The sequence below is a fragment of the Patella vulgata genome, chromosome 7, assembly GCF_932274485.2.
Source record: "Patella vulgata chromosome 7, xgPatVulg1.2, whole genome shotgun sequence".
Lineage (NCBI taxonomy): Eukaryota > Metazoa > Mollusca > Gastropoda > Patellidae > Patella > Patella vulgata.
Window position 1 is genome coordinate 10,793,567 of NC_065885.2, and position 72,089 is coordinate 10,865,655.

The 72,089-nt window shown below is 37.1% G+C and overlaps 4 protein-coding genes across 7 annotated transcripts; 2 read left to right on the forward strand and 2 right to left on the reverse strand.

Annotated features, from left to right (window-relative positions):
* Nucleotides 1-724: 724 nt before the first annotated feature.
* Nucleotides 725-8,416, forward strand: LOC130013537 (1-deoxyxylulose-5-phosphate synthase YajO-like). Its single transcript, XM_056102140.1, has 8 exons — nucleotides 725-971; nucleotides 1,882-2,024; nucleotides 4,564-4,717; nucleotides 5,700-5,873; nucleotides 6,435-6,532; nucleotides 6,652-6,833; nucleotides 7,361-7,500; nucleotides 7,899-8,416. Exons 1-8 carry the CDS (start codon nucleotides 876-878, stop codon nucleotides 8,022-8,024), a joined length of 1,113 nt encoding a protein of 370 aa, XP_055958115.1. The 5' UTR covers nucleotides 725-875; the 3' UTR covers nucleotides 8,025-8,416.
* Nucleotides 8,417-9,927: 1,511 nt separating this feature from the next.
* On the forward strand, nucleotides 9,928-18,653 carry LOC126827892 (1-deoxyxylulose-5-phosphate synthase YajO). The gene is made up of 8 exons (XM_056102139.1): nucleotides 9,928-10,258; nucleotides 11,075-11,217; nucleotides 12,204-12,357; nucleotides 14,172-14,345; nucleotides 16,027-16,124; nucleotides 16,244-16,425; nucleotides 16,805-16,944; nucleotides 18,483-18,653. Exons 1-8 carry the CDS (start codon nucleotides 10,163-10,165, stop codon nucleotides 18,606-18,608), a joined length of 1,113 nt encoding a protein of 370 aa, XP_055958114.1. The 5' UTR covers nucleotides 9,928-10,162; the 3' UTR covers nucleotides 18,609-18,653.
* Nucleotides 18,654-20,257: 1,604 nt separating this feature from the next.
* LOC126828084 (GTPase IMAP family member 9) lies at nucleotides 20,258-60,187 on the reverse strand. 4 transcript variants are annotated; one of them, XM_056102137.1, is made up of 6 exons: nucleotides 36,880-36,977; nucleotides 34,615-34,755; nucleotides 28,845-29,132; nucleotides 27,893-27,943; nucleotides 25,564-27,495; nucleotides 20,258-24,881 (listed from the first exon to the last, which is right to left on the reverse strand). In XM_056102137.1, exons 5-6 carry the CDS (start codon nucleotides 26,501-26,503, stop codon nucleotides 24,166-24,168), a joined length of 1,656 nt encoding a protein of 551 aa, XP_055958112.1. In that variant the 5' UTR covers nucleotides 26,504-27,495; nucleotides 27,893-27,943; nucleotides 28,845-29,132; nucleotides 34,615-34,755; nucleotides 36,880-36,977; the 3' UTR covers nucleotides 20,258-24,165. The 4 variants fall into 4 exon arrangements, with proteins under 4 accessions (XP_055958112.1, XP_055958113.1, XP_050413620.1 ...); XM_056102138.1 differs by lacking the exons at nucleotides 20,258-24,881; nucleotides 27,893-27,943; nucleotides 28,845-29,132; nucleotides 34,615-34,755; nucleotides 36,880-36,977 and adding exons at nucleotides 53,023-53,073; nucleotides 55,756-56,043; nucleotides 56,941-57,068; nucleotides 60,102-60,187 and having other exon boundaries at nucleotides 26,096-27,495; XM_050557663.2 differs by lacking the exon at nucleotides 20,258-24,881 and having other exon boundaries at nucleotides 26,096-27,495.
* Nucleotides 60,188-61,546: 1,359 nt separating this feature from the next.
* On the reverse strand, nucleotides 61,547-71,610 carry LOC126827881 (ER membrane protein complex subunit 1; the record flags this gene model as incomplete). The annotated part of the gene is made up of 8 exons (XM_056102233.1): nucleotides 61,547-63,729; nucleotides 64,851-64,999; nucleotides 65,658-65,742; nucleotides 66,878-67,088; nucleotides 67,933-68,054; nucleotides 68,491-68,613; nucleotides 70,777-70,861; nucleotides 71,587-71,610. Coding segments are annotated over 8 exons (960 nt in total), but the record flags the coding sequence as incomplete, so codon positions are not given.
* Between the last annotated feature and the right edge of the window lie 479 nt (nucleotides 71,611-72,089).

Below are 72,089 nucleotides of genomic sequence, written 5' to 3' on the forward strand. Positions count from 1 at the left end.
ATAACTGTCTAGACTAGCGTATAGCCCTTCTCTGTTGGGGCGTTCACTTATATCGCTTTTACATGCTATCCTTTCTAACCGATTCAGAACATTTTTGTTGGACTAGACTAGGCTATGTGATTGCTAGACTTTTAGTAAGTATATGTTAAAAGGGGGAAACGAATCCGTCCTTGGATGCGCGGATCCAATGTATTTATTTCTATTTATAGTCTTTCGCACCCCCCCCCCCCCCTGTCCGCGGTTATTGGTGAATATTCGTGATTTGGATGCCTAGCCTGGTCCTCGGTGCTTTACTGAGAAACAAATATTGTTTATAAAAAAATAATGGAGGCGGGAGGACAACATAGCTCCATGTTGCTCTAAATGTCGTAAAATCGTTAGAGACGGGCAAAAAACGACGATAAAGATTAAACTATTCAAGTCAGCAAGGCAAATCTTTAGATATCGATGGCTATATAGCTAGGGGATATAAAGTTTGATTACTCTTTAAGGGAGATTACTCCAATGAAAGAATTCAGGTTTGCTCATACAATGTCACGGCCATATACGCACATTACTCATCATCTTGGTAACATTCCCCGTAACAAATATGCAAAGAAAAATATATGAAAGTATGCACATATTACATATCTAGTACATAACCCAATTATCAGTACAGGACAAGGCCAACACTATCCCACTCCATGCTGGTATATTAGCCTTCATATTATATTTGTAAGTTTCAGATAAGCTATCTATCTATACAAATAGTGACTTTGCTTTCTCTGACATACCTTAGTCGCTGACATATTTAAGTTACGCTACTAGCCATTTGGACTTATATCATTTACCTGGCGGTTGTGTTGGACAGTTGAGTAATATACACCAGCATCAAAATGGCCGAGTTAAAAGTGGATTATAATTATTTAGGTAGAACGGGTCTTCAGGTTTCGAACCTGTGCCTGGGTACCATGACATTTGGACAAGCCACTGTGAGTAGTTTTACTATTTATGATTGACATTGTTGGGATACCCTGTTAAAGAGGGTAAGTCGCTAATTCAATATTGCAAACACGACTTACTGGTCAACATTGATGTTGTTATCTTACAGTGAATAGATGGGCTTCTAATATCAAATAATACAAAATGAAAATTTAAAATTGGCACACGAATCGCGCGCCAGAATGCTTTCGAGCGCGTTTTGTAATGAAGCGACTCGGTGAACGAGGCTAAACAGACCCCATAGGAGAATACTCCCGGTGTAGACTGGAATAACCAGACGCCAACGACGGCCATTCAGTTTCGACGAACAAAACTGATTAGAAATTAAGGTAAAAACAGAAACGATTGAATGTAAATCAGTGTATATACAATCATATTACATTATTACATGCGTGGTGGGAGCTTTCGACAATATTCTAACTCCAATGCAAAGGCGCTGCTCCTGGAAACAAATCCTAAGAAAAATAACTTGATAGGAGCCGTTGGGATAATGGCGATCATGTACAGCCAACCTCGACCCGGTTTATAATATGGGCGTATCCATGCTATAACGTTAGGTGACGGGTAACCGAATATAAAAGTCCTCGTGACTCGATCTGAATAATTTTAGATTCAAAACACAAGGTCGAATATAATACAAAGTCCAGAAAGGTTTTGCATCGGTATGCGATAAAACAAGGGATTCAACTTTACAAGTGAAATAAAGTTTTAAAAAGGTTGAAAAGGAGACACTTGGTACGACAAATGGAGGTTCCGTGTACAAGGTCGCGAGCACGTAAAAGAACACTTCACAGTTGCAATTCGATGTGAGTAGGCTGCGGCGCCGCTCTCAAGGCAAAATTTCCCGCCAGTCTTCAATAGCCCACATTTCGATTCAATTCATTTCAATATTTTTTTCAGGTTGGACTACCTGGTCAGTGTGATGAAGAATTATCACATAAGATATTAAATCGATATGTGGAATGGGGAGGTAATTTTATAGATACTGCTGATGCCTACTCTGGAGGATTATCAGAATCCATTATTGGTACTTGGCTTAAACAGTAAGTTTTGGATGATGAAATGTTTCCCTATGTGGACACATTATGAATCGTCGTTTTTCAAATAATGTGTAGCTTTAAGTAACAATATTCTTCATAACACAACTTTATGGATTTATTACTTCTTAGTTTATTACATGCAACGTTTCAATATTCTTACGGGTGTCTTTATCAAGTAGTTAATCCATAAAGTTGTGTTATTATGAATAGTATACCTTTACTTCTAAGTGGCATTCAAGGACCACGTCTTCATTATCCCAGTCGGAGTAGAACAGCTGGGCGTTAAACCCCATTTCATTTCATTTCATTGCATTCAAGGATATTAACAATATTACAATATTGTTATTTATTTATGAAATAACCTTATGAAATGTTACAAACCTCCATATTTCTCAAATACGACGTTTAAAAACACCAATTCTTAAATTTGTTGGCCACAAAAAAGCGTTTAGCAAGTGGCGTTTTAGAGATATAAACGATTGGAACTTAATTAAACTGTTTGAATTTATAAATTGAGTTAAAGGACAGAAATTCGATCTTTTTGGGACAACATATTGTGGTAATTGTTATTTCTATGGATATGTGTGCCATGCGAGAATAACATCTTTTCATGAACAGTGTTGTTTTCCCTCTATTCTCCTTCGAATTTCAATTGCCAATTGCCAATGGATCTCTTGCATGAACTATCAGTCCCGTTCGAGCCACACCTGAGCCACACAGATTCTGGTTGAGAATCTAATGTCCTAACCAGATCAATGTCAATCACCCCCACCCCTTCTTGTACCGCTTTTAGGGCGGGGTTGGGTTACCGAATGGTTTAACGCGTTTGATCATAAGGTCTATCATTGAGACAAGTAGTATGGTTTCCCCGTTTGTACGTGATAAGGAGTAGGGTCCACCCACGTGGGATTTCTCTGGGTTCCCCGGTTTCCGATCACGATGAAAGACTCCTACGCGCAAGCGAATTAGTGAAGTACGTTGGACCATATGTAAATCCTGCCGAGTGGACGTCCCCCACCCCATCTCCTCTCTCTCTCTCTCTCTCTCTCTGTGCCTTGATACAGTTGTCCAAATACAGGTGGTTTTTTGTCGGATAAAGGCTTGATTAGGACAAGTAGATTTTTATCATTTCAAATGTTTGTAGTATATTACATGGTTGATATCATAGTCCAAATTCAGGTGGCTTTAGACCGATTTTATCAGTTCAAGTGTTTAGTGCATGGTCTTGCATCGTATCTGCACATTTTGTAACCTTGGCGTACAACGTGTCTACATACTTTATAATATTGACGTACATCGTGTCTACTAACTTTATAACCTTGACTTACAACGTGTCTACCTACTTTATAACCTTGGCGTACATCGTGTCTACAAACTTTATAACTTTGACTTACATCGTGTCTACCAACTTTATAACCTTGACTTATATCGTGTCTACAAACTGTATAACATTGACTTACATCGTGTCTACCAACTTTATAACCTTGACGTACATCATGTCTACCAACTTTATAACCTTGACTTATATTGTGTCTACCAACTTTATAACCTTGACTTATATCGTGTCTACAAACTTTATAACCTTGACGTACGTCGTGTCTACAAACTTTACAACATTGACGTACAGCATGTCTCTACCAACACACTGGTATGTTAGACAGAGTACTTTATAGTCTATCCAATCTCTGGCTCATGGTAACCAATGTAAGAGTGGGGAACTGAGTTTATGTGGCCACGATATGATGATCTCGGGACAATTTTTGCTGTGAGATGTTGGATTTGCTGAAGGTGATTTAGTTGAAATTGAGAAAGATCGATGAGAAGACCACTACGATAATGATCGGGCGGGAGCTGCAGCTGTATCCTGTGTTAAGACACGGCGGGTGGAACTGATGGGGTTTTTTTTCAGATGACAGCAACATCTTCTACACAGATCATCAACTGTTTGTTGTTTGTGTAAACTGATGTTGGCGGAAATCCCCCTTGTTCAACTTTTTCCTTTGTTGGTTCATAAGGTGGGTAATTGAGTTTCGGGGCAAAACAGGATAACTTCAGCTTTATCCGAATTTACTTTCAAACGTTTTAGACCCATCAACGTTTTAGCGTGTAGACATTCTTATAAGCACCCCCTGTTGATCTGATCCAGGAACAAAATACCCATAAAACTGAGTATCGCCAGCATAGATATGGTGACATATCGAATTTTGATCCAGAACACCTCCAATTTCCTTTGTATACACTGCAAATAGGACAGGCCCTAAAACAAACGTATCTATATGACAAATAAGTCGTTAATAAAAATAATGTGTTATCAGTTTGCACATATCCAGTTTGCTTTGTATACATGGTAAATAAGACATGTCCTAAAACAAATCCGTGAGGAACACCACTACTTGACGAACACATTCTGATCTCATACGTACTTTATAACCTTGACCTTGTAGATAAAGAAAATACATCTTCAGGACAAATAAGACATTAATCAAAAAACATGTGTTATCAATCCTATCTTTTAACAACACAATAAAATATTTATTTGTAGACAACAAAGGGATAGATATATTCTGGCCACAAAGGTATTTTTCTGGAAACAAAGAGATAATGTCAATCGTCAAGGGTTAACAAGACGACATATTGTACAAAGTATTGAGGAAAGTCTAGAAAGATTACAAACAGATTATGTTGATCTCTATCAAGTAAGTTCCAAAATAACTGTGTATTCATTTAAGATATATAAATTGTCCTCAATTATAGTTTGAAGTCGCTCTGTTCATTTGAGGGAGTTGGAAATATTGTGAAAGTTTAGTTCCTAAAATGTATATTAGCCCAATTCCGTTCAGTATTTACAAAAAATATGATGAATTGACAAATTAAACAAACCAGCGCTACGTAGAAGAGAAAATGGGTAAAATATCCAATCCTGAAGATTATCTACTGTTAATATTTTGCTTTTGTTTTCTTAATTACCTAAATGTTAATTAATCCATTTGATCCTTTCGGATTGAACCGTGAAACTTTTGATATTATGAGCAATATGATGCCCAGGAACGTTAAGATAAATATGCTAATCAGTCACGAAATCCACAAATTAAATATTGTAGAAAAATGCGCGATCAAGATCGGCGACTTTAAATGTCATAATTTAAAAATATGATCACAATACACCATTAATTTCCCCATAAACTTCAATGTTATTTCACGCTGGTGTCGCAAACTGAAATTCTTTCCACAATATTCGTTAGGCTAATTCCTGCGCAAGACATAAACTATAACACCCATCAATCATCTCTGCTGAAGCATGTTTGGTGTTCACCATGAAAATCTCTAACCAGGAAAAGATAAAGTAGACTGGAGGCAATTCCTGGGGAATTACCCATGTAATTCTTCCAGACAAATATTTTTTTTCTACTAAAACTAGCTATATATTCAAAATTCAAAACCTGAAAAGAGAGAACAAAATTACAGGTGAATTGTACTATCTTTTTAAACTTTGCACTTCATTCTAAATGTAGGAATTTATGTTTGTTCTGTGTCGTATATATGACCGTTATCTATTTTCCTTTGTTATTAATTTCTAGATGCATTGTTGGGATAATGCCACGCCCCTCCGGGAAACACTGTTGACGTTTAACGACCTGATACGTTGTGGTAAAATTTTCCTTTGTTATTAATTTCTAGATGCATTGTTGGGATAATGCCACGCCCCTCCGGGAAACACTGTTGACGTTTAACGACCTGATACGTTGTGGTAAAATACGTCATGCTGGTTGTAGTAACGTTACGGGATGGCAGTTACAACAAATAGTTGATTTAAACAGAGAACTTGACCTTAATCCATTTGTTAGTCTTCAGGTAGGTTTCATTTATTATATTTATTAGTCTTGACGTAGGGTTGGTTGAATTGTAACAATTAACTTATTTTTAAAACGTGAAAGTCCAGAAAGGATGTGCTGTAACATAACTACTTCCACATCCCATTTCTTGGAATCCTCGATTTAATAAGTATTTTGTAATTCATTGTTATTATATACTGAGAATCATGTCTGGTTGACCATCGACTGTAATGTCCTTGTTTTTCATCTCACTGGTATTGCATAAACTAAATGGATGTCTTCCGTATATTATGCTAAGAGGGAAATGTTGCCTACGGTTATAACTGACAAAGTTTCTTTAACATTTGTCGTCCCATCCGATCGACTAGACGATTGTTCCAGTGTCTTACACTTCTGATAACAGGAAACATGTTGGCAATTCCCCAGGAAATTGTTCGGCCAGCACCGGTATCGAACAACGGGGACCACCTGATTAGTGTGCCGACACCTTCTACCCTGAGCCACCGTGTCAGTTTCAGTGAATAAATGAACTCGTATGCAACGGAGTTGACTTGAAAATGATTTAATTCTATGATTGCAGCAACAATACAGTCTGGCTACCAGATATGATGAGTTCGAATCTTTTAGTGTCTGTAAATTAAATGGTATTGCCGTCCTACCATGGAGTCCTTTAAAAGGGTAAGTTAAAAGAATCTTTTAGAATATTGCTACAGCTGTCAGTGGATAGAGTTACATCCACACGAATTATATATATATTTTCAAGTGGGCATAATAATATATATTTCTGTATATTAAAGCGGAGTACTATCTGGTAAATACAAGCGTGGACAAAGACCTGAGTCGGGATCTGGAAGAATTGGTTGGGCAGCACAAGATGCCAAAAGAGGAAACCAAGCTTGTCCAGGCTGGGATAAACTAGAAGGAAGTGAAAGAATATGGAACACAATTGGCAAGCTGGAGGATATCAGTAAAGCTAAAGGTGGGATAGTCTTGGTTAATAACATTTACGGCGTTCCAAAAACTGGAGCCATGGTGGCTTGGTGAGTAAGATGCTGGCTCACTAGACAGGAGTTTCCGGATTCTATTTCCACGAGATTTTCCAGGCCCACTTTTCTCGTTAAGTGGCAAATGGCGGAGGAACAAGTAAGAAAGTGCAAAATTTAGGGATATTCCATACTTGTTGCTCTTGTTAATGGTGCGAGGCTAACGGCCTAGCAAGGAAGAGCGTCTAGTTCTGCGGATGGTACGAAAACTGAGGTCCCGGGTATACCCTTGGTGGCGTGTTAAAGATCCCCTGACTGCTACAAACCTATAACACACTTTCCATCATAATACACTTCATTAACCCTGTTTTCCAAACATTGTAACGTATCTTTTCTAAAGCATACCTATTGGTGCAGAAGGGTTTAAGGCGTTAGGTTTTTTATTTTGTTTAGCAAACACTGTAAAGTATCTTGTCTAAAGTGGAGATTTCCACAATGACATGTTGTTCCTTTCTGTCTCCAGGTAAATCAGTTGCCCAGGTGGCAATACGATGGTTATTACAAAGGGATGTTGTATCATCTGTTTTAATTGGTGCTAGAAATCTTGATCAGTTAAACAGCAATATGGGTGCCAGTTCCGGTTGGAAGTTAACCAAGGAGGAGGTATATATATTCTAGATTACATGGATTAAGATGACTAATAGTTTCCAATAAAACCAATAAGGGAACCGCGGTGGCTTCTCTACTGGCAAGGCGCTGACTCGCTAACCAGGGGGGTCCGGGTATCGATCCGGACGGTGATCGAAAAAGTTCTCTGGAATTTTCTCCATTCGGATGGGACAAATATGTACTAAATCGAAAGAAGAGTAGACTTTGACGCCAGTACTCAGCCAAATTCCCCTCATAGCCCACTGTACAGCGTATGATTGTCTTCATTGGCCCAGTCGGTGATTTCATGATAGAGGTACTAATGTCTTACTGAACATTTATAAAGAACAATTAAACATCCTAACGCATAAAAAATCTCAAACATATTTTGTATTATAATTTTATTTTTTTAGATGCAACAATTGAACGAAGTTTCTATGCCGGAAATACCATATCCTTATGAACAAATATGGCGACTGAATGAAGTCAAAAAGAACCGATTTGTACCGAGTTATTTGGTGGGCGATATCGTGGATTAGAATACGATATTTTTAAACAACTCTGTTTTGTATTGTAATAATTCACAGAATCAAAATTCATATCGAATGGTTTTAAATGTTTTGAAAATATTTTCTAGTAAATTAGAATGATAAACCTGTCCTGTCAAGACGCGGGTGCCTAAAATGGTTGCTACTTCTTTGAAGTACGTTTTGGTCCGTATGGTAGCTACGGTATCCTCTTACGTCATAAATATTATAGCATTTAGAGGGCCATAGCATAGAACAGATTATGGTCCTCCAATATATATACAATTCAAAATAAAAACGACACTAATAAACTGTTATAGTTGTTCTAGATTTTTCGGATGCAAGATACTGGATAAGTTCATTCAACTGCCGATTACGTTCCATAGAGTTTGTCCTGTAAATTGCAAATAACTCTTGAGATTTATTTTATGGTATTTCCAATTTGAAAATGAATTTAACCATTTCATTACTACAATAATCATATAATAAATGTTTACTGATATTATGACTTTGTTTGTCTCCTTTTGTGGGTATCTTTCCGTTGAGCAGCATCATTTGCATCACGGTAAATCCCGCAATAAAATCACTAGAGTTCTTCCATGTCTAACCGATTAGAAAAGGGATATTTTTTGGATAGACAATGCAGGAAGAGCATTGCCATGTTTGGTAAATAACGTGTTATTTTCTTTGATCAAAATACTTCTATTTTTAACACAGGTGGATAAAAGGGGAAACCTTAAAATTGTCTTTGGGGGGTTGGTCCACACTCGTAGCCAGCGGGGGGAAGGGGGCAGTGCCTCTCCTACTCCCCCGAAACCGAAAATAAATTGCCGACCATAGTTCTAAAATACCTACTGTTTGTAATAGACAGCAGTCAGGGATCATCATGTGGAGTACTAGAGACGGGTGTCAGTCGGCGCCCCTTCTAAAAGAATTTTGAAATTCACCATTCTAAATGATGTAAAAAAAAAACAATGCTCGTATAGATTGTCGGACCAGACGATCAATGACGCATCGTAGTTCTTTTAGCGTTCGGGAATCGCTGTGCAAAATGTCTGGACTGTGAAACTTTCTGGTCCTTGTTGGTGGGCAGCACACCCGGTTAAGCCTATGGTGATACTGTTTGAGTTACATACAACTTTGTAGGGGCGTTGTGATGTATAAATATGATGTATACATATCATTGGTTGTGTTCTGATATCTATCTCCCCTATATTGTGTACTGACTTGCCTAATGGCCCACTGTCGTTCATTGTTCAGAGTTCGCTAGAGAACGATTTTCTGGACCGGGGGAAGACCCCCGGACTCTCCTCCATCCGGGAAGGGGGGAACCTGACCTGGATTGTTCCTTGTTTATACGGAATCAGATTAGAAAGAATCATCGTTCTCTTTCTTTGCTGTTTGTGAATCCCCATTGGAACCGTAAACATACTATAGAACAAGACGTTGCCCCATGTTGTTTTTCAGGAGTAGAAAGATTTCAGCCCACGAAGATTTCAGGAAGAGTTGAAGCCAATCAAGTGACGGCAATTAACACCAAACTATTCAGCTCAATCGATAATGCTGGGTTCCCACTATCACGATTCAGGCTACGCATGAAATCGTGGTTTTAATCGTAGAGTAATCGTGGGGATCCTGTCAGGGTTTATCATATATTGAGTTCGGTCGTAGCAATGGTGTTAATCGTATCGAAACGTATCAGGACGTTTCTGCAGATGCCAGATCGTGGACCCAATAGGGACACACCCGAACGTCAAGCATCGCACGACAGAGGAACCTAGCATTAAGTCCTAGGTGATTTGCGCCATGGCCATCCATATGGTTAGTGGGTGTAACGGTTGGTTACTGTTAAAGGGAGATTACTCCAATGAAAGACGTTGAAGAGTTGTTTCGCAATGTCACGGTCACGCCCACACTTTGTATTGTTTGTTCGTCTGGTACAAGAAGTATGCGAGAAGGAGTATATGCGACTGTGTAGGTAGATTCCATGCATAACCCAGGATCAGTATACTTGGACAACACAAGATCAGCTGTCTATGCAAGCTTATAAAGTAAAGTCATATCACTTACATATTCAAGTTACGCTACTAACCATTTGAATCAATTAAACTCCTGTCATTTAAGTGGGCCAAGTTTCACATACCATCAAAATGGCGGAGTTAAAAGTGGATTACAATCATCTAGGAAGAACGGGTCTTCAAGTTTCGAATCTGTGTCTGGGTACCATGACATTTGGACAAACCGCAGTGAGTAGGTCTTTACTACTTAAAATTAACATTGCACGAATACTGCATGACGTTTTGGTCACTGATTGGGTGTCGTCATGGGTTTTATTACAGTTGCAACGCTTTTGTGGGTGATTCTAATCTGACCCCCCCCCACCCTTCCGTTGCCGAACTAAACCCGACTGTTCTGGAGAATCATAAGGTCTACCACTGAATCAAGTGGTGTGGTTTCGATCCCACACTTGTACGTGACACGTAGTGAGGTCACCTGTCCAACCTAATAGGGTTTCTCCGCCACCTCCGGGTTACTTCCTCTTCCACTATAGACCCCACAAGAGAATTGTTCAAAACAAAATGTACCAAATGCGAATTCCAAAACGACCTGGTTGTTTCCAGTGGACGTTAAACCCCATTTTCTTCCACTTTGTGACCGAAACGCGTGTGATATAAACGTTGCCAACTTACACCAACCAAAAGAAACGGTAGACCGAGTTTACGGCCACGGACGCGAAGGTCAAATAAAAGAGGTTGATCGAATAAAGTATAAAATCCTGAAAGCTTTCTCAGGGGCATGCGATAAATAAAAAAAAACATTGATAAGGAAAATAAAGGACTTTAATCGCACAATAAAACTAAAGAGTTAAACACGCGAATTCACGACACGGTACCATAAATAAAAAAAATCCCATGAAATATGAATCTGATTCGCAAAGTTTTCGTGCGATATTTACAATAACTGACAATGAAAATATTGAAGTGGAAGCCCTGTCGTGTAATATATAATATTTGTTTGTGCAATATCATTATATTTTCTCATGACCAATATTTATTCTTTAGACTGGATTACCAGGACAGTGTGATGAAGAATTATCACATAAGATATTAAATCGATATGTGGAATGGGGAGGTAATTTTATAGATACTGCTGATGTCTACTCTGGAGGATTATCAGAATCCATTATTGGTACTTGGCTTAAACAGTAAGTATTGGATGATAAAAGCTTTCAATATGTGGGCGTATTATGAGACATCGATATGTGAATAATCTATGTCTTGAGAATAATCTGTAACTTTATTGGGTTGCGTCATACAGTGTGTGTGTGCTATGGGGGCAATAATTGTTCTCTTATGTCGAATTCCAACTGTCAGCGGTTCGCTACACGGGACCCTGGTTTTTCGTCCGATCCAAATGACTAAATGAAGTTCCTTTCCTTGCCAGTCCCTTCGTTTTGTCTTTCGCCACAGTGACAAGGGGAGAAACCACAATGTTTTATTTACTGAGCAACGACGGCTTCCAACTTTTTCTGAGATTCATAACATATGTATAATGTCTGGTTGATTTTGTCCAGATACAGGTGGCTTTAGGAGGATGGAAGTCAAGCCTAGTTTCAATCTGATTAAAACACAGTCCCTATTTCGCTTCGTTTTTTATAGTTCAAAATTTCGTTTTACACTTGGATCTGGAAGAGTTTTTTTTATATAACCCCAGTTCTGATTGAATGTGAGGGATTAGCCAATAAAACGGTCTGTTACGGCGTGTGGTGGACGTATCCTAGTAGAAAAATCAATGCTGATTAGTAAATCAGAAGTCTGACGTCATAGGGTCAAAGGCCGCGCGTATGACCCCTCACGCGATCTCCCACTACAACTGGTCAGATCTTCATGTAATGGAGGTCAGCGAAAGTATAAAAAACGAAACGAAATATAAATCTGTATTTTAATCAGATCGGCCTTGTTTAAGACAAGCTGATTTTTATCATTTCAAGTATTCACTGCATGGCCGTACATATTATGTCTAAATGTGACATTTTAGATAACAAAATGCACAAACTAATCTTCATGTGTTATCAGTTTTGCACCCGATGTCTGCATTTTGATATCCAATAAATCTAAAATTTAAGATTTTTAAAATATATTTTATCGATACCCAATAATCATTTTAACTCAATAAGATATTTATTTGTAGACAACAGAGGGATAGATTTATTCTGGCGACAAAGGTATTTGCTTGGATACAAAAAGATAATATAAATCGTCAAGGATTAACAAGGCGACATATTGTACAAAGTATTGAGGAAAGTCTAGAAAGATTACAAACAGATTATGTTGATCTCTATCAAGTAAGTTCCAAAAAATCCTTTAAAGGCATTTATTAACAGGATAGAATTATAGACTATAACACATACGTATGGAAAACCAATTACTTAATTTATACGTGCGACGTTTTGAAGAGAATGAACTCGACGTTATCATAAAGATACTCATCGAAACGTCGTACAAATTAGTTAAAGGAGGAAAGTTACCCACTCAGTATCATCCATAGTCCTCGACATTGTAAACATGTATTGGTCAATATAAATCAACATTGATGTTGTTATCTCACCTTGGGCTTCTAATATTCAATATTACAGACAAAATAAAACTTTTACGATTGGCGTGCCAGAATCCTGACGGGCGCCATTTGTAATGAAGCGACTCGATGGACAATGCTGAACATATCCCACGGGAGAATACTTCCGGTGTAGACTGGAATAACCAGACGCTAGAGATTGCCATTCCATTGAGACTTCTGACGTATTTCGCCGAACATACCTGATTTGAAATTAGAGTAAAAAATGGAAACAATTGAATGTAAATCAGTTTATTTTATGATCAGTAGTGGAATACCGCGTTTTATCAGTGAAATAAAAGTGTTATTCCACTGGCTAGTTGTTTTTACCTAAAATGATTGTAAAATCATAAAATAAATAGAACATTTGTCGTTTTGTCGTGAATAACATATTTTATTTCATCTCTAAGCAAGAAAACGTTTATATTTTCACTCATGCTACGCTTCTCGATGGAATAAAATATGTTATTCACTCTAAAACGACAAATATTCTCTATTTGCATACATTCATAATACATTATTTTATGCGTTGCGATCCATTACTGTTCGGGGGGGGGGGGGGGGTGGATGGCTGAATGGTTAGAGTGCGCACGCTCTATCATAAAGTCTGTCATTGAGTCGACTGGCGTGATTTCGAATCCCCGGTTGTACGTGACAAGGAGTAGGGTCGCCTGTCCAACCTCGTGGATTTTCTCCGGGTCCTCCGGTTCCTCCCACTGCTAAAGACCCCTATGCGCAAGCGAATTATTGAAATAAAATTAAACCATATGTTAGTCCCGAAATGACCTAGTTTGTGTCGAGTGGACGTTAAACCCAATTTCTCTCTCTCTCTCTCTCTCTCTCTCTCTCCATTTGTTTTCCGACGTGGTTTCCCCTTGTCAGTGATGCAGGACGGAGGGGATGAAAAGGACAGCTGTCTAGTCCTTCGGATAAGACGAAAAACCGAGGTCCCGTGTAAACATTGGAATGCACGTAAAAGATCCCTTGGCAGTTGGAATTCGATATAAGAGTAGGCGATAGTGCCGCTGCCCGGGCAAAATTTCCCTCATAGCACACTGTATGGCGTATGCCCGTCTTCATTAGCCCAGTATAGGAGCAGAACAGTAGGACGTTAAACCACATTTCATTTAATTTCTCTCCATTTGTGTTCATTTCTAGGCGTCAAAAATAGCGATTTAGCTCATTTACGTAATGGTTCTTCCAAGAGCAGGTGTTATAGTTTAAGTACAAAAACAAATCCGTATTTTAAAGCCACTGATTGTCATTTCGTGAATTTTTAATCCATTACAAACTAAACTATAATTGCGAAAATTAGGTCTCCAAAAATGTTTCAGTTCGGTTCAGTATTTTCAAAGGTATAATGAACTGAAATGTTGATGGGCCTCTTTTTAATCCGATTGTAAATAGCGTGTTTTCTTAATTATCTCATAATCATTTTGAGTCTATTTTAGCGTGGATTAAACCGTGAAAATTAGATATTTCACAAAACATACTTTAATATATGTGGTAGTTATCTTTCTATTTTCATGATTTTTAATCTTTCAGACGCATTGTTGGGATAATGCCACGCCCCTCCGGGAAACCCTATTGACGTTTAACGACTTGATACGTTGTGGTAAAATACGTCATGCTGGTTGTAGTAACGTTACAGGATGGCAGTTACAACAAATAGTTGATTTAAACAGAGAACTTGATCTTAATCCATTTATTAGCCTTCAGGTAGGTTTCATACTTGTACTTAATCCATTTTTTGTGCTTGTACTTTTGCCATCTATTATATATGTACTTTATCCATTCATTATACTTGTACTTAATCCATTTGTTATACTTGTACTTAATCCATTTGTTGTACTTGTACTTAATCCATGTGTTGTACTTAATTCATTTGTAGTACTTTTACTTAATCTATTTGTTGTATATGTACTTAATTCATTTGTTATACTTTTACTTAATCCATTTATTATATATGTATTTAATCCATTTATTATACGTGTACTTAATCCATGTACTTAATCCATTTATTATATATGTACTTAATCCACCTGTTATACTTAATCCATCTATTATATTATATGTACTTAATCCATTTGTTGTACTTGTACTTAATCCATTTATTATATTTGTCTTAATCCATTTATTATATATGTACTTAATGCGAATAATGGCAGGTTGACGTTACAGGGTGTCATGAATGACGTGTGTCCCGGTCATTGGCGTTTTCGTCTACTTATTTTCGAATTCAAAACCTCAAAGTTTCGTTTATTTGCAGCCAATGTGTACACGAGACCTCAGTGCGTCACAGTTTCGTTTTTTTGCAGCCAATCTGTACACGAGACCTCAGTGTATCACTCCCCCCCCCTTTCGCGGGCAACACAGGAACGAACCGAAAGCTTCTGGTTAGTGGACCAGGGCAGTACTGGCTGGGTCACGTAACGTCCTTGAATTTATTAATAAAGCAACGAAACGGTCTGTCAACTGTAAAGAATGCCGGATAAGCCCAAGAAACTTACCCGGCCTATACCCGGACCGAACCCGAGATCTAATGGTTAGGGAGTCAGTGGTTTACTCCATTGTCCACCCGAGTATTGCAGATCTAATGGTTAGGGAGTCAGTGGTTTACTCCCTGATCAACCCGAGTATTGCAGATCTAATGGTTAGGGAGTCGGTGCTTTACTCCATGGTCCACCCGAGTATTGCAGATCTAATGGTTAGGGAGTCAGTGCTTTACTCCCTGATCTACCCGAGTATTGCAGATCTAATGGTTAGGGAGGCAGTGCTTTACTCCCTGATCTACCCGAGTATTTTTGTGTCAGTAAACACCTGGAACTCCCAATGCATCACAGTGAAGTAAACCGATATTAATTCTATGCTTGCAGCAACAATACAATCTTGCTTCAAGATATGACGAATTCGAATCTTTTAATGTGTGTAAATTAAATGGCATCGCTGTTTTACCATGGAGTAACATAACTACTTCCACATCCCATTTCTTTGAATCCTCGATTTAATAAGTATTTTGTAATTCATGGTTATTATATACTGAGAATCATGTCTGGTTGACCATCGACTGTAATGTCCTTGTTTTTCATCTCACTGGTATTGCATGGACGTCTTCCGTATATTATGCTAAGAGGGAAATGTTGCCTACGGTTATAACTGACAAAGTTTCTTTAACATTTGTCGTCCCATCCGATCGACTAGACGACTGTTCCAGTGTCTTACACTTCTGATAACAGGAAACATGTTGGCAATTCCCCAGGAAATTGTTCGGCCAGCACGGGGACCACCTGATTAGTGTGCCGACACCTTATACCCTGAGCCACCGTGTCAGTTTCAGTGAATAAATGAACTCGTATGCAACGGAGTTGACTTGAAAATGATGTAAATTCTATGATTGCAGCAACAATACAGTCTGGCTACCAGATATGATGAGTTCGAATCTTTTAGTGTCTGTAAATTAAATGGTATTGCCGTCCTACCATGGAGTCCTTTAAAAGGGTAAGTTAAAAGAATCTTTTAGAATATTGCTACAGCTGTCAGTGGATAGAGTTACATCCACACGAATTATATATATATTTTCCAGTGGGCATTATAATATATATTTCTGTATATTAAAGCGGAGTACTATCTGGTAAATACAAGCGTGGACAAAGACCTGAGTCGGGATCTGGAAGAATTGGTTGGGCAGCACAAGATGCCAAAAGAGGAAACCAAACTTGTCCAGGCTGGGATAAACTAGAAGGAAGTGAGAAAATATGGAACACCATTGGAAAGCTGGAGGAGATCAGTAAATCTAAAGGTGGGATAGTCTTGGTTAATCAGATTTACCATTATTGCCTCTTGTGTCTTCCATACATGGTAGCCACGATGGTTCGACGTGTATGGACCGGCCAGAAGGTCGTGTGGGTATTCCAGACTTGTTGCCTAGCAAGGAATAGAGTCGAGTTCTGCCAATGGAACGAAAACAGGTCCTGGATATACCATTTGCTCCAATTTAAAAAATCTTCAGACAGCTTCAAAACTATCAGTGCACAATTTACATCATAGCGTAATTCATTAACTCTGTGGGTGTAAAAAAATAAGACGTTAAACTTTTTATTTTGTTTTCCGAGCACTGTAAGGTATATTTTCTAAAGTGGAGATTTCCATCATGACATGTTGTTGCTCTCTTTCTCCAGGTAAATCAGTTGCCCAGGTGGCAATACGGTGGTTATTACAGAAGGATGTTGTATCATCTGTTTTAATTGGTGCTACAACTCTTGATCAGTTAAACAGCAATATGGATGCTAGTTCCGGTTGGAAGTTAACCAAGGAGGAGGTACTAAATTATATTTATAACGATTGATGTGTCAAGTTTACAATGAAATGTGTAACACTGTACTGGTTTTGTGACATAAAAAAATTTGTGAAGGAATAGAACCGCCCCTACTTGTAGGAACCATGGTTTGGACTATACGAGATAGAACTGTAAAACATGTTAACCATGTCAAATGATAAGTGGTATCAGGTGTTAAACCATAGCGATATCCTGCCTCGTGCACGTCACTACATATAGAGAATCTCCTACGAGTCGATACAGTAAAACAAAAACGAGGCTCTGTCGAGGTTTTTTTTTACTTTATCGACGAGTGTTGATATTTTTTGATATCAAAATAGACAAGTACTGAAGTAGGAGATTTTATTTATCACCCAATCCTTTCTTACGTGCAGAAATAAATAAATATAATTCTTTGCTGTAGACTTCACTTTTACTGAACCTGATTACATTACGGCGTAGTGATACATCATTTTTTGGCAGCTATTTAACCATTGCAAAGTCCTTTATATTGACCCAGTGTTTCCATCAAAGTAAATTAAATAAAAATAATTCATTTTTAATAAAAAAAAAAAAAAAAAAAAAAAGAAGTTACTTTTAATAAAAAAGGAACTGTTCTTTGAAAATACAAAAAAGTAGTTCCTTTTTAACTGACCAATCAAATTCATGTAAAGCGATATCTCCCAAGGGATTTAACGCTGTAGATTATGAAATTTATCACACAAGCGATATCTACTGTAGAATGTATTATTGCGTGATAAATAGCTATAACACATCAGTGTCTGTTTGCGTATATGAGAATTTCATTGAAGAGAATTCGTCTACACATGTCGACAGTTAACGTCGTCCCACAAATCTCTTTCACCCTAATTTCCATCTACTTGTAGTTCTCCGATTACCAGCTTGTACGTGACAAGGAGTAGGATCGCCTGTCCAATCTCTTGGGTTTTCTCCAGATCAACCTCTCTACATCCTCTATACAAGAAACAACAAACTAACACCGGGTCTGAGTAGTACAACCACACAGGACCGTATCTAGCGGGGGTGCAGGGGGTACATTGCACCCCCAGAAAAAAAAGGCGCCCCGATAAATTGCGCCCCCACCCAATCCAAAAAAACAAAAATTATTTGACAATCTTTCAATTATAAAATAATACACTTGATTATGATCAGACAGTAATGCTCTTAAGGCACTGATAAGTCGATCGATTTTAAGGGCGCCCACACGCCAATGGGTTCGTTTGCAATAATCCAAACTTTCTTATATCACATACGTGGAGGCTATGGCGCCCCACCACTCTGCTGCACCCCCACTTTTAAAATCCTACATACGGCCCTGCAACCACATGATTATTTTAAATTATTTCAAAATGGCAGCGTACAGCCAATTTAAGACATATCACGTGATACTAGCGCTTTACAATACGACGAATGAACATGTTTATTGTTTAGCCAAACGGTTGTTTACTGGTATTGTATCTTCGCACATTGAAACATTGTGTGCGCCTAGCTTAAATTATAAATCATAAATTGTATTTCAGATGCAGCAATTGAACAAAGTTTCTCAGCAGGAAATACCGTACCCTTATGAACAAATATGGCGAGTGAACAAAGACAAAAACAACAAATTTCTGCCGAGTTATTTCGTGGAAGACATTGTAGATTGAAATGAAACATAATTTGTTGAATTAAAAAACACTGTTTTCTGGTGACATTGAATTGTTTTAAATATTTTGAAAACCTCTATGATCTTTAGAATGATGAACTTCTCAAAATGTATTTCAATGCTGAAATGAAAATAGTTTTTGTTTCTAGATTTTCGGATCGTAAAATCCGGGATAATTTCTTTTAAATGCAGATTACTGAACAAACTGAAATATTAGATTATTTGACCATTATGCATGCCAATATACGTCGTCATTCTCCAAAGAATAAATATTTTTTCTGTGTTGTTTGTTCACGCTTCAGTGGTTGAAATTCGACCAATTCACAGCTTTGGTATTAGAGAATACGATTATGATAACGTTTTATCCAAAATCACATCAACAAATAATAGGAGTATCGTTGAAAGTCATGAGTCAGACCACACGCCCAGCTTGTCAGACTACACGCCCAACTAGCCAGACCACACGCCCAACTAGCCAGACCTCACGCTCAACTTACCAGACCACACGCCCAACTTGCCAGACCACACGACCAACTTGCCAGACCAACTAGCCAGACCACACGCCCAACTAGCCAGACCTCACGCTCAACTTACCAGACCACACGCCCAACTTGCCAGACCACATGCCCAACTTACCAGTGTTTATTTGTCTTTTCATTGTAATAATTATTTTTGAAGGCTATATCTGTATTTATCAGGTCAATATTTTACCCCGAGTTGCGAAATGCAAGTTTCTCATCGCCAACATAATCAAAAGGGACATAACTCCGTTTAGGTTTATTTATAAAAGCAGACAACACAATTTTGTACATGCATTTTATAAGGGTTTGGCATTAGCTTGTACCTATCAAACTACCTATCAAAATATGTTGAGTATCTTACCGAAGAAGATCAAGACACCCAAATCCAGATCAAAGCTTTATTGAGAAAACAGGCTTCGTTTTTGCTAAAGGGGTTCACTAGTTCTCCTCTATGTATACGCAGACTTTAGTGAGCATTCGTCGTTTCATTAATAGGTATAGAGAGAGAGAGAGAAATGGGGTTTAACGTCCACTCGACACAAACTAGGTCATTTCGGGACTAACATATGGTTTAATTTTATTTACATAATTCGCTTGCGCGTAGGGGTCTTTAGCAGTGGGAGGAAACCGGAGGACCCGGAGAAAACCCACGAGGTTGGACAGGCGACCCTACTCCTTGCCACGTACAACCGGGGATTCGAAACCACGCCAGTCGACTCAATGACAGACTTTATGATACAGCGCGCGCACGCTAACCATTCAGCCATCCAACCCCCCACATTAATAGGTATAAGTTGATTCCATAAAGAAGAGGGGGGGGGGGGGTGCATGGCCGAATGGTTAGCGGATGCGCGCTGTATCATAAGGTCTGTCATTGAGTCAATTGGCGTGGTTTCGATTCCCGGTTGTACGCGATAAGGAGTAGGGTCGCCTGTCCAACCTCCCACTGCTAAAGACCCCTACGCGCAAGCGAATTATTGAAATAAAGTTGAACCATATATTAGTCCCGAAATGACCTAGTTTGTGTCGAGTGGACGTTAAACCTCCCTCTCTCTCTCTCTCTCTCTCTCTCTCTCTCTCTCTCTTGATTCCATAAAAATTACGTCCTTCTCAATGAGCCACTGTGGTTTTTAACGGATTTATTTCTAAAATTTGATTTTAAAGTGAACCCTATCAATATCCAGCGTTCCACGACTACCCTTTCCGCAGTTATCTCCCCTTCGCCGAAAAGTTTTGTGAACAGGCTATAGTTTTGTTATATTTAAACAGTATTTATTTCGAAAATATTGTACAAATGAAAGGCACAAAGAACAGGCTACAAAAAGAAAAACAAAACAAATTTGCGTCTTTGTGGCTAAAGTGTAAATAGTATAATATGTACAGTTTTAAGTAATATATATAGACACAGCATAATTTACATTATTAAGTTATGGTACAAATAATGAAATAATATATACCTCAACACAAGCTTGTAATTTACGGAGTAAAATGCTTTGTTAAGTTAAACATACATTATGCACAAGCTAAATCTGCCTATTGCAGGACTTTCGTTGGGTCTGAAATGTTATATAAACTATAAATTCAACATTTATGAACATGAAAAGAGCTTAATCAACTCTAGTGCCATTTTATGTGTCGGATTTTCACTGGATTTGAATCAGATTTGCTGCTCAACGCTCATTGATGATTCAATCCAAAAATGGATAATCGAGACTATGTTTTTTATCGTACCGATTTTAGTAATGATGATCGAGGCTAGGCCTAAAATTCAAACGATAATATCACGGTTCAGAGTGGATCAATTTGACTGAAATTTTCAGCATATTCCCTTTACATTATCTAGAATTTAACTATTATAATGAGAACTGCCAGCTCTTTATCCAATCTTCCATAATGTATCTTTAATATAGTTGTAATCAGTTTGAAGAAAATCGACGTGCGGTACTAAACTACTACTGTGTAAAAGGTGTTCATTCCAAATCTTATTTTTACGCAACTTGCAATGGATAAATTGAAATTGTCGTTCACCATAGAAAAACTCTGTTAATTTGAGGGAATAAAGTTAGATACAGTTTAGTTTTAAAATCAGACAGAAATGAAATGGGGTTTAACGTCCTACTGTTCTGCTCCGACTGGGCTAATGAAGACGGAATAGAAGAGATAATTGGCGGAATAAGAAATGAAATGAAATGAAATGGGGTTTAACGTCCTACTGTTCTGCTCCTAACCTGGGCTAATGAAGACGGGCATACACCATACAGTGTGCTATGAGGAAAATTTTGCCCGGGCAGCGGCGCTACGGCCTACTCTTATATCGAATTCCAACTGCCAAGGGATCTTTTACATGCACGCCAATATGTACACGGGACATCGGTTTTCCGTCCCATTCGAACGGCTAGACAGCTGTCCTTGTCAGGCCCTCCATCCTGCATCACTGACAAGGGGAAACCACGCCGGAAAATCTGGATGAACTTTCTCGGGGAATGCAGGGATCGAACACCCGACCTCCAGGCTAACGAGCCAGAGTCTTACCCACTTAACCGCGTGACCCCCCTGGCGGAATAAGACTTTCACAAGAGCATCGCTAACCCTGCAATATATGTCCACATTACTGCTTTGATTGATGTGGTATTTTTTAAAATGAAGAGAATGAAATATGAAATGGCTGCAACGACTGTAATATAACAAGAGACAAAGACGGCTAGATGTTGGGTTTGTTTTTCCAAAATTTAGACTATACCAAAAAAAATGGGTTTGACACCACCCCAAGGGGTCGGAGCATGCACCAAAATAAATAGTTGCCATCCTTACGGTATAAGGAATAGATGGGCCAAGTTCCAAGATAATCCATTCAGAATTCCAGCCTGTAGACAAAAAGCACAAAACTTGGGGGTAGCTCTGCCCCTGGGGGTTGGACATAGACCAATATAAATAGGTACAACCCTATGATGAATCATGCCGATCCAAATCTGTTAAAAATTTCAACTTGTAGATTATTTACAGACAAAATATTAACAAACAGTGGGCGGGGAATCGGCCAAAGGGCGCGGGGGGGGGGGGGGGTCATGCACCTTAATCAATAGTTGCCGTCCAAGCATACCAAGTTCCAATATAATCCAATCAGAAATGCGGCCTGTATACGTTAAACACACAAACATTGGGTGTGGCTCTGTCCCTTGGGATCGGAACATGCATCAAGATCAATAGTTGCCGTCCTTAGGCTATAAGTAATACATATGCCAATTTCAAAGACGATGAATTAAGAATTGTGGCCTATAGGTAAAACACAGACACACAAAGAAAAATGGGTGTGGTTCTGCCCATGGGGATCGGGCATTCGCCAAAAACAACGGGGGGCATCCTTGGCGTATAAGGAATAGGTATGCAAAGTTTCAAAGGGATCTGGTAAGAATTGCAGCCTGTAGGCGACACCAACACAAACAAAAATTGGGCGTGGGTCTGTCCCTGGGGGTCAGGCATGCACCGAAAATAAAAGAGCCCTTGTCTAGGCTATAAGGAATAAGTATGAAAAGTTTTCAAGATGATCCATTAAAAATTGCGGCCTGTAGGCGAAACACAGACGCTAAAGAGAACATGGGCGTTGCTCTGTCCCTGGGGGTCGGGGCATGCACCAAATTCAATATAAGGCATACATATGCCAAGTTCCATGATGATCCATCCAGAATTGCAGCCTGTATACGATAAACATACAAATTGGGCGTGGCTCTGCCCCTGGGGGTCGGCACATTGCGGTCTGTGGGCGACATACAGATATACACAAAAATTGGGCGTGGTTCTGTCCCAGGGGGTCGGGCAAGCACCAAAAAATATTTGAGGTAATTCTTAAGGTATAATAAGGAGTGAGTATGAAAAGTTTTTAAGACGGTCGATTAAGAATTGCGGCCTATAGGCGACACACTGACACACAAAAGGAAAATAGGCGTGACCCGCCCCTGGGGGCTGGGCATGCACCAAAAACAATGTGATGATCCTTGGGGTAAAAGGAATAAGTATGCAAAGTTTGAAGTGGATCTGTTAAGAAATGCGGCCTGTGGATGACAAACAAATGCAAAAAATGGGCGTGGCTCTGCCCCAGTGAAACCACAAACAGTTATGTAATCCTATAAAAGATTTGTTATCCAAATTTGGTAACGTAATCCCCAGTAAGACTTTCACGCCTTTTTAACCCGAATCAAATTACGATTATTTCACTGTTTGTCATTGGATATTTTACTCTGTTGATCATTATCAACTGAGGGGGTCAACAAGATTATTACTATTTACTTGATTTGTAGTAAGTAAGTAAGTAAGTAATTTGTTTATTATAGTGTCAAACACTGCATTCAAGAATATATATACATTACATAAAATATACATAAAATAATAGCAGTGCCCAGTCCATATCGACTTACGAGACATTTTGTTCTAAAATCAAATCATTAAAAGTACTAAATAATTAAATAATATTAAAGATACATTATGGGAGATAAGATAAAGAGATGGCAGTTCTCGCTATAATAGTTAAAAACTAGAAAGTGTAAAGGTAATTTGCTGAAAATTTCAGTCAAATTGATCCACTATGAGCCGAGAAAGAAGCGGATGAAATTTTTGCATAGTACCGGTCATCATTACTAAAATCATTAATATAAACAGCATAGTCTCGATTATCCACTTTTTTTATTTAATTATCAATGGCCGTTAGCGGCATATAGGAATCTAATCCAGCCAACATCGAAGGCTAGCCTTGACATCGAAAGTTTATTATGGTCTGGATAAGTTAATTAATGTCTAATTGATAATTTAGATAACATTTCAGGCCTAAAGAAAGACTTGTAATAAGCAAGTTTTGCTCTTGCATAATGTATGTTTAATAAAGTAATAAAATACAGTCAGATTAACCTTCTCCTTCGTTTTAACATGTCACTGGTTGAACAGTGTTCTGTGATTATGTCGACACATTGTTGCTGTGTGGGCGTATGTCCACGTTTTGCGAACTATCTTTTTCGTGACTCGTGATCGACTGTATGATGAATGATTCTACTTAGCATGGAATATTTTCCTTAAATATTTAACCAGTTTAGATTCTTTTCCGAGTCGACTAATGGCTAATTCCAAAATGCGTATCATATCGATGTCAGAATACCGAGCATTTCTCGATATTAACAGTTTAAATTTTTGAACGGAATCACTTTGGAAACAACAACAGTAGTATAACGGCGTGTTGCCCAATTCATCTCTTCTGTTAACATCGAATCCCTCATCAATCAAATACTTCATACTTTCTAAAGAAGTGTATGCACAGGCCACGTGTAGTAAAGATCTGTTTTTTGGGTATGTCCTAGTTGTACTGTTAATAGCATGCCCCTGCAGCAACAGTTGTCTTAATTCCTTAACAGTACCGAAACAAAATTGAGTCATCAAGTTGTCTTCAGATGACACAAATGCATGTGTTGGTGATAACGGGTTAAATATATAGTTCGAGAGATCATGTGGTGCTGTTTGAATAAGTTTTAGCAGGGGTTTCGGGTCACCATAAAGTTCATTAATAAGTAATATAGCTTTATCTTTATTTATCTTTACCTGCAACTCTCTGACTTTTTCTACAGGTGTCTCACCAAATCTATCCACTGAGTTTGTTAGATCACCGTATGCTGCTAATACTCCTTTAAACATGTCCAGATCTTGACAATATAAAACTTCGTTGTGGAGGGGGTAATATGTTTTATACTCTCCCCTGGTTATGAAATCTGAGCCTGAAATACATATCCATATTTAAGTTGGGCAGCATTTACATAAAGTATCAATTACTGAATTTAAAACGACGAGGAAGGGTTGGTGTTGATAATCATACCTATGGCGACCGAAAAAAACAATTACGACTCTAAACATGAAGGCAATCCGTAAATATTATAACCCATGAACGACCGAAACGGTGCCTGCATGAAGGACATCCACTGTCATCAGAAGAAATGGAGTGAGCCCGGAGTTTGGTATGGATGGGCGTCACCAATACACCCATTGGCGGAACCTTCAGGTGTGCCTGTATTACTTTAACGAAAGTTATGCAACATTACAGTCGGACAGGGCAGGCGTCAGACAGGCCATAAACGTATTGCGCCTCCGAAATTGCCTCCAAGCAGTGGCATCATTAACTGTGATTGTCTCATGTCCCAGGTTAGTTGACAGCGTCCAGTCGACTCCTGGCAGGGCGTTGGCCTGGGCTGAAGTTGAAAGCTACACAAAGCCCTCTCGTTCTGAGCAAATCTGTCGTCCCTGTCGGGTGTGGCATGATTGTCATTTCTAAGGATGAATAGGTTGAAATACATTTTAAGCAATGTTCCTAATTTTGTGGCTTTTTAACTTGGGTCACTTGAAATCAAGGTAAAGTTTATAGCCGTCAGTTAATGTTCGTATACTAGTAGCAGTAACACTTACCCGGATAGGGGTCTTTAGTATAGAATTTGGTATTCCAAAACTGGGTGTTTGTGTTATAAAGGTTGCCGATAGTATCATTAGTGTCGTCTGTGTCCTGAGTGCTATTGGTATCATGATTGTCGATGGTAACATTAGTGTCGTTATTGTCTTGGGTGTTTGTGTTATAAAGGTTGTCGATAGTATCATTAGTGTCGTCTGTGTCCTGAGTGCTATTGGTATCATGATTGTCGATGGTAACATTAGTGTCGTTACTGTCTTGGGTGTTTGTGTTATCAGGGTTGTCGATGGTATCATGACTGTCGTTGGTGTCCTGGCTGCATGTGATATCAAGGTTGTCGAATTTATCATTTGTGTCGTTGGTGCTTGTGGTATCGATAGTATCATCAGTGTCCTGAGTGTTTGTGATACCAGTATTGTTCTTGAATCTGATAGTGTCACGGTTGTCGATGGTATCATAATGGTAGCTTGTATTATCACTGTTGCTGTAATCCTCTTGGTTAGGAACAGATTCATCACTGTTGTTGCTGGCATCATGATCTCGAATTTCATTTTTTAAATATTTGACAATGATTATATAGGCCTCACCGTTCTGATTTCGGTCTTTAGTTTTCAGAATTTTCATTAACCTGTCAATAGTGTCAACTGATGTTTTAGACTCGATCACTTCACTTTTATCAATTGCATCTAGATATCCATCAGTGAAAAGATGGTCACATAGTTTCGCGAGATCAACATTTTTTAAATGTCCAATGCTTTTCAATTCTTCAACGCAAGATTCCATTGTTTCCACATGTGTGGCATTATTTTCAGAATCATTTGGTGAGTTAGTTTTTTCCAGAGCCCGTTTAAAAGCCACATTTTCATCAGGTAGATTTTGGTTTTGTTCGTGCTCTTTGATAATTTGTTGGTAGTTGTTATATTCTTCCTTTAACTTGTCCATATCCTTTAATCTGTTCTGTAAACTTTCTTTCTCTTTGGTCTCTTGGTCAAGCCGTTCTTCAAAGTCATACTTTAATCATTCTTTTTCTCTTTTCTCGCAATTGAGTTTATCTTTCCACTCCTTCTCAACTTTAACTTTCTCTTTTATCTCTTGGTCAAGCTTTTCTTTGAAGTCATTTCTTAATTGTTCTTTTTCTCTTTTCTCGCGATTCAGTTGATCTTCAATTCTAATCTTTTCTTTGGTCTCTTGATCAAGGACAATAATTAATTCTTCTTTTTCTTTCTTCTCCCGAATGAATTTATCTTGTAACTCCTTTTCAACTTTAACTTTTTCTTCTTCTATCACACGTAACTTCTCTTCGTACATAGTTTTAGCTTCTTCATACATTTCGTTTCGATAAAAATCGCACCCATTGTCCTCGATGGTCTTGATAATTAGTTTTTTTATTTCCTCTACATCGTTCTTATCGCGGTGTTTATTGTTGATGACAGCAAATCTGTCTTTGCAATAATCAGACAAAAAAACTTTAAATTCGGGCTTAGCAGTTTTTAAATACTCCTCAAATGGCTTCTCCTCGAGGTGATCCTTACCTGTAAATACGATAACGCCGTACTTCTCTAAACAAACACCAAATATATCCTTCAAATATTCTATATTGGTCATAACACTGTCATCTATTCTGTCTATCTTGAAGACGAACACAAACACATGGGGACCTGGACCCAGGTCATTAATGCATCGTACCAGATCACTGGCTATTTCTGTATTTGATTTTCGAGTATCTGATAAGCCAGGAGTATCCAATACTTTAAGAAGTATGTTTTCCTTGTCTACGCGTGTTACCCTTTCTTTTAGTAGATTACTGTCAGTTATGGAACCGGCACTCACGGCAGATACAAATTTGTCCTCGCCAATAAGATGTAATAGTGTGTTGCCCAAAGAACTCTTGCCCACGCCAGTTTTACCAATTAAAACAATTCTTATTTCTCGTTCTGAAATAAAGAGTTAATTAAAGACATCATCTAATACCCTCACCGTTAGAAGGGCTATTGCAGCCAGTAGAGTGGCAGGTCTAGTTCGGCTGGGACAGTAGCGTCTCGGCTTACTATACATGATAAAGACGAGATAACTATGGTCGAACAGGGCCCCAACAAACACCCGAGTAACTTGTAATCAATGACATGGCTTCTCAGTACTGTGAAATCACTGGGGATGTGCCCACTGTTACTTCAGTATCTCTGTCGCTTGATTACCGCGGCAACCGTGAAATCACCAGTGACAGGCTTGTCCTTACATCACCTTGTCTCCACTGCTTGGCTCCCCTGACCATCGTGAAATCACTGTCGTTTGACTCACTGCCGGAGAGAGAGAGAGAGTACATACACTTACCGTTCCCTGTCTTTTCTATATGCTCTGCCACACAATCAACACTGCAACATTCTACAAAACATGAATAAGTCATTATACCATAGAAATCTCACGATGATAATCGTTTTGTTCAATTTCGGAATAAATCGAGAACCGTTTATAGATTTCGCGGTGAAGACGCTAAAACATTAATTCTTTCAAAGTAAACAAATGAATCCAGTATCTTATGATTAAAATGGCAGACGATTGGAGAAAGGAAAAAACCTATAAAGCAACATACGGGAACACATGCTCTGGCCATAAATTGTGACTAACCTTCCGGAAACGTCTCTTAATTTCCGAGTGTTTCTGATTTATCCCGAACATTAATTGATTCTCTAATTATTCCAGATATTATCTTTCATTTTCAGTCACCTTGGTTTTTTTAACATTTTAAACTGTTCGACCGCCATGTTGGATTTTACCAAAAAACTTCAAATCGATACACATCCGCCATTTTTAATCCGATTTTCACAAACATTTTTTAAGCAACGCAAAATGGCAAGAATTCTGCTAAATTCAAAAAACTTAATTTTAATTTCATTATTTGATTGGATGCCCCCTGAAATATACCCCTTCTTCCCCAAATCACTCCACGCAAGTGAATGAATTAATTTTAGATTCCACTTCCGCCGGGGGGTTGGATGGCCGAATGGTTAGCACGCGCGCGCTATATCATACGGTCTGTCAATGAGTCAACTGGCGGGGTTTTGATTTTTCGATTCCCCGGTTGTACGTGGCAAGGAGTAGGGTCGCATGTCCAACCTCGTGGGTTTTCTCTGGGTCCTCCGGTTTCCTCCCACTGCTAAAGATCCCTACGTGCAAGCGGATTATTGAAATAAAATTGAACCATGTGTTCGTTCCGAAATGACCTAGTTTGTGTCGAGTTGACGTTTTGTCACTATAGTGTTTTGTGCATGTTGCATGTACTGACCTAATTTTAATTGTTTGACTACACCATTAAATCCAGCCTCTTTTAAACATTCCAAAAATCTATTATATCCATCAGGTCCACTGTTCATTACAACATTTAATAATTCCTCTGATTTCTTTGTTTCATCACAGTTATGAAGGCGTGTTTTCACCTTCATGTCGATCAATGAATTCTTGTAGAAATAGTCAATTAATGTGTATATGCCAGTTTCAATGTTTTCTTTCAGATAACACCAATTGTCTTGTATCTTCTTTTCATCTTCAGCTAACAGTTTGCCTCTACACTTACCTGGAAAAATAAGTATTATCCCTTATACATCCTATACGTCCTGCCCACCCGATACACCCTCCCTGTACATACTATACACCCCTTACACCCTGTACATGCTATACACCCAGTACACCCTCTACACCCTGTACATCCTATATACCCCACACACCCTGTACATGCTATACACCATGTACATACTATACACACTAGACACCCTGTACATACTATACACCCTACACACCCTGTACATACTATACACACTACACATCCAGTATAGGGAGGTTGGATGGCTGAATGGTTAGCGTGCGCGCGCTGTATCATAAAGTCTGTCATTGAGTCGACTGGCGTGGCTTCGAATCCCCGGTTGTACGTGACAAGGAGTAGGGTCGCCTGTCCAACCTCGCGGGTTTTCTCCGGGTCCTCCGGTTTCCTCCCACTGCTAAAGACCCCTATGCGCAAGCGGATTATTGAAATAAAATTAAAGCATGTGTTGGTCCCGAGATGACCTAGTTGTGTCGAGTGGACGTTAAGCCCCATTTCTCTCTCTCTCTTTTACATCCAGTATATGCTAAACATCCTATACATCCTATACACCATGTAAATCTATTAATTGTGGCGATCTTTTAATATGTAGCACTTACAGAGAAATAAAATATTTATTAATAGTCCAGGCAAGATAGCATAAGTGCGGGCAGTTGCTGCAGTAGAAATGCCGACCACATTTTATGGTCGGTCTAGACGTATTTTATCATTAAAAAAAGTACATGTCCGACATCCGTGCCCAAATGGGTCAAATTGGCCAAAATTCAAAATGGAGTCTGGCAAAAGAAGAAGAATTAGTGAATCTTTGGTCAGAAAGGTCGTTCCTGTTTGACGTAACGATTCCAGAGTTTTAGAAGCAAGTGCATAGCAGTTACCACAGCAAGCTTACGTTTTAGGCGATTCGTCATTTTGTACACGTCACATGATCGACATAATTTACTCGCAGAGTGGCGTACGCTTATAGACGATCGCTCGTGATCGGCCGTAAAAAATCGCTGGAGAATTTCAGTCGGCGCGATCAAGCGAGAAAATACGCTCGTCTGCCCGTAGCTTTCGTATCTCAGAATTATGGTGGTCACCCTCATACAAATTTTGATGCAAAGAGGTGATCATTTCAGCCCAACGAAAATTTGGGGAAAAGTTGGAGCCGAGCAAAGAGACCAGAATAACATTGAAAGTTAACGAGGAAATTAATGGTGGTCTGCCTCCACTTGAATGTAAATGGACTCAGACTAGCAATTATTTGCCCATTGACTTCAATGTTAAATGACTAACATCACAGGCTGTAGCTTTTTGCTCAACATTCCGTTGGTTCCAATCTTTATAGGCACAATGGGGACAACATTTGGCAATCTCCTCATCATAATTTTGTAGGGGGTTGACCATTTAGATTTTTTGCTACACGGATTTGAAGTTGACAGGAGTGAAAATCTCACTTCTGACACAATGATTGCTCTGCAGAAAGACACTTTACACCCCCTATCCCTCCGCTGTAATATCATCAGTATTACCCAAAACTGCTATGAAATTGCAAATTTGATCCCTTTTCTCCAATTCTAGACCAAAAAGTCAACCCAAAAATGCAGGAAGAGGGGAGAAAAAAATTAAGGGAAAAATTGTCTATTTATAACTCGCACTACTCGCATCATGAAATAAGGGGAAATAATTACTAGTCTTAGTCCAAATAAGCTGCAGTTATCTCCCTTCCCGGCTTAACACTTTATTTGAGGTTAAAAGTTAGGAAGTATGGAGCCGAATCGTTGCCATATTAAGAGATAATGTCATAGTCAAAATGGTAAAAATGGCCATTTTCGTGATTTTTCAATTGTAGATATTACATAACACAAAATCACCATATTAGTATCAAAACAAAAGTTGCTCGCCAAAAATTAACAACGTAGAAATCTACTTACGTTTTTTCACTTTCTTCTTTTCGCATTTGCAAATTCACTGTGACATTTTCATCTTTGCATTTTCAACTATAAGAATTTCACCATTGTATTTTCAACCACTAAAATTTCTCCAATCTAACTGATCATATAAGGAAAGGGGCGTGTTTACAAGTTCGGCCGAAGTTGCCGTCATAACTCATCTGTTTTATCGTTTAGATTAAAATTAACGCTCCCTGAAAGGGGCGATTACTCTAAATTGTAAGGGAGCATTTCAAACACAAAACTATGGTTTTACAAATGTATTCAATTCTGTGAGATATTCAAACGTTATTATTGTAGAAGATATTCGATTAAGTTATATTTTTAATATCAAACTTATTCGTTCTAACCTATTCTCCTAATACATTTAAATACTAACCATTTGCACATAATCCACGTTTAGGTGTAATGAAACTAAGTTTCATCACTCAATAAGAATCAGAGTAGAAAATGATCAATTTCGAACTCCATCAAGGCATTCACTAAACCTTCAGCAAGTTTGAAGATTCTAGCTCAATTAGAAATCAGAGTTATTGTGTCCCAATAAGTTTGACAGACTGACAGACCCATTTTAACAATCTGCTATATTCTTTTAAAGGCAGTGGACAAAAAACGTGCAATTCATTTTAGCAGTAATGGGAATATGAACATTTCTAAATATTGTCGAAAATATTTTCAATAATCAATTTAACAATATTGAAAAAAGATAAGATTCCCGGGCAACCAAACATACGCCCACAGCAGCTACGTTGGCCAGACATAGTCTCGTGACCTTAAACAATGTGCATAAATCTAAAGTTAATTGGATATTAACCCCGAAAATGTGGGGGTAGACACTGAAATTACATTTCTATCTGCCTTAGTTTCAAAGTTATAGGCAAGAGTATGTCAAATATGGCGGCCATCTTGGAATCCAATATGGCCGACATCGAAAGTTCAAACTAATGAATTTACTGGATTCCTTGACCCCCGAAAATGTGGGGGTAGATACTGAAATTACATTTCTATCTGCCTTAGTTTCAAAGTTATAGTCAAAAGTATGTCAAATATGGCGGCCATCTTGGAATCCAATATGGCCGACATCGAAAGTTCAAACTAATGAATTTACTGGATTCCTTGACCCCGAAAATGTCAGGGGTAGACACTGAAATCACATTTCTATGTGCCTTAGTTTTGAAGTTATAGGCAAAGGTATGTCAAATGTGGCGGCCATCTTGAAATTCAAGATGGCGGTCACCAGGGGGCGTTTCAGAGTTGGGTCCTAATCGAAAAATGATCCTACAGGGATCCCCTATAAGTGTGCCAGGTTTCAAAATTTCTCCACAAACTGAAATATTTTTCGACTTAGCCGCTGGACTATTAACTTCAGTCTCTAGAGCATCCACAAGATTCTTCAAAGTGATCAAGGGCAATAACTCTGGCATTAATTATCGGAAATCCTTGAAAATCAACATGATTCTTCATCTCATGACCTTAAGTGTATAAATTTAAAATCAATCAGATATTAAATTTAGCATAAAGACCATCCACAAGATTTTTCAAGGTGATCAAGGTCCTTAACTCTGGTAGTAATTATGGTAGGCGTCTTCTGCTCATGACCTTAAACCCTGTCTATAAATTTACAGTCAATTGGATATTTACTTTAGCCTCTAGAGTGTCCACAAGATTTTTCAAAGTGATCAAGGGCCATAGTAATTATGGTAGGCGTCTTCTGCTCATGACCTTAAACCCTGTCTATAAATTTACAGTCAATTGGATATTTACTTTAGCCTCTAGAGTGTCCACAAGATTTTTCAAAGTGATCAAGGGCCATAAGTCATGACAGTTATTATTGAAAATCATTGAAAATTAATATGCTTTTTCGCCTCATGTCCTTAAATACTGCATATAACTTTAAAGTTAATCGGACATTAACTTTAGCCTCTAGTGCATCCAATCCATAAGCAATTGTGGACCACGGACAGGGATGACGACACTATATGACCACATTTCAATGTGGGTGTATAAAAAAATGTGGTTCTCAGACAACTGTGTCAAAATATTACTTAAATGATTTTTAATGATATAATAATGTAGTATGGAGCTGAACCATTGACATTTAACAGTAAATAACGTGTATAATGGTACCCACCAATATGCCATACTGAATTAGGAGCTCTAACAACACTGTATCTTCGATAAAGTAAGCCTTCTAGATCTACCCTTCTTATGGCATCTCAGACCCTTTCCTTTTGCAAGGTAAACCCCTGAGCTGATAAATGACCCTTTACACTTCTATATCCCTGATCAGGAAATCTTGATATAATAGCAGTAACTAAATTATCCAGCTCATCATCACTTAAAGTACTGTACTTTTGTGAAATGGATATATCTTATTCTTTGAGACGTCTACAAATGGTGCGTTTGGAAACGCTGTATAAATTAGCAATTTCGGCTAATTTAAAATTTTTATCAACTGAATATTGTAATTGTTCCTGTGGAATAAATAACTTTGGCGGACCAACTGTTCCTGACGAAACATGATACTCTCTGTCGTGTCCTAGTTGTCTTGTTTGCAAATTTATTGCATCATCTAATAACTGTAAAGCTTTTCTTAAATGATTAAGGCAGCCAGACACCTCTTCATAAGTTACACTTACTTCAGATATAATGCCAGCAATCCGCTCACATTCATGCCGATGTTCAGTCAAAGATTCGTCGGGTCTATTAAGACAATGGGCCAACCTCAAGGTTCGATGATATAACTCATTAAACAAAAAGTTGTCTGACATGACAAGCAATTTATTTTATTTTTTCAATAAAAAAAATAATAAAATAATCATTAAAATCGGACAATCTTAGAGTCATGAATAACCCAATGGAGCATTAATTTTAGCCCAGACGTTAAATATTGACGTCAACTTCGGCTGAACCCGGAACCACGCTCTCTGTCCGTTCGATTGGAGAAATGTTGGTGGTTGAAAATAAAATGGTGAAATTCTTATAGTTGAAAATGCAAAGATGAAAAAGTCACAGCGAATTTGCAAATGAGAAAAGTAGAAAGCGAAAAAACATAAGTAGATTTTTACGTTGTTAATTTTTGGCGAGCAACTTGCAAATGAGAAAAGTAGAAAGTGAAAAAACATGAGTAGATTTTTACGTTGTTAATTTTTGGCGAGCAACTTTTGTTTTGATACTAATATGGTGATTTTGTGTTATGTAATATCTACAATTGAAAAATCACGAAAATGGCCATTTTTACCATTTTGACTATGTCAATTTTGCCATTTTAACTGTGATATTTTCTCTTAATATGGCAACGATTCGGCTCCATAAGGAAGAGGGTTATACTAGGATTACATTACGTCATAACTATTTACTCCAACGCTACTTTCGACCTCACCCACTGTGTACCCTTACACACCATGTACATCCTATACTCCCTTTACATCAACACCCCCGTCCACCCCATACACAGCCTTCCCATCCTTTAATGTTAATAATTCTGACCAAATTTGTTACCATCAAAAAAAGATAAAACAAAATACCCGGAAAGGATGAAGCCATAATGGTATCTTATTTAGTCTACGATATAAAAAGTCAATTTTGTTCCGTGATATTTTACTGCGTCTGGTAATTACAGTATGCCGTTTGGTCAGATATATAGCTCATAGACATCTCTACAATACCTGGAAAAAAATCAGAATTAAATTATATGAAACATATTGATAAATACCCACACTCAGACTCGCATCCACACCCCTCGCAGTGTTTCGTTTGATTAGAGGTAATCCCTCTAAGCACTGCTTTAATGGAAGCAAATTTCTGTTCCCAATTATGACTGATCTAGAGTCCGATTAACAACCAATAGCTAACTGCGTAACAATATCGTTACATATTAAACAAACCTCCAAATTCCAGCAAATATGTTTACATAATGTTACGTCATGACTCACGATATTATTATGCCCAGTTAACCAGTGCATAGCAGAATATTGCAGGAAAACTAACTGCCTGACAAACAATGTAAACAATACTGTATGGAGACGAACAATACTTTCACCATTTTTAATACCTTAAATCACTGTCCAAGGTTTTAGGGAAGACCCCAGATTAAACGAGGGCTGTCATGTTGCTGTACTTGGAATAGATTTGATTGAACGGGAAGAATACACACACTCCCTTAAAAGCTCAAGTATCAGAAGTTAATCCAGCAATATGCAGAGAGTTATTTCTCGGACCATTGCTTCAGGAATATGGCTCGCATCAAGCATGACAACTACTGAGTGGGTCATACAAACAAAACAATTTGTGAAATATCTATGGCGCCGAAAACACACACGGATTGTAATTGTGATTGTATCCACATTAAAAATAGTTACACAGAGCGTGAAAATACGTTAACACAGCAGCCTTGTCACGAAAAATATACAGCCATAAACAGCAGATTATGCAAAGGAAAAGTTGCGGGTTGATAAAATGTGATAAAGACCCTTTACGGTTTCAAGAAGTCTAATCTTGGTCGTGTTCACAATCTTTTCCGGAGAAATAATAGATCACTGGAATGCACATAATCAACATAGTTTATCCTTTTGGATCATAATGATTTACACAAAATTTGAAATTAAGGTTTTCGGCAAACGGGATGTTACTCCGGAACAGAACTTCGCGTAGCACTAAAGAGTTGGTCCCTCCATGATCCCGATACATCAAACCAATTTGAAGAAAATCTTTTAAAACATTTACCTATATTGACTAGTATTTATTACAATGATTAAATGTTTTATATTTTAATCCATTAGTCATTTAAAGAAATTACGATTCCCAAAATATACTCTTCAAAAAAAGTAGGGGATATTGAAATGTAAATACCTATGCAGGTTGTGACATAATAAATAGTCATGGACACTTGACATGCTTTGAGAGTATGTTTACAGATGAAGAACTTATCGCCCCAACAGAACCTCTGAGCTGCACATGCGTCACATGCGTCACACTTCAAGGAATGGTTGATGAAAACTGCCGCGTACTGGTTTATCTATCCATGTTTGCTTTCCTATCGGTTCTTGCATAAGATTTACTGTTTAGCGTATCTCTGCTTTAATGTGTTACGTTTAATTTGATCGGGAGACGTGTTCGTCGACGTCAACGTCAACGGACAACACTGAAAGAATTGTCCGTGGCACTGCGAGAGGAGTGGGTCAGATTGCCCCAAATCGTGATTGGACGGTTAACTAGGATCATGCCACAGCGAATTGCTGAATGTTTGAGGATTGGTGGAGCAATTACTCATTATGAGGCCAAAAATCAAAAACGTCCATTCCCACTTTTGACAATGTATCTCAATGTGAGTCAGATAAGCCGCCCATATAAACTGTTTATGTTCATGTGTAGGCAATTGGCCTGTTATTAACATACACTGGTTACCCCTAATAAAAACAGCAGTGCATTTCCGCACTTTTGTATTGTTACTGAATATCCCCTACTTTTTTAAAGAGTATAATATATATATATATATAAATAATAAAATGGATGAAAATGTATGGTATATATTACAGGTTATAGTCATACCTACGCTTTATAATATAATACTATAATATGTTAAGACATGTTTAGTAGCGACTAAGGCAGGTATGCTTCATAATTTCCTTCAAAGAAGTGACATTGTTTGGATAAGTGGGACGATTTTCATATTTACTTCTCTATGACTTTTCGGACACTAAGCATTATTACCACCCAAATAATTTTAGATAATATTTTACCGAAAATATTACAATCATAAAATTGACCAGCAAACAAATGTAATGGCTTACCTGTCGGTGGGTCTTTTCTAAGAAATGAAACGTTTTGGGACGAAGTCACGATTCATTTCTTATTGGTTAAATATAACGTAATAACTGGGCGTCACAAAATATTTTCTTTGTTATTGGATTATAAGATCGGCTAACTGGTTTTTACAGTTGTATATTTGGCGTGAATACCTTTTGTTATTTTTTTAATGTGTTTACACTTGTCAGTGTTAAACGACATTCGTTTCATTTCATTTCTTTTGTTTGATTTGCTGTCAGCCAGCTGATATCCTATTGGTAGGTTAAAGGCATAGCTTTAATTATATGTGCATTTCGTTTGAGATCTTGTGAGTAAAATATGGCATAAAGACAGGCACAAGCGACTTACGCGTTTATTTAGGGCGGGGCGTTCAGGTGGAAGGGCCATTGGGCCATTCTAGTTTACTTACGAGCACTACTTATAACTGGGGGAGCGAAGGTGGCTAAGTGAGTAAGACGCTGGCTCGCTAGCCTGGAGATCACGTGTTCGATCCCTGCAATGGCCGAGGAAGTTCATCGGGATTTTCCGACGTGGTTTCCCCTTGTCAGCGGTGCAGGACGGAGGGTCTGACAAGGACAGCTGTCTAATCGTTTGAATGGGACGAAAAATCGAGGTCCCTTGTATACAATGGCGTGAACGTAAAGGATCCCGTGGCAGTTGGAATTCGATATAAGAGTAGGCCATAGTTTGTTTTTTTTTTAAACAATATTTTTATTCATTAAATCTGAATTTGGATTGGGGAACAGGCTATGCCTATGTGTAACCCCTCTCTCTGATTTAGGTACATGTACACATTATAAATATTTACATACATACATACATACATACATACATAATTATAGAGCATATATGATACATCATGGATAATATAGAGACTTAGATGATTATACAGAGTGCAGGGCTTGGAATGACTTAAGAGTTGTTTATGGAGATTTAAATCTTTTTGATAAGGAAATAAATTGTTGGACTTCTTGGAAAATAAGTGTGTTTATCTCTGGACTAAGTTTTGTTGACCCATACAACAGACAACTGATTGTTTTATGATTATGTTGAAGGTTATGGATTGTCCGTTTTCTTGCATCTGAATATAAGTGGCATACGAGTAAATAGTGTTCGGTATCTTCGAATTTGTGACCACAGAGGCAAGCAGGGCTATCATCGACGTGTCTGAGGAATTTATGGCCTTGTAGATTCGAGCAGCATAATCTTAGTTTACAGTGGATTATTTGTAATTTTCGTATCCCAGTATAGTAATATTATGGCACGATGGTGTCTAATTTATTTAGTGAATTTCCAAAGATAGCAAGGGATCGAGAGTTTCTAATTTCAGCGTTAAGTTTGTTCCATTCTCGTATACTGGAAGGTATGAAGGACTCTGAGAAAATTTCGGTTCTGCATCTGGTTTCCTTTAGTTTATCTTTGTTTCTAAGGGTATAATTGATAGGGGTAGAGGACAGTTCTAATAGGTCAGAGAGATGTGATGGAACGAGGTTGTTAGTAATTTTGTATATTAATTTTAATTTATGACGTCGACGTCTTTCCGAGAGTGGAACAAACCCAGTCTCTTTATAGAGTAAGGCATGGCTAGTACCTCTTACCGCCCCACAGATAGTGCGCAGTGCATCTAATTGTAGGGATTCTAGTTTGTTAGCTAAATAATCACTGCACCCATCCCAGATAATGTCGGCATAATCAAAGTGTGGAAGGATAAAAGAAGAGTATATTATGTTTAAAGATTTTCTATTTAATCGATATTTTAGAGAACGAAGGCAATTTACTAGTTTGGATACTTTGCTTACAATGCTATCTATATGATTATTCCATTTACAGTTAGTTTGAAAGATTAGACCGAGATGTTTATGTTCACTTACTTCTTTGATTTGTACCTGGTTCATAAATAATGGTGGGTTAACTATGTGGGGTTTAGTAGTAATAGTCAGTGTCTCTGTTTTTAGGGGGTTAAAAGTTACCAGCCATGTCTCAGCCCAATTTCTGATTCGATTTAAGTCATCGTTAATGGTAGCAGCACTTGCCTCTGGGTCTTCAATTTTTAAGTATAAAGAGGTATCGTCAGCAAATAATCTAATGTTTGAATTTATATTGTTCACAATATCATTTATGTATATTAAGAATAAAAGAGGGCCTAGTACAGATCCCTGTGGAACACCAGCAGGGATGCTTCTGGGGTCCGAGGAGGTGCCACTGATGGTTACACATTGTTGTCTATTTTTTAAATAATCTACGAACCAGAGCAGTAGATCTCCTCGAACCCCCGCAGCATCCAGCTTGTGACAGAGTCCGGCATGCCAAACCCTGTCAAAGGCCTTGCTGATGTCACAGAAGACTATTCTAGTATATTGATGTTGGTCAATGGCTCGACAGAAGAAGTGTGTTAGGTCGATTAGTTGAAATATGGTAGAATCACCTGGAAGAAAGCCACTCTGGACAGGTGTTAGTATTGAGTTATCTCTAAGGAAGTTAAAGACATGTTTGTGGATGATTTTTTCAAAAATTTTGACTATTATACTTAAGAGGGAGATTGGTCTATAATTACTACAATCGTTTGGAGAGCCTTTTTTGAATATAGCGACCACGTTTGCAAATTTCCAAATGTTTGGTACAATGTGTAGATCTAATGATAGTTTAAAAAGTTGGCAAAGTGGATGACTGATTTCTTTTGAGATGTATTTTAGAATTCTCGCGTTTATTTCGGTGGGTCCTGAGGCTTTTGTAATATCTAGGCTGTCTATTATGTCTTTAACTTCCTCTGGATTTGGTACAATCTTATCGATGCTGTTAGGGTTCATAACTAGCAGTGGTAGAGATTTATTAGTGCTATCTAGTTGTGATTGTTTGATAAAGAATGAGTTTAAAGCATTTGCTTTTTCGGATTGAGTAAACACAGTGTTACCGTTAACTGTTAAGGGCGGAGGTTCGTTTGTAGAAGCAGCGTGTGTTTTAGTATATGAATTAATAAGTTTCCACCAGGTTTTTGTTCCAAAGTTTTCCGTGTCACTAATTTGTTTGTCTATTTTGTCAAAGTAATCATTTTTGCTTTTTCTAATTAAGTCTATGTAGTCATTTCTAATTTTCCTGAAATTTTGCCAATCAGAGTCTGAATTCCTATTTACCGCTTTTTTGTGTAATCTATTTTTTTTCTTTTTCATACGTCTTATTGCGCCATTCATCCAGGGTTTGTCATGTTGCCTAATAGTCACTATTTTGCATGGTATATTTGCTTTTGCTATATTGATCAATGAGCTTGTAAATTGAACACACGATGCTTCTACATTTGAGCTATTGATAAGATTGTACCATTTAGTAGCTATAACGTCCCTTTTTATGCCCCCAAGTGCCGGTGCCCGGGCAAAATTTCCCTCACAGCACACAGTATGACATTAGCCCAGTCGGAGACAGTGAGACGTTAAACCCCATTTCATTTCACGCCTATAACTGACTTAGAAATACATTATTTAAGAGCTAAATCTACTTATTTAGATATTTATAAACCTCGCAAGCATATAATAAACTCTCTAGAATAGAAGATGGCCGAGATTCAAATGGATTTAAATGATAAAATGGACAATCGAGACTCAAGTACCGTTACTACAATAATTAAACATCTACGCTATGTCTTCATATGTCTACGCTACAGTCATAACTTGGCTCAGAATATAGTAATTTGAATGACATTTTCAACATTCACTTTTTATTGTCTATTTTAAAACCATTATTGTGAGAACTGTCACCTTATTATCTAAATCTCACATTACTGCATCTTTAATTTTATAGTAATAACCTGTAAATTGCATCAGTAAGGAAATTATCAAATTAATAGCAGATCTGTCCTCAATGCTTATGTTTTATGTTTCCCACATAATTCCTAGATCCCAACATGATCTACGTCTTGTCGTGCCCAGCTATAGTAATGGAATGAAATGGGGGTTAACGTCTACGTCGGACAGGCGCCGGGCCTCCGGGTACCAACCTATGTACCAACCTAAACTCGTCAGGATCATAGCATTGGTGGCAACTTTGCCAGACTGCGCACGCTCGCCATATATACGGTTTCTTATACAAACCATATTATTAATAACCCGAACAACTCCTTTGGATGAAATTTACGTTGGACTCTACCCTTCAAAAGGCAATATCTCTTATATCTAAGGAAACGAGATCGAATAGGCCTACTAATCCAACTAACATCTCCTACCCATGCTGGACTATGCCTACTATTTGGCTTCTCTGGCAAGTTTCTTAGGAAACACTTGTCTGCGATATAACCCCAGGTGGAAGAGGACGTAAAGCCTTAAGCCCCTCCCCCCTCCCCGGACACTGGTTTAATAACACCTGGGAGGTCATTAAAAAACATTAACATAGTAACGATGTGGTTTTGATTGTCTTTAGTTATCACGTGGCTAAGTGGGAAAGACGCTAGCTCGCTAGCCTGGAGGTCGGGTGTTCGATCCCTGCATTGGCCGAGAAAGGTCATCCAGATTTTCGGGCGTGGTTCTCCCTTGTCAGTGATGCAGGACGGAGGGGCTGACAAGGAAAGCTGTCTAGTCGTTCGGATGGGACGAAAACCGAGGTTCCGTGTACACATTGGCGTGCACGTAAAAGATCCCTTGGCAGTTGGAATTCGATATAAGAGTAGGCCGTAGTGCCGCTGTCCGGGCAAAATTTCTCTCATAGCACACTGTGTGGCGTATGCCGTCTTCATTAGCCCAGGTTAGGAGCAGAACAGTAGGACGTTAAACTCCATTTCATTTCATTTCATTTATCTTTAGTTACAGTTGTCTAACAGAGAACATGTACACACGTGGGTTAATCTGTTTTAATGGGTAGAATTTGTTAAAAATGTGTGGGAGATAATCTCGGGATAAATTAAGGTAATAAATGGACCATTGTTACTAATTGACTATTAAGTCCAGGAAGGTATTTGCACAGGCCCTTGAAGGGATTAAAATAAAATTTCTTATTACTGCTTGACTATATATTATAGTATATAAAAGGTATTTCAGACGCCATCTTTGTTTGCACGTCTTCAAGACATTTCTTCTGCTATCACCTCACAATACTCACTAGTTCTAACAATTCCCGTCGTTTTTATTGCCAACGAGACATCATTTGATCATTATTCAGCTTCCTATGTAATTAAATTGGTCATTTCACAGCGTTATTAATTACAAATCAAACTTGAAGCGCTATCACTTACCGAAAACCAACTTGAACAGCCCGGAAATAACACGAAATCAGGTCAAAAGAATTCCATTGTAAGTCTAGATCATCCAGTCACTTCCTTTATTAACATATTAGAGAGAGAGAGAGAGAGAAATGGGGTTTAACGTCCACTAAACACAAACTAGGTCATTTCGGGACTAACATATGGTTTAATTTTATTTCAATAATTCGCTTGCGCGTGGGGTCTTTAGCAGTGGGAGGAAACCGGAGGACCCAGAGAAAACCCACGAGGTTGGACAGGCGACCCTACTCCTTGTCACGTACAACCGAGGATTTGAAACCACGCCAGTCGACTCAATGACAGACTTTATGATACAGCGCGCGCACGCTAACCATTCAGCCATCCAACCCCCCTATTAACATATTAGAGATTTGCTTTTGGACTGGGTGATCTAGACTGCATCAAAACAAACCCACGTGTGTTTATCGGGTGAAAATGAAAAAATGTCCCTGCCAGGCTTTTTAAATCATTAAATCGGGCCACAATATTGTTGTAACGGGTATATATAATATATACATATGTAGATGTAGTTAGAAGATTCTATTTGAAGTAGTTAATATACGTAAAATAAATTATCCTAAGCATTTTACATACCAATGACAATATTCAGCTGGCATTCATAATTCGCGGTCAGCTGTGACAGTCAATTTTATTTTTAGTAGCACGCCTTGACCAATCAAAAATAAGGGCTTCCACAACGCAACGTCATTGACCTGATTTCGTGTTATTTCCGGGCTGTTCAAGTTGGTTTTCGGTAAGTGATAGCGCTTCAAGTTTGATTTGTAATTAATAACGCTGTGAAATGACCAATTTAATTACATCGGAAGCTGAATAATGATCAAATAATGTCTCGTTGGCAATAAAAACGACGGGAAGTGTTAGAACTAGTGAGTATTGTGAGGTGATAGCAGAAGAAATGTCTTGAAGACGTGTAAACAAAGATGGCGTCTGAAATACCTTTTATATACTATAATATATAGTCAAGCAGTAATAAGAAATTTTATTTTAATCCCTTCAAGTGCCTGTGGGTATTTGTTAAGGAAATGGTTTTCCATTATTTTTCATTTTGTTATATTATCGACTTTCATTTTATAAAATAGGGAAATTTGAAATTGTATTTAAAGGTGTGTCTATTTAGAAATAAGGGTCCGTTTTCAATGGCACAACCCCGTCGAAGGTTGCCTGCTTTATCCCGTAGGTGTGTACCCGTTTCTCCGATATAAAAATGGTGAGAACCACTACAAGTCAAGATAAATTTGAGGGTTTTTTGTGTCACAATTCATATTGTCGTTGACGCTAAAAGTAAAGTTTGCCGTTATATGGTCGCAATATTTACATCGAAGATCCGGGCATTTAGATACACAACAACCGGTCCTTGTAGTATCTGAAAATGTTAGCCCAGTCGTAAAGCTGCACTATTTAGTTTCTGCAATGGTTCAGATGTGAGAACACCAATGCAAAAATGTCTGTCAAATTAGATATTTATGTTCTTAATATTAAACATTGATATTAAAATAATGATAATAATAATGATAATTGATTTATATAGCGCCAACAATTCAATCCAGTGAGCTGCTCTCGGGCGTTTCACATAAGTACAACTAATATAAAATGACAACAATCACAACACAAGGGTTCTGCAAGGTTTATTGGTGTTGGGAAGGTCTCTAAGGTATGAAGTTGAAGAATCGCCATTTAGAGCAGAATACGCAGTAGACAGTATTTTAAAATTGATGCTTTGACTGGAACCCAATGGAGATCTTTCAGAATTGGTGTCATATATTCATTTGGTTTAGTCTTGGTTATGATCCGAGCTGCTTTATTTTGAAGTTTCCGAAGTCATTTGATTTTATCTTCAGGTATATTGTACAAAAGTGAAATACAGTAGTCGAGTCGTGATGTAACCATAGTGTTTACCAGCACTTAAGTCGTGTCGCTATCAATGAAAGATCTAGTTTTCCCAATATTTTAAACCTGAAAATTAATACCTTTACACATGGCCAAAATTTGTCTATTCATGGCCAGATGAGGGTCAAAATAAACACCAATATTTTGTACAAAATCTGTTAGTGTAATAGAGATATTGCCAATTTGATAGTTTTCTTTTTTTTAGATTTTAGTAGTTGATGCCTGCTGTCCACTTTCATTATTTCTGTTTTGTCATCGTTGAGTTTTAATAAATTTGAGTCCACCCATTTACTAATATCTGATAAACAGGTCTCAAGTTTGCATATCTCAGATGGTTCAGAAGAAGGCTCAAAAGCTATATAAATTTGAGTTTCGTGTGCCTATAGATAGTAGTTGTGATCGTTTTTACGAATTACATTTCCTAAAGATGTTGTGTATGTAGAACATAATAAAGGACCGAGAACGGAACCCTGTGGCACGCCATACTTTACAACCGTTGAGTTGCATGGGAAACCTTTGATAACAACTGTCTGTGTACGGCTTTCAAGGTATGATCTACGGAAGACCATTTGGGTCATTCAAGAGAAAAAATACAGCTGTACTATATACTGAACAAATACCAAAAATATTTAAACGATCGTTTTGATTTCTTTATGGCCATTATGACAAATATATGGTCGTTTTGACTAAAAGCTGTAAATGTAGACGAATTTTCGTTTTTGGGACGTTTTGGCGTACACCTGTTTTTATCAAGCCGTCGCCATCTTTGAGTTTTGTTACACAACCGCGTGTTACACTGTCTGCTAAACGGCATCGAAAAGAATAGGTAGCAATGTCCTTTGTCACGGCCGATAATTCTTTGCTTCACGTTGTGTTTCGAAATGGACTTCAAATTAGATTTCTCCACGAACTCAATATGACTTCAATATACATGTAACTCAATTATGATGAAATTCAGAAACACATTGTTCTTGTAAATATGTTTGATATCAAGCAGGATACATAAGTACACATCTTATGCCGGGGCCATAATATTGCTACAGTTTCACTCAATTCAATCGGATTGAATACAAGCCTGGTGATTATCTACCGAGGAAAATTGGATATTTTCCGAAAATGCAAAAGACGATTAACCGCTTTATTGAAAGTATGATATTAATGAATAAGAATATAAATAAGTTTATTGCAGAAATATAGGTCACAGACCAAAAGTTACAAGTTACAAATGAGTAATCCCATGTGCAATCATATTTTAAGAGGTTCAATTCATTACAAATTTATTAATGTTTGACAATTGAAGGTTTATATACAATTCTGATTTCAACATATAATACTATTAGAAAGTCTGATGATAAATTTGATAAAACTTGTGGTTATGTTATACAAATTCAAAATATCTGTATTAATAAGTACACTTGTCTAGTAGCAAATGAGCAACGGCAATTACAACAATAATTATTAGAAAGTCTGATGATAAATTTTATAAAACTTGTGGTTATGTCATACAAATTCAAAATATCTGTATAAATAAGTACACTTGTCTAGTAGCAAATGAGCAACGGCAATTACAACAATAATTATATCATACTTGCCGAACCTTTCTACATTATTGGAATTGGAGATCGGCAATAGCATACCTGGATCGCCAGAATCTGACAAGATTATGAAGGTCAAAGGTTTAATATTTAAGAGATGTACACCTTCAAAACAATCATGTCTTCGTTTATATGCATTCAAACATGAAATGAAGTAAATCTCCATTGATGGCATAATGGACATAATGGAAAAGCAGTTTGATTTCTACTGTACAACTTCAAAAAGATTGGTAATACAGTATATTTAGCCTAAATGTTGTAATGTTTTAATTTCAGGTTTGACAATACCTAAGATTCTTGAACTAAATTTATTTTAATTTTACAATAATCTTCTAAATTTTTGCTTTCTGATAATTCATCTGATCATTCTTGTATATATATATATATATATATATATATATATATATATATATATATATATATATATATATATATATATATAGAAAAAGAGATTTACTGGTCTGTGAACGGAGCAAGATATCCGTTTTGGAAACAGGAGCTTTTTCAATAAAATAGAAATTTAGATAAAGTGGAGTATTAAATGTAATAATTTTGATTGATAAGACAATTTTATTGTAAAGAATCCTCTGTGTAAGGGTAAGCCTACCGAGTTTAGTAAATAAAGAGGTGGACGGAGTTTCAATCGGTGCATTAAGAATAGTTCTTGCTGCCCTCTTTTGTAATTTTAAAAGAATGTCTAATCTACTTTTGGTAGCATTTCCCCAAAAAATAGAGCAATAATCAAATATTGGTAGTATGTAACTGTTATAAAACAAAATTCTTGTCTCGTAAGGTAAATGATCTTTTATCTTATTTAGGAGAAATATTTTTGATGCAAGTTTTTTAGACATATCTGCTATCTGTGCTTCCCAATTAAGGTCTTGGTCAATTTGAATTCCAAGTAATTTTGCGGTAGTAACCGTCTCAATTTTCTCACCATGGAGTGATAAAGTTAGGTTTTTCTGATTTCTTTTGTGTTTTGATGAAATCAGCATTGAATTTGTTTTCGAAGGATTGATTACCATCTCATTGTTTTCACACCATTTAGCAACCAAATAGAGATCATTTTGGAGATTATTGGCGATGGTTAAAATATCTTTGTGTGAACAATGCAGGGTACTGTCATCAGCAAACAAATCTATCTGACTTGATTCAATATTGAGTGGGAGATCATTTATAAAAATAAGGAATAGGAGAGGACCCAGGATCGAACCTTGTGGAACCCCGCATTTGACTGTAGTAATTGAGGAGGTAATTGATATGAGAGCATGAAAAATGCGCTGATTGAAATCTATTATATGTCATTTATCACATGTGATTTTTAAAAAATGTCGAAAAAATATATAGATTGGACAGGAAATGGTCACCATAGACATTGAATATATTTCAAGATGATAAAGAACATGGTGATACATTCGAGCTGGGATATCTCTGTGCCATTATTAGAGTTACAGTTGGTTATGTTTCTTGAATAGAGACCGACTACAGGTACTATTTAATGCTATGGTTCTACTTGATACCTAAAATTCTTCTTAAGTGTATACCGACTACAGGTACTATTTAATGTTATAATAATAATAATAATAATGAAGTTTTATATAGCGTCTTCTCCATGTTGACACATGCTCAAAACGCTTTTTGTAATGGCTCTACTGGTAAAACTGTTGAAACAGGAAAGTCTTTAGTGCGAGTTTAAATTGATTAAAAGTTTGTTGATTCTTGATCTGTTGTGGAAGTTCGTTCCATAATCTAGGACCAGCTGAACTGAAAGACCTATACCCATATGACTTTAAATTATATCTTGGAACAACTAGTGACTGTTTATTTTGAGAGCGAAGTGATCTAATAGGGTTGTAGTCATATAAGAGTTCAGATAAGTATTGAGGAGCTGCATTATTGCGACATTTATACACTAATGTTAGTATTTTGTATTTGACTCGCGCCTCAGCAGGTAACCAATGTAAAGAAGCCAGCACATTCTGGATGTGATCAAACTTATGTGTCCTTGTGGATCTTGGCTAGACGTGCTTGAGACTGAAAATTCTTCTTAAGTGTAAAACAGTATTGGATCCTTCTCCAATTTTCATTGTGGCATTGTTACACAAGCTAACCGCATCTAGCTTATTATACCGAGCACCGTGGGATAATAACAGTTTCACTTTTGGAATTGGATCAATGTCAAACCAACAACAGTGACATAGAGGCGTCAACCCTTCACCATCTCTAAGGTTAACATTGCATCCTTCATCAATCAAATATCTCACACTCTCTAAAGATGCTAAAGCACAAGCCGCGTGTAGTAAAGATCTGTTTCGTATTTTCGTTTTAGTTTTACTTTTAATATCACCACCCTTTTCCAATAAGTGTCGTAATTCCGCAATAGTTAAATCAAAATCCTTAATTTTATTATTGTTCGATCGCATGTTGAAAATAAGTTCCAGGAGATCAGTTGGTGCTGTTTCAATAAGTTTTAGCAAGGGCTTCGCCTTACCATAACCTTCTAGAAGAAGTAATTTAACTTTATCTACCATGAAACACGGAGACTGACAGGCTTTTTCTAGGGGTTTATGTCCATCTTCATCCCGTGAGTGTATCTTGTCAATGTATACGGTTAATACTGATCTAAAACTATCTAGATCAGTGCAATCTAAAGCTGCGCTGTGGAGGGGGTAGTCGCTTGCATATTCGTTTGTTGGAGGTGAATCTGAAATATATATCCATATTTAAGACAGGCAGAATTTATAAAGAGTAACATTTACTCAATTTAAAACGATTATAATCATGACTGCCAGTAAAAATAAACTTTACCACTCTGAATTTGAAAGCACTTAAGAAAGGAAACAACTAAAGCAATCCATGAAAGTATGTGTAAGGGTTCAGACGGCTATTAGGTTCCCACAACGAAATGCATAGTATCACTAATATGGGAACAAAGCTATCCCTTGCTATGGTATAAAGTTACAATACAGTGCATAACATCATCGGTATCCCCAGTGCACGATATCGTTCCGTTCTACTCCACTAATCCATAGGTCCATTCACGGGGGAGATACATAGTCACACCTGGAAACAAGGATATATTGTTGAAAGGGAATCTACTCCAAGTATTTTTAAATTGTAGTAAAATTTGTTCATATAGACCATTAACAAGACGGTTACTGGTTATTTTCATCTAAGGAGTTGTTGGGTCTATAGACCCAAATTAGAAGGTACCAAAGTGTTAGGACCCGTACCTTGTTCAGGACCATTAAAACTTTCTTTATCTTGTGATATAACATACATATGTACTAGTCATTAAGCCGTTAATTAAACAAATGAAATGAAATGGGATTTAGAGTCCTACTGTTCTGCACTAACTGCTCTAATGAAGACCGGCACTACGGCTTACTCTTATATCGAATTCCAACTGTCTGTGGTTTTTTTACCTGCACTCAAATGTGTACACGGCACCTTGGTCTTTCGTCCCACCCGTCCTGCACCACTGACAAGGAGAAACCACGCCGGAGAATGATGAGCAACTATCGTGGCCAACACAGGGGGCGGGCCCAAGACCTTTATCTTAACGAGCCAGCATCGTACTCACTGTAGGCCAATGCGGCTCCCGGTGATTAACCATGGTCAGTATATATTATTTAAAGCGTGTGGAGTTCAATGTACCAATTGACCGAACTTTCGGTTGCTATCGTATTACTTTAATGAACGCTATACGTTACAGGTGGGTCATGGACCAGGAAGCCGTCAGACACGCCGCAACGGAGCAATCCGAGGATTGCAGATTTTAGACACCGTTCTTACGAAGATTACGTCTCCGGAATGCTTCCGGGCAGTGAATTCATTAGCTTCGAATGCTTTATGTCACAGGGTTAGGCGAACCCAGATTCATGGAATCCAAGTAGATTAATATTAACCTATGAACCCCCCTCTTCTTTCGAGCAACTCTAAATGTCATTGTCAGTTGATGCATTTAATGTTGATTACTTTGAAACATGGATTCAATACACTTTACGCCATATATCTATTTTTTATTTAGGTTTGAAATCATGGTAAAGTTTCTATTAGCCCTCAGTTTATGACAGAATGTTTGCAGCTATAGCACTTACCTGAATGTGGGACATGACCTGTATATTCCGTATCTCTAATATGCTCGCTTATGGTGGTATTTTCGATGGTATCGATCACTTCACTTTCCTTGTCCAGTTTTAAAGCCATATTTTCATCAGTTAGATTTTGGTTCTCGTCTTTTAACGTTTTGCTTTGTTGGTGCTTTTTCACAAGTTGTTGGTAGTTATCTTTAAGTGTTTTATTTTCTTCCTTTAACTTCACCATTTCCGTTAATCTTTTCTGTAAACTTTCTTTTTCTTTCTTTAACTGTTCTTTTTCTCTTTTCTGGCGATTGGCTTGACCTTCTAGCTCCTTTTCAACTCTAACTGTCTTTTTGATCTCTTGGTCAAGCCTTTTTTTAAAGTTATTTTGTAATTGTTCTTTTTCTGTTTTCTCGCGATTGAGTTGATCTTTTAAGTCTTTTTCAACTCTAACTGTTTTTTTGATCTCTTGGTCAAGCCCTTTTTTAAAGTCATTTTGTAATTGTTCTTTTTCTGTTTTCTCGCGATTGAGTTGATCTTTTAAGCCCTTTTCAACTCTGGCGTTTTCTTTGGTCTTCTGGTCAAGCCTTTCTTCAAAGTCATTTTGTAATTGTTCTTTTTCTGTTTTCCCGCGATTGAGTTGATCTTTTAAGCCCTTTTCAACTCTAGCGTTTTCTTTGGTCTTCTGGTCAAGCCTTTCTTCAAAGTCATTTTGTAATTGTTCTTTTTCTGTTTTCTCGCGATTGAGTTGATCTTGTAAGTCCTTTTCAACTCTAGCGTTTTCTTTGGTTTTCTGGTCAAGCCTTTTTTCAAAGTCATTTTGTAATTGTTCTTTTTCTGTTTTCTCGCGATTGAGTTGATCTTTTAAGCCCTTTTCAACTCTAGCGTTTTCTTTGGTCTTCTGGTCAAGCCTTTCTTCAAAGTCATTTTGTAATTGTTTTTTTTCTGTTTCCTCCCGATTGAGTTGATCTTGTAAGTCCTTTTCAACTCTAGCTTTTTCTTTGGTCTCCTGGTCAAGCCTTTCTTCAAAGTCATTTTTTAATTGTTCTTTTTCTGTTTTCTCGCGATTGAGTTGATCTTGTAAGTCCTTTTCAACTCTAGCGTTTTCTTTGGTCTTCTGGTCAAGCCTTTCTTCAAAGTCATTTTGTAATTGTTTTTTTTCTGTTTCCTCCCGATTGAGTTGATCTTGTAAGTCCTTTTCAACTCTAGCTTTTTCTTTGGTCTCCTGGTCAAGCCTTTCTTCAAAGTCATTTTTTAATTGTTCTTTTTCTGTTTTCTCGCGATTCAGTTGATCTTGTAACTCCTTTTCAACTCTAGCGTTTTCTTTGGTCTTCTGGTCAAGCCTTTCTTCAAAGTCATTTTGTAATTGTTTTTTTTCTGTTTCCTCCCGATTGAGTTGATCTTGTAAGTCCTTTTCAACTCTAGCTTTTTCTTTGGTCTCCTGGTCAAGCCTTTCTTCAAAGTCATATTTTAACTGTTCTTTTTCTCTTTTCTCCTGATTGAGTTGATCTTGTAACTCCTTTTCAACTCTAGCTTTTTCTTTGGTCTCCTGGTCAAGCCTTTCTTCAAAGTCATTTTTTAATTGTTCTTTTTCTGTTTTCTCGCGATTCAGTTGATCTTGTAACTCCTTTTCAACTCTAGCTTTTTCTTTGGTCTCCTGGTCAAGCCTTTCTTCAAAGTCATATTTTAACTGTTCTTTTTCTCTTTTCTCCTGATTGAGTTGATCTTGTAACTCTCTTCGTACATATTTTTAGCTTCTTCATACATTTCGTTTCTGTAAAAATCGCACCCATTTCCCTCAATGGTCTTGATAATTAGTTTTATTATGTCCTCCACATCTTGCTTATTGTGCTGTTTATTGTTGATGACAGCAAATCGACATTTACAATAATCGGACAAAAAGCAATTAAATTCGGGCTTAGCAGTTTCTAAATACGATTCAATTGGTTTCCCCTCCAGGTGATCTTTACCTGTAAATACGATAACACCGTACTTTGCTAAACATACACCAAATATATCCTTCAAATATTCTATATTGGTCATAAGACTGTCATCTATTCTGTCTATCTTGAAGACGAACACAAACACATGAGGACCAGGTTTCAGGTCATCAATACATCGTACCAGAATATTTGCTGTTTCTGTATTTGATTTTCGAGTATCTGATAAGCCAGGAGTATCCAATATTTTAAGAAGTATGATTTGCTTGTCTACGCGTGTTACCCTTTCTTTTAATAGGTTACTCTCGGTTATAGAACCGGCACTCACGTCAGATACAAATTTGTCCTCGCCAATAAGATGTAATAGTGTGTTCCCCAACGAACTCTTGCCCACGCCTGTTTTACCAATTAAAACAATTCTTATTTCTCGTTCTGAAAGAAAGAGTGAGTTAAATAAAGACATCATCTAATACATACATTGTTAGAGGGGCTATTGTCACTGGCGGGGTTAAGGCCCAATTTCCGTCAAATTACGCCACTCTGAACCAAGATATTAGCTTTTGAATTTTAAGCTAGCCTCGATCATCATTATTAAAGTCGATACGATAAAAAAAAGTCTCAATTATCAATTTTTTACGTTTAATCATCCTTCACAAAATGTATTACAATCCGCTAAATATCGCAGGCTAGCGATGGCATCGAGAGTTGATTATGGTCTGGATAAGTTAATCAATGTCGAATTAATAATTTAGATAACATTTAAGACCTAAAGAAAGGCCTGCAATAGACAGATTTAGCTCTTTCATAATGTATATTTAAAGATACATTATGGGAGATTAGATAACGAGATACATTATGGGAGATTAGATAACGAGATACATTATGGGAGATTAGATAACGAGTTATCTAGGTTTTACAGTTCTCACTATAGTGACTAAAACTTACATTATGGGAGATTAGATAACGAGTTATCTAGGTTTACAGTTCTCACTATAATAGCTAAAACCTAGATAATGTAAAGGAAATTTGCCGAAAATTTCAGTCAAATTGATCCAATATGAACCGAGAATTAAGCGGTTGAAAGTTCCGCCTAGCCTCGATCATCATTACTAAAGTCGGTACGACAAAAATCATAGTCTCGGTTATCCATTTAATCATAAATCGTGAAGGAAAGTTCTGCAGCAAATCGGATCATATTCTAACAAATATCGCAGGCTAGCGTTGACATCGAGGGTTGATTATGGTCTGGATAAGTTAATTAATGTCTAATTAATAGTTTATATAACATTTCAGGCCTAAAGAAAGACCTAAAATGGGCAGATTTAGCTCTTGCATAATGTATATTTAAGTGAGTACTTACCGGTCCCTGTCTTTTCTATATGCTCTGTCACACAACCACCACTACAACATTCTACAAAATATGAATAAGTCATTATACCATAGAAATCGCACGATGATAGTCGTTTTGTTCAATACCAAAATAAATCCAGAACCGTTTTTAGATTTCGAGGTTTAACTCAGTCATTCTTTGAAAGTAAATAAATGAATCTGGCATCGTATGATTCAAACGCCTGCAATATCGATGATAATGCATACCATGTATAAAGGTGGTAACAGCAGATTGGATTGAGGAGAAAACAATTAAAAATAATTCCTGTAATTTTTAGGATTTCCGAATAATGTAATTATTTTAGACGTGTCTTGTATTTTAAAGGTTTTTTTGTGGATTTTATTTAGTCAAAATCTGTACACAGTTCAAACATTTTGCCACCGTAGATTTTATTGGTCTCCTTGGAACTATTTGTTAAATATAAATTTGGTAATTTTTTACAGACGGGAAGTGTTATACGAATAAAACAAAACATTTTCCCAGATCGCCCATATCTCAATTATTCTCAGAGGATCTTCGTCGGGTGTTCATTTCTGGACCTTTGCACAAATTCTATGAGGGCAGTAACTGACAGTTTTTTTCGAAATTCGGAGGTTCGCCAGCATTCAAAGATTTTCGAAAATTTCTTCAGCATTTGTGTGACAATAAAGAAGCCGTATATCCGTCACCATATGAGGTGTCTGCTTAAAACTTAATATGAATAAGGAACACACCAATGCCTTCAAAATGGCATATCAAAAAATTGTTTAACGACTTCCTGAAGCTTCCGGTAGTTTCCAAGGCCTTCTGTTTTTTCCGAACATTAATATGGTCGTGTTAGCTTTAGATATTATCTTTCATTTCCAGCCACCTTGTTAAATAACAATTTCAACCGTTAGGCCGACATATTGGATTTTACCCAAAAATTCCTTCTTTAATCCGATTTTCATAAATATTTTTGAAACTACATAAAACGGCAAGAATTCGCAGCGTTTCAATTATTGAATTTCGATTTTTTTTTACTTCCGGTTCGACTTTTAAAGGAGATAAATCGCTAATATTTGGGACCTAGGAATTGACACAAATGGATGGCAACGCATATAATAATGTAATATTAATGTATATAAACTGATTTACATGCAATTGTTTTTGTTTTTACTGTAATTTCTAATCAGTTATGCTCGGCGAAAAACGCCAGAAGTCTCAATCGAATGTCAATCTCTGTGTCTGGTTATTCCAATCTACACCGATAGTATTTATTGCGCATGCTCTCCACATAAGAATACAGTGTCCCCGTTTGACATGACTTGTGGAATATGTCTAGGCCTCATTCTTCGAGTCCCTTGTTACAAATGACGGTGAAACGCATTGTTCCAATGAGAAAATGATAATTTTGTCTTAAAAATTAGATATCAGAAGCCCATCTTTTCCCAGTAAGATTACAACATCAATGTTGATTTAAATTGACAAATAATTCGTGTTTTCATTGTCGAAGACTTTGGATAACACCGAGTTAGAGACTTAGCTACTTTAAAGCTTTAGCCTAATCGTCCAGCTATCTTTGACCTTTGCTTGTATGTTGATACTAACAGCTTGCATCAAATAGCTAATCTTCAAGTATAACTTCCGGTTTTAATTAGGGTTTAAATTTCTACTTTAAAAGACATTTGATGTGACTATACTCGATACTGCCTGGTGTATCTTGATTGTTGACGCGATCTAACGTGACAAGACGTGAGATGAACGCGACATGACTCGACATTACGTGATGACGCGACACGTTGACGTAGCTCAAATATTATTAGGGTGTTATTTAAAATTATTTATTTTTACAAACCCTATCCATCGCTATTTTACGACGGTCGAGTTGACACATTTTACCGAAACACGTTCTAGTTTGTATCTGAAATCAGAAACATTTAAGATTGCTATGGCATATTATTGTCGATTATAGCTTTAATCCTTTAGCTATAATTGTTTATGTCCAAGGAGCCACGGTGGCTAAGCGAGTAAGACGCTGGCTCGCTAGCCTGGAGATAGCGTGTTCGATCTATGCATTAGAAAGTTCATCGGGATTATTCGACGTGGTTTCCCCTTGTCAGTTGTACTGAGGTCCAGTGCATACATTGACGTGCACGTAAAAGATCTCTTGGCAGTTGGAATTTGATATAAGAGTAGGACATAGTTCCTGTGCCCGAGCAAAATTTCCCTTATGGCACACTGTATGGCGTATGCCATCTTCATTAGCCATCTTCATCAGTCGGAGCAGAACAGTAGGACGCTAAACTCTCATTTCATTTCATTTGTTTATGTTCTTGCTTGAAATGTTCTGATTTTCGATTGTAAAAGTTACAAACATTTGATGATGATGCTCTTCCATATAAAAATGAAGCCCGTGGCTAACTCAGTTAAAGCGCCTAATATTCAGGAAGCTGCGAAAGGAGGACATTTTAAATACGTAAAAAAAGATGAATAAACCTTTTATTCAATTGAGGTAGTGAAACTTGTGCAACAATGTTAACAGCGATAATTTCAAAATTTAAAAAAAAAAAATAATTCAAATTTCACCAATGATTGACCCCCATCCACCCTCACACACCCGTTCCACCCTCTATCCACGTCGCTGCACCCAACTGAATGCAATAATTTTAGATTCCGCTTCGAATTGAAGGAATCAGGGTTTTGTCACAATTATATATAATTGTGCATGTTGCATGTACTAACCTGGTCCCAATAGTTTGACTGCACCAGTAAACCCTGCCTGTTTTAAACATTTCAAAAATCTCTCATATCCATCAGGTCCGCTGTTCATTACAATATGTAATAATTCCTCCGCTTTCTTTGTTTCATCAAAGTTTTGAAGGCGTTTTTTCTCCTTTGTTTCGATCAATTCCGTCTGGTAGAAATAGCTAATTAATGTTTCTGTATCACTTTCAATATTTTCTTTCAGATCACACCAATTGTCTTGTATCTTCTTTTCATCTTCAGCTAACAGTTTGCCTCTACACTTACCTGAAAAAATAAATATTCTCTCTATACAACATATACACCCTGTAGACTGCATCCTATACTCTCGTCCTGCCCACGATATACATTCCACACATGATATACATTCTACACATCGTATACATTCTACACATCGTATACATCAAATACACCCTGCACATCATACACGCCCTGTAAATCATACACACTCTGTACATCATACACACCCTACCATACACACCCTAAACATCATACACATCATACACACCTTATACATTATACGGTGGCTAGGTGGTTAAGACGCTGGCTCGCTAGTCTGGAGGTCGGGTGTTCGATCCCTGCATTGGCCGAGAAAGTTAATCGGGATTTTCCGGCGTGATTCCCCCTTGTCACTGATGCAGGATGGAGGGCCTGACAAGGACAGCTGTCTAGTCCTTCGGATGAGACGAAAAAATGAGGTCCCGTGTATACATTAGAATGCACGTAAAAGATCCCTTGGCAGTTGAAATTCGATATAAGAGTAGGCGATAGTGCCGCTACCCAGGCAAAATTTCCCTCATAGCACACTGTATGGCGTATGCCCGTCTTCATTAGCCCAGTATAGGAGCTGAACAGTAGGACGTTAAACCCCATTTCATTTCATTTATACATCATACACACTCTGTGCATCATACACACCCTATACATCATACACACCCAATAGTCCTATCCTGTACACACCACAGACCATATACACGCTACACACCCTGTACACCCTAACCCCCTCTACTCCCACACCCTGTACACCCTAACCCCCTCCACTCCCACACCTTGTACACCCTAACCCCCTAACCCCCTCTACTGCCACACCCCACACGCAGCCTTCTCAATCTGTATTTTAAGAGTGACGAAATTTGTGACCTTTAAAAAAGATATGGAAATTACCAGTAAACGAAGCAGCCATGATTGTATCTTCTTATTTAGTCGAAGATATAACAAACCAATGTTCCATGAATTTTATTCCATCTGGTAATCACATTCAGGCTCGCTTCTCGTATGGCGTTCACTGACTCCTATATAGTTTATACAAATAAAACAATTTATGAAATATCTAAGGCATCAAAAACACATACGGATTGTAAGTACAGTATGCTTGTAGCCAGGCAATTCGTGGACATGCGCCACACAGCAGCTTTGCCATGAATATATATCAATAAACAGAAGCTTATCCAAAGGAAACAGTGCAGGTTGACAAAATGTGATAAGGATCCTTTATGATTTTTAAGAAATCTAACCTCACAGTCCTAACGATTCATACCAAAGTTGTAACTTAAAAACTGTAGCCTCTTTTGCATTAACATGTGGGGATAACTCCAGAACAGAAAATCGAGGAACATTGAATATCAATCACAGCGTTCCTGACCCAAATGCCCTACACCATATGGAATAAGTCTCTATAAAACCATAGCCTCTGTGGTATTAACAATATTTGCATCAGTTACCCTCCTGTCTGACAGCAATTAGTAAATCAAGTAAAAATTTGATTGATTTTATTCGATAATAACTGTTTGATCAAATTGTATAAAATCCGTCAGTTTATTATACCAGTGTTTGCACATGACATATGTACGCTTATTCATTGAAGTTGATTGATGTGTAGAAACCAATCTGATTAAAACACGGATCCTATTTCGTTTCGCTTTTTATATAGTTCAACATGTCGTTTAACTTGTCTTTACTACACTAGGACCTGGAAGAATTGTTATATAACCCGTGTTCTGGTTGATGTGAGGGATTAGCCAACGAAACAGTCTGTTGCAGCAAGTTCTTGGCGTGCACGGAACTCTGGATATCCTACTAGAAACATCTACGCTAATTGGTTAATCACATGCCTGACGTTATTGGATCAAAAGCCGCTCGTATGATCCCTGACGCAACCTTCCACTTCAACTGGTCATATTTTCATGCAGTCCATCGAAAGTATAAAAAAAACGAAACGAAATATAGATCTGTATTTTAATTAGATTGTGTAGAAACTTGTGTGCGAAGAATGAAGGTTTGAATTCAGTTTCTTTATATTTTAAACACAATATTGAAGTATTACACTTGAAATCTGCAATTTCACATAAATTCTGCAAATTCTTTTTTACACCTGGATTTATATTTCACACTTGAATTATATATTTCGCACTGAATTTATTTTTCACACTTGGAATTAATATTTCAAATCTGAATTATATATTTCACTTAAATTCAATTTTATACTTGAATTAAATTCCCCTCTTGAGTTACACTTCAATTTGGATATTTTAATACTTGATTATGATATTCCACATTTGAATTGTATATATACAGGTACGAATATTTACACATTTGAATAATGATATTGACAATTGAATTTATATTTAATATTCGTTTAAACGAATTGGACAACGCTGATTGCGAAAAACAAAGTAGTTATTGTTAACCCACAAATGATATATACATATCTAGTATGCATAACAATAAGTAGCTTGCTTTCAAACTCATCAAAATCGGATAAAAATTATTGCGACCTCTAGAGGGACCACAACCTTCATATACCATATTTTAACACTATCTGCGTACGAGGGGTGGCCATTTTTCCCGGCAGTTTTGGTCCGATTTTCACGAAATTTGACCTCAACCACCATTAGGGTGTAACGGTGATATATTTAAAAGAATTTTTTAATCGGATAAAAATTGTAACCTCTACAGGGGTTTCACTTCCTACTGTTCAGCTCCGACTTGGCTAATGAAAAAGCGCCATGCGGGAAATTTTGACTGGACCGCCGCAACGGCCTACTCTTATATCGAATTCCAACTGCCAAGGGATCTTTTACGTGCACGCCAATGCATACACGGGACCGCCGTTTTATGACTAGATAGCTGTCCATCTAAGGCCCTCATTCCTTTACGCGTGGCAAGAGGAAACCACGCCGGAAAATCTCGATGAACTTTCTCAGCGAACCCGCAACCTCCAGGCTAACGAGCCAGCGTCTTTATCAGTGAGTCACCGTGGATTCCAGAGTAGAACAGTAGGACGTTAAACTCCATTTCATTTCTTTTCATTTTCCTACTTTTCTGCACCAATTCCATAGAATTGTTACCTGTTTAATTTAAACTGTGAAGGATTCTTTTATGTGCACGCCAATGTGTACACATGAGCTTGTATTTGTGTCACATCTACACAGACACTGTACTTTTCCAGGCTCTTTGTCCTGAACTACCGACATGGAGAAACCACACTGCAAAATCCATGGGGAACTTTCTTGACCAACACAAGGATCAGTGTACATAATCATGGTATTGAGAGAAATATGGTCTATAACCCAACAACCCGACATTACGGCATCACGACATTTTAACCCGACAATACGACATTTTTACGCGACAATACGACATTTTTACGTGACATTACATTTTTAATTTCGTGGTGGGTATTGGGTGAAAATGTATTGTCGGGCGAAAATGTCAAGATGTCGGGATAAAATGTCGGGGTGTCGTCGTGTCACCCTTCAGCCACCATAAGTATCCGATAAATTACAACGAAACTGAAAGTGAAACCTTTACCTTCGTTTTTCGATATTTTTCCCAATTGGGACATTTTGGCATTAGCAAATTGGCTCACTTGCCTAGTGCATAAACAGCTACCTGCGGATAGTACCGACCAAGGCCGACTTGTAGTAGATCTGGCAAATATAAGCATCGGAAATGACTTGGCATGTACTTGCACGAGTTGCTTGTCGCAGGGCCCGGACGACCTGTTACGGACCCTGTCGACTGCCAAGGGTTTTTTTACGTGCATGCCAATGTGTACACGAGACCTCGGTTTTTCGTCCAATCTGAACGATTATATTGTCCAGGCTCCAAGGCAGGTACACATGTTTCTTTATTTCCGTCTAAGAACTGACAATGTTTAGATAGGCGGAACGATAGTCAAAATTCATATGCCATGTCGATGTTCATATTTACTTCTCTATGACAATTCGGTCACCAGCACTATATTGTCACCCAAATATCTAGATTATAATTTTCAGAAAAAAATTAATCATAAAATCAACTAGCAAACAAATGTAATGGCTTACCTGTTGGTGACACGTTGTTGTACGAAGTCACAATACATTTCCTATTGGTTAAATATGACGTAATCACTGAGTACGGCCAGACATACTCTTTTTTGTTATTGGATTATAAAAATAGACTACCTGGTTTTTACAGGTATTTATAAACCTATAACGGCAAATCTCTTTGATCTTTGATCTTTGAAGTATATTCTGTGCCCGGAATAACTTGCGGTCTAAAAGTCTTTGGATCAGGGTCGGAGAGGGGGAGGGGGGGCAAGGTCAATGACCCCCTGAAAAAATATTTTGCCCCCCCTCCGGAAAAAAAGTTGCCTACCATAGCTCTAAAATACCTACTGTAGGCTGTGCCCCACCCCCTCCACCCCCCTGAAACCTTCACTGCCCCTCCGCAGACAGCAAGGTGGATACGGGCCTGCTTTGGATATATACAGGGGAATTTGGGGTTATTCTTCTGAAAGTTTTTCTTTAAACAAACCTGTAACAGGTTATACTTCCAGGGTAGGGTTGTTGTTTTTTTTCCATAAGAAAACATGATATAGGGTTTTTCTTACAGGACTTCTGGGATATTCTCATTTTGCGTACATGTAAACATAGACGATTTATAAACAAGATAAAGTCATCGACTTCGGTTATGCTGGGGAAGACAGACTTTAGAAGAAAAAAAAATCGACAGAAAAACTTCAGCCTGTCAGCCTGTTTTTCTTTTTCTCGGGTTATTTTTTTCAGTCTTTCTTTCTCCAACATAACCCAAGATATCCTTATGTTTCCTCCTTGTCAGTGGTGCAGGACGGAGGCCCTAGCAAAGACACTGTCTAATCGTTCGGATGGGACGAAAACCATGGTCATATGTACACGTTGATGTGCAGGTAAAAGAACTCTCGACAGTTCGAATCTGAAATAAGTATATATAATTTTGTCCAGTGTGTTTCCATTCCAATCGGAGCAGAACAGTAGGATGTAAAACCCGATTTCATTTCATTTCATTACCATTTCAACCAATATAGCCAACTTTTGTACAGATAACTTAACATTTATATTATTTTCAACATTTGCTGACTAATTCAAATATACCTTGCATGGAAACATACATTATGCAAGAGCTAAATCTGCCTATTGCAGGTCTTTCTTTAGGCCTGATATGTTATATAAACTAATAATTAGACATTTATTAAAAAAACAAGACCATAATCAACTTTCGATGGCATCAGATTCTCGAGATTTTAATTCGCCATTTCAAAATGGCTCAGAATGAAGTAATTTGAATGAAATTTTCAATATTTTCATTTTACATTATCTATTTTTGAGCTATTATAGCAAGAATGGCTAGCTCTTTATCTAAATCTTACATAATGTATCTTTAATGCTCGCCTGGCTGGTGGAAAGGAAGTTCCCTTACTCTTGACAAGGCTAGCCATTTGGAAAAACTTTCAAAGACTACAAACATAATATAAGTGTTAAATGGTTTTATTTAGTAGTATGAAAAGTGTATGGAATATTTGATTGTGTTTACAATTGATAATTTAATTATATTTTAAACAACAAAATAATATATTACACCAACAATATTTTGATAAACAATCAACATTTGCTCCTTGGATTCAACACATGAACATTTAACAGTAAAATTTGCAATTAAAGCAACATTGTCTTTGCAAAATGTTACACAAATTTAAAGTTCTTCTTAAATATAGTTAGCAGAACCTGTCCACATAAATATCCCATCTGAACCCATTTGTCAGAAATAAAAATCTATCTTATCCAGAGCTCTTTTAATTTTTAGTTACATGTAATTTAATCTATAACAAGCCAACAGTGAGGCTGATGTCCCCCGCCGAAATCCCAAAATAAATCGATGACACATATTAATTAATCGCACATTTATTTTTTTTTCAAAAGTATCGAGCAATCAAACTGATTATCAACTATACACTAAGTTTCATTACTCTCTATCAGATAGAATCAAAGTTATCTTGTCCAAAGGTGGGTGACAATAACAATTTTTTTTTTATATATTTCATCAAGTATATTCTCTTTGTTATCTCTTTTCATTATGTAAATGTAATATTTTCTTGCTCTAATATGTCTGTTCATATTTATGTAAAGTGTAATAATAATAATAATAAAAATATTATCTCTGTGAAACTGGAAGATGGTTTCTCACCATCTCAAAAGTCTTAATGATAAAAAAAACAGCTTATCAATAGATCTCCACAGTTTCGCCTATTAGTCAAATCAGTCAGTGTGAGATGATCAAGAAAAAGTCATCTGAATCAAACCTGTATGTAAAACAGATGAAATATAAAGTACATAATCTACATCTAATGTGGATACCAGAAGAAAATTTTTTTTTAGAGACATAACTTTTCACATTCAGAGTCCCAGGTCGTTTGTTTTTTATAAAGTTCCCAGTACCTCACTACATAGAGCAAAGCAATCATCACAACTGTGCATCGAACTTCTTAGAAACCACAGTAACATGAGTGCGACATCATACATGTAACATCCCTAACCTTAAACCTTCTCAAATAAATACCTGTAATGTATTATTAAGATTTGTTTCAGATGTTGCACATATTCATGCCTAATTGATCTGTATTAACTATTGAGTACCCCTTTAAACTGATCTAGAAACAACCCCTTGATTATTATCATAAATATACATAAACATGTATTATGCTCAATATATAATCCTATGTTTTACATTATTCATAAAAAATGCCCTCATATAAAATGTATACACACACAATATACAAGATGTCCTTTTACAAAATGCATATATACGAGATGTCTTTACACAAAATGCATACATGCACAATATACAAGATGTTCTTATATAAAATGCATATATACACAATATACAAGATGTCCTTATATAAAATGTATACATATACAAGATGTTCTTATACAAAATGTATACACACAAAATATACAAGATGTCCTTATACAAAATGCATATATACAAGATGTCTTTATACAAAATGCATACATGCACAATATACAAGATGTCTTTATACAGACTGCATACATACGCAAATACAAGATGTTCTTAAACAAAATGTATACATACACAATATACAAGATGTTCTTATATAAAATGTCCTTATACAAATTGCATACATACACAATATACAAAATGTCCTTATACAAAATGCATACATACACAATATCCTTTTATATAATCCCTTGTTTTACATAATTATTGAAAGACCTCCCTATACAAAATATGCATATCAATAAATACAACTTTTTGTATAATCCTTTGTTTTACATAATTTTTGAAAGGAGTCTTTATACAAATGCACATATAAACAAATACAAATTTTTATAACCTGATTCAGTAAAAAATACAAAAACATAGATCCATTTATACAAAACCAAACATAATTCAATTCACACAAAAAAACAAAGAAAACATTACACAAAACGAGGAGAAAAATTGGATAAAATTCTACACTAATATTAAACGAGATTTACTTCCATGCCCTGGATAGAGCTCTTTTAGCGGCTAACTTTTGAGTTAATATTGATACAAGAATCATAATAAATAAAATGGAACCAATTAAAACATAATCAAAATCTTCTTTTAAAACATCGAACATTTTAGATGGCATAACTCGGGTGTAGAACATATCTGAAATAAAAAAATAAACATAAGGTTAAAAATATATATAATTCAGTCTCCTATTCCGTGTCAGATATCTTGAATGGCTTGAATGAGATATGCTCTGGAATAATGATTGTATTTCAAAAGAGAGAGAAATGGGGTTTAGCGTACACTCAACACAATCTAGGTCATTTTCGGACTAACACATGGTTCAATTTTATTTCAATACTTCAATAGCGTGTAGGGGTCTTTAGCAGTGGGAGAAAACCGGAGGACCCGGAGAAAACCCACAAGGTTGGACAGGCGACCCTACTCGGGTCGGCGAACCGAACCCACGGCAGTTGACTCAATGACAGACCTTATGATACAGCGTACACGTCCTAACCATTCAGCCATCTCATCCCCCTCTAAGTCAAATGTGTTTTTGTGGTAACACAACCACTACAATAAGTTGATGTGTTTACAAAGTTTGATAAAGAAATCTTGAATGGTGTATCAGATATTCTCAAGAAAGAAATTGCAGGACAGAAGGATGAAACCCATATCAATATCGCTCCTTTAACTTCATTCAGGGCAGGATAATTAAAGTTTGTGAAATATTTCTAAATCAGTGCACTTGATTTGCCTATGTAACAGTTTTTCCTACTTATTTCTCAGCAAAATAAACTGACCTTCCTACATGAGTCGGACAAAAGAACAGAAATGCATCATAAATAAAATATGATTATCGCTGGTCCCTGGGCTCATTTTTTTATTCCAGGAAATGAAATGAAATGGTGTTTTGTTTTCGTCCTACTGTTCTGCTCCGAACTGGGCTAATGAAGACGGGCATACGCCATACATTGTGCTATGAGGGAAGTTTTGGCCAGACGGCCTACTCTTATATCGAATTCCAACTGTCAAGGGATCTTTTACATGCACGCCAATGTGTACACAGGACCTCAGTTTTTCATCCCATCCAAACGACTAGACATCTGTCCTTGTCAGGCCCTCTGTCCTGCATCACTGACAAGCGGGAACCACGCCGGAAAATCTGGATGTACTTTCTCGGCCAATGCAGGGATCGTTTATTCCAGGAAGTCTAGGTCATAAAAAGATTGTTTTGAAAACAGGTGATACTTTAAAAGTATACCTTAAGAACATCTTACCTAAACCATATGTAAGTATAAGTGATGTAGATTCTAGACCAGCAGGTCCTGTATATATACCATCAACACGACTTAATGTACGATTATAATTTATTATAGCTTCAGTATGTATTGGTATTTCTGGTATATATGGTATAACACCCTCTTCCCTAATAAATACAAACATACAAATACAAGTTATCTGAAAGAAGATAATTTGATTTCCTATCCTTGAAATATGGAAAGGAGCCATGGTTAATGAAGATGACATTCTAAACTGAACGAGTCTTAAGTCTCTTCGAAATCTTGATACACCGGGTTGCAACCATATATAATTTTATGATGGATGTGTTGAAGGTCTCACAAAAGGACATATAATGTATAAAAACTTATATCTTACAGAAACATTATTCCTTAAATGTTATATGAATTATTAATTACACATTTATTAACATGACGAGACTATAATCAACTCTCGATGTCATTGGATGGCTCCAATTTTAAGTAGATTAGAACGGTTCAGCCATTTAATGATTTAATTTAAAAATGGGAAGGTGAGGCTACACCTCGAATATACCATGACCGTGGTTACGATAATACACAATTAATACACACATCTTGTCAAAACTACAATTATTGATAACATGGCTCAGATTAAAGTAATTTGAATGAAATTTTCAATATATTCATTTTGCATTATCTATTTTTGAACAACCAACTCTTTATCTAATTCTTTACATAATGTACCTTTAATAAAACAATCTACTACTATTTTGGTTTATTTACCCATGACTATTAATATTAGTTTCATATATTAATAAGACTTACATGCTTTCTTGTGATGGCATGGCAGGTCGTCTAGGATCTAATAAAGCTTTAGGTAATGACAGTAAACCTCCAAATTTTAACGATACTGAAAGAACATTAATCCAAATTAGAAAGAAATAAGTGGAAATCCTGTAAACCAATCTAAATAATGCTTAGTTAAGGAGAGAGAGAGAAATGGGGTTTAACGTCCACTCGACACAAACTAGGTCATTTCGGGACTAACATATGGTTTCATTTTATTTCAATAATTCGCTTGCGCGTAGGGGTCTTTAGCAGTGGGAGGAAACCGGAGGACCCGGAGAAAACCCACGAGGTTGGACAGGCGACCCTACTCTTTGTCACGTACAACCGGGGATTCGAAACCACGCCAGTCGACACAATAACAGACTTTATGATACAGCGCGCGCGCGCTAACCATTCAGCCATCCAACCCCCCGCTTAGTTAAGGGTCTGGATACATAAATAGGTACTGGAGTCTCAATGATGATTATTGTTTAAAATTTCAAAACTCTAAAATTTGTAACTGAAAGATTTTGATAAGAGCAAACACATCCACATGAAAAATCACATTTTTAGCTCTTGGACACTCTAGATGTTACACTTTTCATCAGATTTTGCTGAAACTTGAAACGTAAGTTTTAAACCAAAACAAATCTTGGTTCCTTTCGATATTTGTGCACACCAGACCATAATTTCCTGGATTATGGCCCCTGATTGTATGAAAGAACAGTAGGATGTTAAACCCATTTCATTTCATTTCATTTCATTGTATGAAAAATCACATTTTTAGCTTGTGGTCCCTCTAGAGATCACAATTCTTATTCAATTTAAAAAAAATATTTAAATTATCACTGTTACACAATAATGACTGTTGAATTAGAATTTCGTAAAATAGCCATTCCCCGTACGCAAATAGTGTAGGAGTATATATTACCAGGGTTGTGGACCCGCTAGATGTAAATATTTTTTATTCGATTTCGATGAAACTTATAATATATATTTATATCCCAAAGATCTGGGTTCCTTTCAAAAGGTGTTTTCAAATAACACAAATTCAGATAGGTATGGCCATATTGGTAAATGAAACCCTACTCCTTGTCATGTACAACCGGGGAATCGAAACCCCGGCAGTTGACTAAATGACAAACCTTATGAAACAGCTCGCAAGTGCTAAGCATTCGGCCATCTAACCCCCCCAAATCGAATATATATAAACTCACTAATAATATTTTTATTTGTCAGCCCCTTTTCCGTAACAGTGGTTGCCATGGCTGATAAAGGTGACGAGAAGACATAAGACTGACGTAAGACTAGGGGTTGAGGTGGAGGGGAGAGGGAGGAGAAGGCAGTAGAATTACTCTGTTCCTTTCCCTCAAACATCTCTAATACAGCAATCTCATGTCGACGATGCTTTTCACTGAAGTAGGAGTACTGAAATAAACAAATGCAATACAAAAATATTTTCCCATCAAAAGAACCTTCAAATAGAATGATGCCGGTTTTAGTGAAGGCTGTTCTTGAAAAATGGTGAAGGTTTTTTGGGGGGTTTTTTTGGCCTACACCGGGATTCAAACCCATCTAGTTCAATACCGACTATAATGTGTTGGGAGTAAAAGTGTGGAGCACTTAACGGATAATTCTAGAAATATACGACCACATTTCAAGGCCTAGTCCAAACCTTGACTTTCATATATATAAACTATTTGGTACTATTTTGTACCTAAATATATTAAACCCCTCTGATGCCATGTTGAATTACACAGTATTTTCACGTTTAAAAACCTAACTACTTTATGGAATCCACAACAAAGCTCAACTTGGGCACGCCAATCATTTTTCTTTTTGCTTCACATTTCAATGTGAGTGTATAAATATTGGTCACATATTTATCTAATAATACTTACAATCTGATTAAAAAACAGATCCTATCTCGTTTCGTTCAAAATTTCATTTTACTTGTCTTTACTACACTAGGATCTGGAAGAGTTGTTATCATTGACGTGTTCTGGATGATGTGAGGGATTAGCAAATGAAACGGTCTGCTACGGCGACTTCTTGGCGTGCCATGCATGGAACTGTGGGTAAACCACAAAAAACGTCAACGCTGATTGATTAATCAATGCATGACGTCATAGGGTCAAAAGCTGCTTGTACGACCCCTGAAGTGACCTTCTAGTACAACTTGTCAGATCTTCATGTATTGTAGGCCATCGAAAGTATAAAAAAAACAAAATGAAATATAGATCTGTATTTTAATGGGATTGATGGTACTTACAACAACCCAGTTCTCGGAATGTACTGTATTAATTGGTCCGTGACATCTTTTATGATTTACATGAAAGACTATATGACCTGTAACACCATCTACTAAATATATGCTGAAAAACTTAGATGGACCTGAAAATAAAGGGAAAGAATAAATTACTATTCATTCTTGTTACTATACTGGGCTGGGGTAATGGTAATGGGTAATTGTAATAAGGGTAATGAGTAATGGTAATGGAATCATTACATTTTTTAAGTAATGGTCATGTAATGAGTAATGGTAATGGAATCATTACATTTTTTAAGTAATGGTCATGTAATGAGTAATGGTAATGGAATCATTACATTTTTTAAGTAATGGTCATGTAATGAGTAATGGTAATGGAATCATTACATTTTTTAAGTAATGGTCATGTAATGAGTAATGAGAGAGAGAGAGGGTTTAACATCCACTCAACACAAACTAAATTAAATCAAGACCTTTTTTTGATGAAAAAACCCAACAAAATCAAAGAGGTTGTATCATTTCAACAATCTATGTAAAATGTCTTTCTATTATTCTACGAACCTTTGTGTGTACCAGGTGATGGTGGTTCTTCACCTTCTGTTACAACAGCCATTAGATTAGGATTTAAATATTTATACAACACACTTCTATCACCTAATACACGACCCTGGGAATGTACATGTTCTACAAAAACACCAAAAAAAATACAATATAACATCTTTATAGTTAAAAACACAAAACAGTTTATATGGAAATACAATCACTGGTTTATAGGCATAGCACGACGTTTCGACAAGTATTCTCTTATCGTTATCAAGCACAAATAGTTTATACATAGTTTACAAGGACACAGAAAATAGTCATCTAACACTTTCCAGACACACAGAAAAAATGAATTGGATTGTACACAGAAGACTTCAGCTGTGAGAGATCCCCTTAGTGATAGCAATAAGAATTGTCTTATAATAGCTGGAACTCCAGCATAGATTATAGGCACAGATTTCCATGTCACAAGAATGCCATTCACATATGAATGTCGAAAAAGTCATGTTTTTAAATTCCTCATTAAAAAATAATTTCATGAAAGCAAGACATTCTTTGGAACATAAATTAATGTATAATAGAAAGATAGGTTGCCAGGCAACAAAACATACGCCCACAGCAGCTATATCGTCCGGGCAGTCAACAAGAAATGAAATGAAATGGAGTTTAACGTCCTACTGTTCTGCTCCTAACCTGGGCTAATGAAGACGGGCATACGCCATACAGTGTGCTATGAGGGAAATTTTGCCCGGACAGCGGCACTACGGCCTACTCTTATATCGAATTCCAACTGCCAAGGGATCTTTTACGTGCACGCCAATGTGTACACAGGACCTCGGCCTACTCTTATATCGAATTCCAACTGCCAAGGGATCTTTTACGTGCACACCAATGTGTACACGGGACCTAGGTTTTTCGTCCCATCCGAACGACTAGACAGCTTTCCTTGTCAGCCCCTCCGTCCTGCATCACTAACAAGGGAGAACCACGCCGGAAAATCTGGATGAACTTTCTCGGCCAATGCAGGGATCGAACACCCGACCTTCAGGCTAGTGAGCTAGCGTCTTACCCACTTAGCCACGTGATCCCCCAGTCAACAAACTTTGTCGCATATTTTTACTTTTTTTGGTAATGAAACATTTATAATACATTAAAATCTGATTAAGAGTAACAACTCATTAAGTAATTATCAGAAAACAAATTAGAATTTGTTTGTTTTTTATAAAGTTTGGGCCCATGCTAACATTTAGTATACGAAACTTTTAACATCATGGATTTAGCTGTTCAAGTCATAAAGATTCATTGAAAATCAATAGGATTCTTCATCTCATGACCTTAAACACTGTGTATAAATTTAATGTCAATCGGATATTAACTTTGACCTCTAGAGCGTCCACAAGATTTTTTGAAGTGATCAAGGACCATAACTCTGGCAGTAATTATCGAAAATCGTTGAAAATCAATAGGATTCTTCATCTCATGACCTTAAACACTGTGTATAAATTTAATGTCAATCGGATATTAACTTTGACCTCTAGAGCATCCACAAGATTTTTTGAAGTGATCAAGGGCCATAACTCTGGCAGTAATTATCGAAAATTGCTGAAAATCAATAGGCTTCTTCGTCTCATGACCTTAAACACTGAGTATAAATTTAAAGCCAATCAGATATTAACTTTAGCCTATAGACCGACGGATTGAAGGACGTGGACGACAACAATAAAAATTAAAACCACTGAAAAACGTTAATAATACATTTAATTATAAAGATAAGCATTGGTAGTGAGCGTCGACATTGTATCCAAATGTTTGACGTCATAATGCACTACGAACAACGTCATATAGTCCAGACCTTGACTTCACAAACTTGCTGACATAACTATTAATCTTAGTTTTGATTGGTTGAGAAATATCAATGGACAGGAATATAGCACAGGCCTTTGTAGTGACTTTTATTAAATTGAATATGCCTTTTTGATCTTTAAAATTTTAATATTGTTTCAATTCTTCAACACAGAAGTGTTTCTTCATAGTGTACATATTATGACTAAGCAAAATAATCTGCTTGGGTGAACTTTTCCTTTAAAGGCATGTATATTTTACCCTAATATTTTGTGTAAAGTGTTCGGTATGATGACAGCTGCCAAGAAGACCAGTTTGTTTATATAAAACTCTTGAGGTTCCACAGGCCACCATATTCTCTAACAGATACAAATATAGGATTATATATATAAACTCCCAATTTGCATTTGCTGTGGTTTAATACAACATATGGAACGATTAGATAATTAATATAGTACATACCTATAGCTCGTTTACATACAACTTGTGTTATAGTCTGCTGTGATTTCTGTAGATTTATATTCCATACTTCATCTGCCTTCAATCCCTAGTAAGAACATACAGAAACATCAGATAAAGTCAATCCTGCTATAATAATCAGTGATCTCTTATAATAAGGGATCCCTGTTGCCTTGATTGTTTTTAGTTCAATTCAAAAAGTCTTTTTGTGTTCAATGATGTAAAATAATATACTGTTACTAGCCATTTTCAATATTCCACAGAAGAAAATATTGTTTGTGGAGATGCTGTACCCTTAATAGAACTGACCTTGGTGTCACTCTCAAACTGATTATGTTTAGCTGCTGTAGTTTAAATCATGTGTTGCATTCTGGTTGAACCTAACTTACCTTAACATGAGTATTCATGATCTGTTATATGCTGGTTGACGCATAATTTACTTTATCAGAGTAATAAATGATACTGTATCCTGTTATATGCTGGTTGACATGTAACTTACCATATCATTAGTATTAACGATCCTGTAATATGCTGGTTGACCCGTAACTTACCTTATAATTAGTATTAACGATCCTGTTGTATTCTGGTTGACCTGTAACTTACCATATCATTGGTATTAACGATCCTGTTATATACTGGTTGACCTGTAACTAACTTTATCATTAGTATTAACGATCCTGTTATATTCTAGTTGACATGTAACTTACCTTATCATGAGTATTATTATGATCATGTTATATTCTGATTGACATGTAACTTACCATATCATTGGTATTAACGATCCTGTTATATGCTGATCGACCTGTAACTTACCTTATCATTGGTATTAACGATCCTGTTATATTCTGGTTGACCTGTAACTTGCCTTATCACCGGTATTAACAATCCTGTAACATGCTGATTGACCCGTAACTTACCTTATCATTAGTATTAACGATCCTGTATCCTGTTATAATATTGGTATCTAGATCTGTTAGATGTAAGTATAAAGATGGTAGAGATGAGGATATCTGTACACTCTCCGGATAAACATGAATCTATAACAGAAAAGGTGACACATATGAAATGAAATGGAGTTTTTTTGCACGTCAGCTCCAAAAGGGCTATATTGCGCCCAACATGGTGAATTTAACAAGACAGGCACATTATGAGTACAGAGAGAGAGAGAGAGATAGAGAGAGAGAGAGAGGGTTTAATGTCCACACATACAAACTAGGTCATTTCGGGACTAACATATGGTTCAATTTTATTTCAATAATTCACTTGTGCATAGGATTCTTTAGCATTAGAAGGAAACCGGAGGACCCGGAGAAAAC

What these genes read in the sequence shown, in the direction of transcription:
- LOC130013537 (XM_056102140.1), top strand. Translation starts at nt 876, where the DNA reads ATGGCCGAGTTAAAAGTGGATTATAATTATTTAGGTAGAACGGGTCTT. An exon ending in ATCCATTTGTTAGTCTTCAG is followed by an intron (nt 5,874 to 6,434) that starts GTAGGTTTCATT and finishes CTATGATTGCAG; the next exon opens with CAACAATACAGTCTGGCTAC. An exon ending in GGATATCAGTAAAGCTAAAG is followed by an intron (nt 6,834 to 7,360) that starts GTGGGATAGTCT and finishes TTCTGTCTCCAG; the next exon opens with GTAAATCAGTTGCCCAGGTG.
- LOC126828084 (XM_056102137.1), bottom strand. Translation starts at nt 26,503, where the DNA reads ATGGACAAGTTAAAGGAAGAATATAACAACTACCAACAAATTATCAAA. An exon ending in TACTAAAGACCCCTATCCGG is followed by an intron (nt 24,882 to 25,563) that starts GTAAGTGTTACT and finishes TATGTATTTCAG; the next exon opens with GCTCAGATTTCATAACCAGG.
- LOC126827892 (XM_056102139.1), top strand. Translation starts at nt 10,163, where the DNA reads ATGGCGGAGTTAAAAGTGGATTACAATCATCTAGGAAGAACGGGTCTT. An exon ending in ATCCATTTATTAGCCTTCAG is followed by an intron (nt 14,346 to 16,026) that starts GTAGGTTTCATA and finishes CTATGATTGCAG; the next exon opens with CAACAATACAGTCTGGCTAC. An exon ending in GGAAGTTAACCAAGGAGGAG is followed by an intron (nt 16,945 to 18,482) that starts GTACTAAATTAT and finishes ATTGTATTTCAG; the next exon opens with ATGCAGCAATTGAACAAAGT.